At 43.5% G+C, this 61848-nt stretch overlaps 2 protein-coding genes and 1 pseudogene across 5 annotated transcripts; all 3 read left to right on the forward strand.

Moving 5' to 3' along the window:
* The first annotated feature begins 2962 nt into the window (after window positions 1-2962).
* Window positions 2963-28310, forward strand: LOC100734360 (cocaine esterase). 3 transcript variants are annotated; one of them, XM_013154976.3, is made up of 13 exons: window positions 2963-3132; window positions 19892-20096; window positions 21002-21143; window positions 21747-21880; window positions 21962-22220; window positions 22650-22748; window positions 23016-23156; window positions 23253-23333; window positions 23543-23687; window positions 24071-24208; window positions 24921-24993; window positions 25435-25637; window positions 28170-28310. In XM_013154976.3, exons 1-12 carry the CDS (start codon window positions 3051-3053, stop codon window positions 25619-25621), a joined length of 1686 nt encoding a protein of 561 aa, XP_013010430.1. In that variant the 5' UTR covers window positions 2963-3050; the 3' UTR covers window positions 25622-25637; window positions 28170-28310. The 3 variants fall into 3 exon arrangements, with proteins under 3 accessions (XP_013010430.1, XP_003472210.2, XP_013010431.1); XM_003472162.3 differs by having other exon boundaries at window positions 25435-25617; XM_013154977.2 differs by lacking the exon at window positions 25435-25637.
* A 6865-nt stretch (window positions 28311-35175) lies between these two features.
* LOC100734078 (cocaine esterase-like) lies at window positions 35176-41634 on the forward strand (annotated as a pseudogene).
* Window positions 41635-45399: 3765 nt separating this feature from the next.
* On the forward strand, window positions 45400-54458 carry LOC100714126 (cocaine esterase-like). 2 transcript variants are annotated; one of them, XM_013154970.3, is made up of 13 exons: window positions 45400-45608; window positions 47178-47382; window positions 48242-48383; window positions 49016-49149; window positions 49229-49487; window positions 49902-50000; window positions 50279-50419; window positions 50531-50611; window positions 50846-50990; window positions 51407-51544; window positions 51849-51921; window positions 52287-52510; window positions 53417-54458. In XM_013154970.3, exons 1-12 carry the CDS (start codon window positions 45401-45403, stop codon window positions 52471-52473), a joined length of 1812 nt encoding a protein of 603 aa, XP_013010424.1. In that variant the 5' UTR covers window position 45400; the 3' UTR covers window positions 52474-52510; window positions 53417-54458. The 2 variants fall into 2 exon arrangements, with proteins under 2 accessions (XP_013010424.1, XP_013010423.1); XM_013154969.3 differs by having other exon boundaries at window positions 52287-54458.
* The last annotated feature ends 7390 nt before the right edge of the window (window positions 54459-61848 follow it).

Raw genomic sequence — 61848 nt, forward strand, 5'->3', positions numbered from 1 at the left:
ACAACAACAAATGCTGGAGATGCTGTGGGAAAAAAGGAACTCTCCTGCACTGTTGGTGGGAGTGGAGACTGGTACAGCCTTTGTGGAGGTCTGTCTGGAGGTTTCTCAAAAAGTTGGGATTGGAAATCCCATTTATAGGGGCTGGGGATTTAGCTCAGCGGCATAAGCGCCTGACTTGCAAGCAGGCAGTTGTGAGTTCGATCCCTGGTACCGATAAAAAGGAAAAGGAAAAAGGAAATCCCATTTATTCCAGCTATTCCACTTCTAGGCATATTCCCAGAAGAACTGAAAGCATCATACCACAGGGATATATGTGCACCTATGTTTATAGCAGCACAATTTGTAATCGCCAGATCTTGGAAACAACCCAAGTGTCCATCAACTGAGGAATGGATAAAAAAGTTGTGGTATTTCTATACAATGGAGTATTATTCAGCTATAAAGAAGGATCGCATTGAGATATTTATCAATAAATGGGCGCAGCTTGAGACCATACTCATAAGTGAAATAAATCAATCTCGCATGTATGAATACCGAATAGTTTCCCTAATGTAAGTAATGATTCAAATATATAAAAATATGTGATATTCATGATTCCCCATTATGTGGCCTTGAAGCCTTATAAAATTTTCACTTATTAATTAGAAAGGCTTTATTCTGGGCTTTTTGATATGGAAATATTTGAAGCTATAGTATATGAAGTTTTATCCAAATATTTTAAGGAAAAAGACAGACACTATGGTAACTACTATTCTTTAAAAAAATTATTTAGCTATTTCTTATGTTTATTTTAATTAAGGGAAAAATTTAAAAAATTAGGATATATAATAGTAACTCTTTTCGATCTCCTATTAACTTGTTTTGAAGTCCTGTAATACTCCCAAGATCTGGTTTTGACTGATTAGACTCTGTTCCATTCTGTGCGATAGTAGCAAGTCTGAGGGTATAGGCAACTAATTTGAAGGCAATAAGATTCACAAAGATGCCCATTCTGGTTTGACTATTGTCTCCTTTGGAAGTCCTGTAATGTTCACAATGCCTAAGTTTTATTGGTCTTGTTCTCCACTGTTTTGTCCAACTTTATAATATCTAATGAGATAGACAATTCCTTTTAAGGAAACAAGAGACAATGTTGATAACCATTGTTAATAACCTTGTACTCTGTTCTACATCATGTGCTATGTCTATCCTTGGTTTTGACTGACAGCTTTGTTTTGCCATATTTGACTTTATTCTCTCCCCCCCAAAAAAAGTAATAAGAACTAAGGAGTAATAAAATCCAAAATGTGTAAATTTTGTTGTAAAAAAGAGAGGGAGGAAAAAAAAAAAAGAGCTCTAACGGATATAACAGCAAGTGTGTTTAGGGGTGTTAAATAGCTGACTACATTAATGTTTTTGGATCATTGAACACAGCTGTTTGCAGTCTCTCTGTTTGAATGTCTACTTTGTATTCTTTGATACTGTGATTTGAGCAACTATTTCCAAGATGATAATATGTAATCTATTAACAGGTGATTTCTTACTGTTATGTTTTATTTTGTAGTTCTGTATTATGTGTAACCTTACACTGCTTTGTTTTGTTTTGTGTTTTTCTCTTTTTCCTCTTAAATAAAAAAAAAAATCAGTGAGGCATTAGAGCTTTCCTGAGGCTGAGACCAAAACACTTTCACTGGAAAGCAGATGAACTGAACTGATACTACTGTCTTCACTCCAACCTAGAAAAATTCTCTTTTCTTTTCTTTTTTGAACCTCTCAGATTTGGGCCTATCTTCCCAGTAGTACCATAGGCCCGGGAGAAACTTGCTATGTCCTCAGCTTTGGAACAAGCAGGTACTGTTAAATGTTTGTCAAGTGGATTAAGTATTGTAACTCCGTGTTTACCGAAGTGGGCCACAGGGCAGGAGTAGCATGAGTAGAGGTATAATGTTTGATTGACTATATCAACTTGAGATGTTTAGAAGCTTAACTTGATTGGCTCAACAATTCTGCTTCTTAGAGTGTAGAAGATTCTAGGCATCTTGTCACCTGTATGGTATAAAGGGAAAATGAAGGATAGCTCTGATTCTGTTCTTTGGAGCTCTACTCATCATCTCCAGCTTGGATGTTATCTCTTGAGCACAGACTGTTCATCTTCCACCTTGGATCCTTCAGCTTTCTGGCATGGACTCTTCAGTCTTCTACTGCAGGTCCATTGGCCTCCTGATGTGGACTTGGATGGGACTCTGTAGTGAGCTCCAGACCTTGGACCAAATCTTCAGTCTCCAATGTACAGGCACCCTTTACACTCTTCCTCATCCAACCCTGGATGCCCATTGTAAGCCAATCTTATAATTTCTTATATGTTATATGTATATCTTGTGGTATATCTGTTTCTCCAGTAAAATACTGACTGACACAAGGGTCTAGGTCTCTATGAAGTGCCACAGTCTCCACTGTGCTCCAATAAGGCAGCCATGACAGAGTAGGAAAGAGTTTGTGGAGACCCTCACACCAGTACTATATAGGGACTAAGGACCTTGAAGAAGACTCAGTCAACTATGAAAGGGAAGGAGGAACTTTCAAGAGAAAGGGTACAGTCACACCTCATAGCCTTTGTTCAAAGTGTTCCCTTTAGCATGATCAAAGGTCTTTCTGCAGCTCCTGTCTGGATCTTCTCCTGCACCTCCTCAGAGAAGTCCCCCCAGGTCCTCTGATTACAGCTTCCTGCTCCCTCCTCTCTTCCCCCAATACCTCACCAGGTCTGTGACTATAAGGACAGTGGACACAAAGATTCCAGGCTTGAGAAGAGGGCTCCTGCTATCCCTCAGGAACTGCAGAAATCACTCATGCATTGAGAGGAAGCCAAAAAGAAAGATAGCCAGGCTCCAACTGCTGGCCACTGGCTGTCAGTGACCTCTGCCTGCTCACTGTGGCTCTCCTGCACCATTCACTTGTTTTTGGGCCCCACCCAGGGCCTGCCTAGGTCCAAATTCCAGCATGGGGGAGGACTTGCTGCTGAGCTGCCTGTGCTAAAACACAGAGTGCTGGCAGCAGAGCAGAAAGAGCAGACCATGGCCATGGGGCTGGACCAATTTCATGCGCAACTGTACACTGTGTCCTGTGGGATCCTGCTACTCATTTTCCACGGCCAAGGTGAGGCTCTCACAGGGGCAGAGCAGCAAGGATTGTGGTCGAGTCTACTAAACTGAGCAAAGGCAGAGTCTGAGACTGCAGGTGGGAAGTATCAGATAGGGAAAATCTGGTCATATGACATATGACTGTGCAGGAACCTTGCTCCGATGCATCCACCAGGTCCCAAACACCCCAGGGTTTGCCCCTTGAACACTAGAGAGTATGTAGGCTTCCAGAGAACACTCAACATCAAGGACTGATCTGAGTACCAGGATTCTTTGGATTGCCTGTTTAGTAGGCTGACTCAGTGGATGGGGAAGTCAAGACATTCCTTCTATGTTTGCAGACATAATAATATCTTCCCCCTTCCTTTTGGTTCCAAGTGTCATGGTCTTGGGGAGAGGACTTACCTGGCCTCCTCAAAGGGGATCTAGATAAGATTATTTGTCCTTGAAGAGGACAGCAGCCCCCAGGCACTGCCTCCTAAAGCAGACCAGAGAGGACTCTGGGTCCCTTTCACCTCGGGCACCTGGCCTGAGATAAAGGAGTGGCTTAAACAGTAGGCAAAAATGATGGCACTCTGTGCCTGCCTGCCATTCCCAACCACTTATCAGAAGTTAGGCCAGGAGTATACCATGCATAGGCACATCTTTGATCCTTGATGCCCTCATCTAAAAGGCCTTTACTGTGTGGGATATGCTGGTCTCCTGCCACCCTTTCCCAGTTGCTCGTAGAAGTCTCACTGAAGTACCTCTCTCTCATGGCCCATCCCCACGACCTTCCTCCCTTACCAGCTATTTTCCAACCCCTTGGAAATCACTAGGCTCTTCCAGGCAAAGAGATCTGCCCAGTCTCACTAATGGCTCGCACTTTAAGTAGTGTTTTGGCTTGAACCTGTGTTCAGAAAGAATCATCAACAAGCTATAAGAGGCACCAATTTAGAGTCCACCTTCTTCTTCTGTCCCTCCCGCCTTCATTTCTCCACAGGCACCATTAAAGATACAGGGTCTACACACAATATCTGGGAGTTTATCTAAGAATAGATATGTACTCTTGTCCTTGGTTTCCACCTAAATGATCACCTCTTTGCTGGTACTATCCTTTCCTACCTTCTAACACCCCAGTCCCCTCACATTTCTACTTGGCAAATCTTCCTCATAACATCTAATGTAACTGCATCTCTTCATGAACCCATCATTGCTGATATAAAAGTTCCCTAAGTAGGAACATTTTAGCAGATTTTGTACTTTGTTGTAACAAACACAAACATGAGGCATCATCAGGAAATGGCTACCATGAATTACGAGGAGAGAAATTTCACCCAGCAAAGAATTATGTGTAGGTAATATGTTACCAGGAGGAATACTGTGGTTTTTGGCTTGGAACACATCTTAGTCTGCTTTAAATTACTAAAAAGATACTTGGATGCTGTATTTAAAATGGATCATTTTGGTTGATAATGTATTAAAATGGTTGATAATGTATTAAAATGGGTTTGTTTAGCATACAGTTTTTTTTTATTTAAGAGGAAAAAGAGAAAAACACAAAACAAAACAAAGCAGTGTAAGGTTACATATAAAACAGAACTACAAAAAAAAGCATAACAGTAAGAAATCACCTGTTAATAGATTACATATTATCATCTTGGAAATAGTTGCTCAAATCACAGTATCAAAGAATACAAAGTAGACATTCAAACAGAGAGACTACAAACAGCTGTGTTCAATGATCCAAAAACATTAATATAGTCAGCTATTCAACATCCCTATACACACTTGCTGTTATATCCGTTAGAGCTCTTTTTTCCCCTTCCTCTCTTTTTACAACAAAATTTACACATTTTAGATTTTATTACTCCTTAGTTCCTATTACTTTTTGGGGGGGGGGAGAATAAAGTCAAATATGGCAGAACAAAGCTGTCAGTGAAAACCAAGGATAGACTTAGCACATGATGTAGAACAGAGTATACGGTTATTAACAATAGTTATCAACGTTGTCTCTTGTTTCCTTAAAAAGATTTGTCTATCTCATTAGATATTATAAAGTTGGACAAAACAGTAGAGAACAAGACCAATAAAACTTAGACATTGTAAACATTACAGGACTTCCAAAGGAGACAATAGTCAAACCAGAATGGGCATCTTAGTGAATCTTACTGCCTTCAAAGTAGTTGCCTATACCCTCGGACCTGATACTATCCCACAGAATGGAACGGAGTCTAATCAGTCAAAACAAGATCGTGGGAGCATTACAGGACTTCAAAACAAGTTAATAGGAAATCGAAAAGAGTTACTATTATATATCCTAATTTTTTAAATTTTTCCCTTAATTAAAATAAACATAAGAAATAACTAAATAATTTTTTTAAAGAATAATAGTTACCATAGTGTCTGTCTTTTTCCTTGAGATATTTGGATAAAACTTCATATACTATAGCTTCAAATATTTCCATATCAAGAAGCCTGGAATAAAGCCTTTCTAATTAATAAGTGAAAATTTTATAAGGCTTCAAGTCCACATAATGGGGAATCATGATTGCCACATATTTTCATATATTTGAATCATTACTTACATTAGGGAAACTATTCGGTATTCATACATGTGAGATTGATTTATTTCACTTATGAGTATGGTCTCAAGCTGCGCCCATTTATTGATAAATATCTCAATGTGATCCTTCTTTATAGCTGAATAATATTCCATTGTATAGAAATACCACAACTTTTTTATCCATTCCTCAGTTGATGGACACTTGGGTTGTTTCCAAGATCTGGCAATTACAAATTGTGCTGCTATAAACATAGGTGCACATAAATCACTGTGGTATGATGCTTTCAGTTCTTCTGGGAATATGCCTAGAAGTGGAATAGCTGGAATAAATGGGATTTCCAATCCCAACTTTTTGAGAAACCTCCAGACAGACCTCCACAAAGGCTGTACCAGTCTACACTCCCACCAGCAGGGCAGGAGAGTTCCTTTTTCCCCACATCCTCTCCAGCATTTGTTGTTGTTGGTTTTCTTGATCCTGGCCATTCTTTCAGGAGTGAGATGGAATCTCAGTGTGGTTTTAATTTGCATTTCTCTGATGACCAATGATGATGAGCATGTTTTCATATATTTATTTGCCATTTGCATTTCTTCATCTGAGAATTGCGTATTCATCTCAGATGCCCATTTTTGGATTGGATCTTTGAATTTTGGAGGTCTGAGTTTTTTTAATTCTTTATATGTTTTAGACAAGAGTCCCTTGTCTGAGAGAGAGTTCACTAAAATCTTTTCCCAGTTTGTGGGTTTTCTTTTCACTATGCTGGAGATTTCTTTTGACATGCAGAAACTTTTTAATAAGATGTGGTCCCAGTTATTGATTCTGGGAAGTGTTTCCCGTGCGGTTTGAGTCCTGTTCATGAATTCTCTACCTACTCCTATGTCTCCAAGGTTTCTACCCACTTTGTCTTCCAATAGATTTAGTGTTTCTGTTTTAATGTTCAGATCTTTGACCCATTTAGATTTTAATTTAGTACATGGTGATAGACATGGGTCTATCTTTAGTTTTCAGCAAATGGAGAGCCAGTTTTTCCATCACCATTTATTAAAGAGACTGTCGTTCTTCCAGTGAACCTGCTTGGCTCCTTTATCAAAGATAAGGTGGTTGAGTGTGTTTGTAGTTGTGGTTGTATCTTCTAATCTATTCCATTGATCTTCGCCTCTGTTTTGATTCCAATACCATGTTGATTTTACTACTGTTGCTTTGTAGTATAATTTCAAGTCAGGGATTGTGATGCCTCCTGCTTTGCCTTTGCTGCTTAGAATTGCCTTTGCGATTCTAGGTCTCTTCTGGTTCCAGATGAAATTTAGGAGTGATTTCTCTAGATCTATAAGGTATGTTGATGGTATTTCTATTGGGATTGCATTGAATCTGTATAAGAGTTTTGGGAGAATGGCCATCTTCACAATGTTTGTTCTTCCTATCCATGAGCAAGGGATGTCTTTCCATTTTCTGAGATCATCTTCAATTTCCTTTTTCAGTGTATTATAGTTTTCACTGTATAAGTCTTTCACTTCTTTCGTAAGAGTAATTCCTAAATATTTCATTTTTTTGCTTGCTAATGTGAATAGTCCAGTTTCTCTTATTTCCCTCTCTGTAATTTTGTTGTTCGTGTATAGGAATGCTATTGATTTCTGAGTATTGATTTTGTATCCAGCCACATTACTGAATTTATTTATTGTATCTAAGAGTATTTCAATGAAGTTTAGGGGGTTTTCTATGTAGAGTATCATGTCATCTGCAAACAATGATAACTTAACTTCTTCTTTTCCTATCTTTACCCCTTTTATTTCTCTTTCTTGCCTAATTGCTCTGGCTAGTACTTCCAGTACTATATTAAATAGGAGTGGTGATAAAGGACATCCTTGTCTTGTGCCTGATTTTAAAGTAAAGGCTTTCAATTTTTGGCCATTTAGAATGATGCTGGCTGTTGGTTTGTCATAAATGGCCTTTATTATATTGAGGTAAAGACCATCTATTCCAATTTTCTGTAGAGTTTTTATCATGAATAAATGTTGGACCTTATCGAAGGCTTTTTCTGCATCTATAGAAATGATCATGTGATTCTTATTTTTGGCTTTATTGATATGGTGGATTACATTTATTGATTTGCGTATGTTGAACCATCCTTGCATTCCTGGGATGAATCCCACTTGGTCATGGTGTATAATCTTCTTGATGATTTGCTGGATCCTATTTGCCAATATTTTATTGAGGATTTTTGCATCTGTGTTCATTAGGGAGATCAGTCTATAGTTCTCTTTTTTAGTTGGGTCTTTCTCAGGTTTTGGTACTAGAGTAATATTTGCTTCCAGGAACGACTTAGGAAGGATTGCTTCCCTTTCAATTTCATTGAACAGTTTGAGGAGTGTCGGCATTAGGTCTTCTTTGTATTTCTTGTAGAACTCTGCAGTGAATCCATCTGGGCCTGGGCTCTTCTTGGTGGGTAAGGACTTAATTACATTTTCAATTTCAGTAACAGAGATTGGGTTATTCAACAGTTTTACATCCTCTTGATCTAGCTTTGGCACTTCATATGCTTCTAAGAATCTGTCTATTTCTTCTGTGTTATCAAACTTTTGAGAGTAGAGGTTTTCGAAGTAGGTGTTGATGATCTTCTGTATTTCTATTGGGTCTTTAGTGATTTCTCCTTTTTCATTTCTTATTGCATGAATTTGAGCTTTTTCTTCCCTTTTTTTAATAAGTTTGGCTAGGGGCTTATCGATTTTATTTATTCTTTCAAAGAACCAACTCTTTGATTTGTTGATACTTTGGATTGTTTTCTTAGTCTCTATTGCATTGATTTCTGCTCTGATTTTTATAATTTCCTCTCTTCTTTTGGCTTTGGGCTTGACTTGCTCTTCTTTTTCTAGCTGTTTGAGGTGTAGCATCAAGTTATTTATTTGTATTCATTCTGTTTTCCTGATGTGGGAACTCAGTGCAATAAATTTTCCTCTCAGGACGGCTTTCATTGCATCCCACAGGTTCCGGTAAGTTGTATCTGTATTTTCATTTTCTTTTAGGTATTGTTTGATTTCTTCTTTAATTTCCTCTGTGACCCACTGATTACTCAAGAGTGTGTTATTCAGTTTCCATGTGTTTGTGGGATTTTTGCAGTATCTTTTATCATTAATTTCTAATTTCAGAGCGCTATGATCCGATAACATGCAAGGGATGATTTCAGCTCTTTTGCACTTGTTTAAATATGTTCTGTGAGCTAATATATGGTCTATTTTACAAAATGATCCATGTACTGCTGAGAAGAATGTGTATTCTGATGTTGTTGGGTGGAACATCCTGTATATGTGTATCAAACCCATTTTTTCACAGGTCTGATTCAGTTCTGTTATTTCTTTGCTCATTTTCTGTCTGGTCGATCTGTCCCTTGGTGTCAATGGCGTATTAAGGTCTCCTGTTACAATTGTGTTACTGATAATTTGAGTTTTCATTTCTGTTAATAATTGTTTTATATAACTTGGTGCTCTGGAGTTTGGTGCGTATATATTTAAGATAGTTATCTCTTCCTCTTGGAGTTTTCCCCTTACAAGTATGTAGTGACCTTCTTTGTCCTTTATGGTCATTGTTGGTTTAAAGTTCACGTTGTCTGCAAACAGAATGGCTACTCCTGCCTTTTTCTGGATTCCTGCTGCATGAAGAATTGTTTTCCATCCTTTGACTTTCAGTCTGTGAGTATCCTTCTGGGTTAGATGGGTTTCCTGTAAACAGCATATGGTTGGATTTTGTTTCTTGATCCATTCTGCTAGTCTGTTTCTTTTGATTGGTGCATTGAGACCATTTACATTAATGGTTATTACTGTTAAATGTTGGTTAATTGTAGGAATGTTATCTCTCTGCTGTTGCATCTTTATCTTTCTGTTCTGTTTAATTATTTGCTTTGCTTAGTGGTTTTTTCCTTTGTGTATCTAAACTGTCTTTCAATATTTTTTGCAGGGTCGGTTTGGTGTTCATGAAGTTCTTCAGCTGTTCTTTGTCATGGAAGTATCGTATTGCACCATCTATTTTGAATGATAGTTTTGCAGGATATATCAGTCTTGGTTGGAAATCATTTTGCTTTAGGATCTGGAATATTTCACTCCATGCTCTTCTTGACTTTATCGTTTGTGCTGAGAAGTCTGCTGTGATTCTGATAGGTTTTCCTTTATAAGTGATCTGTCTTTTCTCTCTGACAGCTTTTAGTAATCTATTCTTGTGTTGGATTTCTGGGATGGTGATTATTATATGTCTGGGTGTAGTTTTATTTTGGTTATGAGTGTTTGGAGTTCTATATGCTTCACTGATCTTGATGTCAGTTTCTGATCTCATGCTTGGGAAATTTTCAGCTATTACTTCTCTAAATATCCGCTTGACATCCTTTATGTTGTCTCCCTCTCTTTCATTAATCCCTATCATTCTTATGTTATTCTTCTTTGCATCGTCTTGCAGTTGTTGAATTGTTGTTTCCTGATTCCTTGTTATTTTCAAAAGATCTTTCCTTTCCTGTTCACTAGCTGCAATCATGTCTTCAAGGTCTGAAATTCTATCTTCACTTTCATTAAGGCGGTTTTTACAACTTTCAGTGGAGTTTTTTATTTCCTGTATATCTCTGTGCATCTGCATTATGTATTCTGTTTGTTTCTTATATTGCTCATCTAGGGATTCTATCTTTTTGTTTAGTTCCTCCAATTTTTTATCTGTGTTTTCTTTAGATATATTTAGAATCTCTTTCATTTCTTTTATCATTTCTTCTTTTATCTGGGAGATTATTTCGAGTTTGAATTTCTTTAAAGCTTCCTGGAGTTGTTTGTCAACTTCAGTAGCTATTATGTCCGATATATGAGGTGGATGGGATATATTTTCTTCTATATACATTGCTCCTAGGGTTTCCTGAGATGGGCTGGAGGTTTGAGGTTGTAATTTGGTCTTTCGTTTTGTCATTTTGTATATTTCTGTGTTTCAAGTGTTATTTGAAAGCTTCCTCAGGATCTGTTGAAAATCCCCTTCTATGCTTGGAGCTACTGAGCCTCTGACACCGCACTACCCCAAGCCATTGGGCCTGCAGAACCAGTGTCCCTCCTCTGCCTGCTCAGAACTCCGCAGTTCCAGACAAGCTGGGCCTCAGGGACACTGTGCGCCCACCTGCCCCTTGGAAGATCCACAGCTCTTCAATTGCAGCCGGGTTAGGGTGCTCTCCACAGGCCACAGTGCCTCAGGAGCCTGTGATCCCTCCCTGCTTGCAGAGATATCCACAGTCCTCTAGGCAAAGGAAGGGACTTCTGCAGGCACTCCAGATCCGCCCAGCTCCTCCTCTGCAGGCAGATGGCTAGGCGCGGCTGGGCTCGGGGTTAGTGTAGGCCCGCCCATCCATCAGGAGCTCAGCAGACTTCCAAGCGTAGCCGGGGGGGATGGGGAGGCAGCTGTAGTGGCCTCTAACCCACTGTTCCACTTCTCTGCACCCAGAAGCCTGGGGGGTCCGGAACAGTCTGAGATTTGGGCAGACTGTGCTGGGCACTCACCACAGGCTGAGGTGCCTCAGGAAGCTGCGATGCCTCTCTGCTTGCAGAAGTATTCAGTCCTTCAGACAAAGGAATGGGCTTCTGCAGGGACTCCGGATCCGCCCAGCTCCTCCTCTGCAGGAGATGGCTAGGTGCGGCTGGGCTCGGGGGTTAGTGTAGGCCCGCCCATCCATCAGGAGCTCAGCAGACTTCCAAGTGTAGCCGGGGGGGATGGGGAGGCAGCTGTAGTGGCCTCTAACCCACTGTTCCACTTCTCTGCACCCAGAAGCCTGGGGGGTCCGGAACAGTCTGAGATTTGGGCAGACTGTGCTGGGCACTCACCACAGGCTGAGGTGCCTCAGGAAGCTGCGATGCCTCTCTGCTTGCAGAAGTATTCAGTCCTTCAGACAAAGGAATGGGCTTCTGCAGGGACTCCGGATCCGCCCAGCTCCTCCTCTGCAGGAGATGGCTAGGTGCGGCTGGGCTCGGGGGTTAGTGTAGGCCCGCCCATCCGTCAGGAGCTCAGCAGACTTCCAAGTGTAGCGGGGGGGGGGGGGGGGGGGGGGGGGGGGGAGGCAGCTGTAGTGGCCTCTAACCCACTGCTCCACTTCACTGCACCCAGAAGCCTGGGGGGTCCGGAACAGTCTGAGATTTGGGCAGACTGTGCTGGGCACTCACCACAGGCTGAGGTGCCTCAGGAAGCTGCGATGCCTCCCTGCTTGCAGAAGTATTCAGTCCTTCAGACAAAGGAACGGGCTTCTGCAGGGCAGCATACAGTTTTAGAAGCTGAAAATTCATGATCAGATGGCCCTCATAGTGGGCCGAGGTGGGAGTCTTCCAACTCTGACACTGCATGGCAATGGCATTTCATGTAGGAACCTAGAGAGACAGCACATACTGAAGGGCCTGGCTCACACTTAAAAAAACTAAGTGTCAATCTTAAGAGAACTATTCCACTCTGTGAGACCTAACCCACTCTGAAAACACAGCATCAGTCCCTGCATAAGGACTAGCATGCCTCACTCACCTCCCACTAAACCCCAGTGCTTAAAGCTTCCACCACTTCAACACCAACCCATGGGAAACCAACAGTCCAGCATATGAACTTTTGGTGGACCAAAAATATCCAAACCATAGCACTCTGTCCCTCCCCCACCAAGCTTCATATTCTACTTACAGTGCAAAATGCACTCATTCCTTACTTACAGTCCCAGAGGCTTATCTCATTCCAAATGACTCAAAAGTGCAAAGTCCCAAGTTCTATTGGAAATTCAAGGCAAATTACTTCCAGCTGTGGACTGGTAAATAAAGAACAAGTTATATGGCTTCAAGATACAGTGCTAAAATAGACTGGGTAAACATTTCTACTTTAGAAAGGAGGAATATCCAAGTAGAAAGAGATTGCAGGTCCTAAGGAAGTCTCAAGTGCATCATGGGATATACTAATAAAGCTCCAAGCAACTTATGCAGGAGGCAGCGAGTAGTGGGCCCCCTGGCCTCCAGCAGCTCTACCCTCTGGCCTTGCTGGTTGCAGCCTGCATGTATTGCTTTGAGTTGTTATACCAAGCTGCATGCTGTTGTCTTTACCAGGCTGGTGTTGACACTGTTGATAGCTGCCCAATTCTGCAAACTACTCAAGAGGAGTGGCCCTAGCCTCACATCCTCAATAGGCATTTTAGTGGGAAAACTATATAGTGGCATCACCCCAACAACAGGGCCTCCCAGACTTTCCTTTGAACTGTCAATTGAAGCTGCTATGACCTCATAGACCTTTCATGTACACCTTTCATATGTGCCTATAAAATTAGCACAACATGGACACCACCAAGGTCTGTGACTTGATGCATTTGGAGCCGAGGTAGGGCCATGTCTGGGCTCTCTTGAGCTATACCTGGAGCAGATGCAGAACATTTCACTGGAAAGCAAGAGGCAAAATCTTGGGGCAACCCTAAGCAGTGAGTCTGAAGAGAGCATCTCAAGCCAATTTCCTGGACCCATTCTACCCCCAAAGTCTCTGGGACTGGGAACCTAGAAGATTAATATGATACCCTCAGGGCTACTTTTGCATTTCCTTGATGCATAGAGCCTACCTTCTTTCCATCCATAGTCATTTCTTTTGTACCTTCTATATTCTCACCAAGGGTCTTAATCTTTTTTTTTTATTTAAGAGGAAAAAGAGAAAAACACAAAACAAAACAAAGCAGTGTAAGGGTACACGTAATACAGAACTACAAAAAAAAAACATAACAGTAAGAAATCACCTGTTAGTAGATTACATATTATCATCTTGAAAATACTTGCTCAAATCACAGTATCAAAGAATACAAGGTGGACATTCAAACAGGGAGACTGCAAACAGCTGTGTTCAATGATCCAAAAACATTGATATAGTCAGCTATTTAACACCCCTAAACACACTTGCTGTTATATCCGTTAGAGCTCTTTTTCTTTTTTCTTTTTTTCCCTCTCTTTTTTACAACAAAATTTACACATTTTGGATTTTATTACTCCTTAGTGCTTATTACTTTTTTTGGGGGGGGGAGAGAATACAGTCAAATATGGCAAAACAAAGCTGTCAGTCAAAACCAAGGATAGACATAGCACACGGTGTAGAACAGAGTACATGGTTATCAACGTTGTCTCTTGTTTCCTTAAAAAGAATTGTCTATCTCATTAGATATTATAAAGTTGGACAAAACAGTAGAGAACAAGACCAATAAAACTTAGGCATTGTAAACCTTACAGGACTTCCAAAGAAGACAATAGTCAAACCAGAATGGGTATCTTAGTGAATCTTATTGCCTTCAAAGTAGTTGTCTATGTCTTCAAACTTGGTACTATTACATGAGCAGGATGTGAATTTTTCAAAATTTTAATCTCTGCCTCCCTTTACTGAATGTATTTGTAAATCTCATTGAAAATAACCAAAACTACCCACGTGGCTCCTTCTACATTTCACGTCAAGATTTCTCCCTCAAGACTATCTTCCCTAGATTATCACTGTTAAATATGGCCTTCCACAGAGCATAGATATGATGTACCCAAGTTCTTGGCAATGGTGTGTGTTGTAGTCAGGGGTTGTACACAGAGAACAATTAGGTTTAGGACATGAAGTGTATAATATTTTTATAATGGTCACCAGCAGTTAACACAGGAAGATGCAGGAAATCTATCCACAAAACCAAAGACATAGATTATTTAGTCAAGAGCCTAAACCCCATGGCAATGTCCCACATGAGTCCAGATAAAAACCCAGAGCTCAGGACAATGCCTCCATGAGTCCAACTGGAGATCCAGAACCCACAAGAAGGATTCACGCCAGTCTCTTTTACGGATCCGTGCCAGGAAGACCCAAGGGTCAGCGGTGGAAGCCAGAAAGTCTATTCAAGCAGGATGAAGGAGCTGTACCAGTAGGATGAGGGTTCTATGCTGGAGCTGAGAAGTCACACTTACAACAAAGACCAGGGCTATCCTGAAGGCACCACAGCTGTCCTCAGTGACATGGAGGTCCCAAACTCCTCTGACGACAAGCACAGTCGGGTACATGTCAGGAAGCAGCGTGATGAATTCATCCTGGAGACCAAGCAGCACATGTCTTCCCCTCCGGAGCCAGGAAGCAATGCTCGATGTGAGGACTAAAGCTTCTCCAGGAGAATCAACAGGTCAGACAGCAACTCGTAGGAGAACCCACAATGCCTTCTTAATGCCTCAACCCCTCTCTTACAACCTCCATTCTTCTCCACCTATTTATCCTGGCAACCCTCCTCAGGTGGAGCATCTTTTCTCAATGCATGCTGATGTAATCCAGCTGATGTTAAGTTGACCACCAGTTTTTAAACCATAACAGTGTGACAAAAAAGGCCTTAATTCCAGTTACCTGCAGAATTGGTCTCATCTGAGGCCTCCTTAGTATGACTTTGTTATCAGCCTTGCTACCAACATTCTAGTCATGACCACTATGACTGGTTATCCTGACCTATCCATTTCATTGGATTAAGAAACACCTAGCAGGGGTGGCCAGCAGAGGGAGAGAACCAGACAGATCCGCCTCTGCCTGCCGGCCACCACCATCACCAGAAGACTGCTTCCTGCGGGCAGCCAGCATGAGCAGAGAGAGCCAGCAGATCCTCCTCTGCCTGCCAGATGCTGCCACCAGGAAGCTGCTTCCTGCAGGCAGCTAGCAGGAGCAGGGACACAATTAAGCCCTGTGCACCTCAGCTGCAGAGGGGCAACCAACATGGGGAGAGCCTGGGACCCCATAACCAACTTGTTGGTAAGAATCCAGAAGAATGTCAAGACAAAAGAGCAAAAAGCAGTCTCAGACCTCCAGTCCACACAAAAGAAGTCTGGGAGATACAGTCATGGAAGAAAATGGAAGTCACACACCAGATATCTCTGAGTTAAAAAGTCAATCAAAAGCTGGCAAAACCACTTGAAAGAGACTGAAGATAAACTTTCAAGCCTTGAAGATAGGATTGCAGCTAACAATCATGAAAGGAAAGGTCTCCTAAAAATAACAAGGAATCAGGAAATAGCAATTCAACATCTGCAAGATAATACAAAGAAGCATAATTTAAGAGTGATAGGTATTAGTGAAGAAGCAGAGGTCAATAGAAATGAAATTAAAAGGCTATTTACAGAAGTAATAGCAGAAAACTTCCCAAACATAGGAAAAAACCCTGACATACAGGTAAATGAGGCATACAGAACTCTAACTAGCTGTAACCAAAGTAAATCTATACCCAGACATATAATAATCAAGATCCCAGAAATTCAGCACAACAACAGAATATTAAAAACTGTTAGAAAAAAGAAACACATCACCCTTAAAGAAAAACCAATCAGAATCAAGGCAGACTTGTCAATACAAACTATCAAATCAAGAAGATTTGGAGTGAAGTATTTCAAATCCTGAAAGAAAACAACTTGCAACCCAGATTGATGTACCTTGCAAAACTATCTTCCAAAATTGATGGAAAAATAAAACACTTCCATGATAACGAATAACTGAAAGAATTCATGACTACTGAACCAACCCTACAGAGAGTGCTAAAGAATATCTAGAGAGTGATAAAGATGATCATAGTTCCAGGAATAGTAGCAGAGCAGGATCACAAACAAGACAGGCAGTTGAATGAAGGGGGAAAATGGAGGGCCAATAGCAGGATAGCATGGCAGAGACAAACCAACGTATGCTGGTTGTCACCACTAATGTAGATGGCCTCAACTCAGCAATAAACAAACACAGAGAGAGTAGATCAAGAAACAAAATCCAATAATATACTGTATACAAGAAACTCATTTAACTGGAAAGGAAATTCATAGACTGAAAATCAAAGGAGAGAAACAATAGTTCCATGTAACAGGAGACCAGAAAAGTAGATCAAGAAACAAAATCCAATAATATACTGTATACAAGAAACTCATTTAACTGGAAAGGAAATTCATAGGCTGAAAATCAAAGGAGAGAAACTATAGTTCCATGTAACAGGAGACCAGAAAAAAAGCAAGGGTAACTTGCCCATCAACCACACAATGGATAAGAAAGACATGGTATTTTCATACAATGGAAAGCTACCCAGCTATAAAATAAAACAAGCTCGAGGCTCTTACAGGTAAACGGATGCAACTGGAGATCATGTTCATGGACAAAACAATTTCAACTCATACAGTGAACCCTAGCATAAAAAAAAAAAAAAAAAACAGAAGGAGCAATGGGATCCAAAAAGCAAAATAGTTACTATTAAAGTGATAGGAGAGGAAACACCTGGGAAGGAAAGGTGGTAACTACTGTTAGTTTCTTATTGTCTTGTCTCAAACTCTTGTATTGTTTTCACAATTTTGTTAGGTTTGGCTTTGTTCTGTTTTGTTTTCTTAGATTTTACTTTGATGGTATGGGCAGCTGTTTTGAACATAAAGGAACGTGTAATGGTAATCACGGTTGCTTCCCTATTTTCTTGGTTTTTTTTTTTTTTTGTGTGTGTGTGTGTGTCTTTTTTTTTTTTCCATCGGTACTGGGGATCGAACTCACGACCACACACTTGCAAGGCAGGCGCTTATGGTGCTGAGCTAAATCCCCAGCCTGGTTTCCTATTATCTTGTTTTGAAGTCTTTTAGTGTTTTCATTTGTTGGTTTAATTGGTTTTATTGTTTTGTTTTGATTTTACTATATGTGATGGTATGAACAGCTATTTTGAAGAAAACAAGACATTATGGTAGCTATTGCTGATTTCCTATCACCTTGTTTTAAAGTCCTATTATGTTTTTTATTCTTTTGTTTAATTGGTTCTATTCTGTTGTGTTTGATACTGTGTGTCAACTTTATGAAGAAAATGAGATATTATAGTAGTCATTGTTCATTTCTTGTTACCTGGTTTTGAAGTCCTGTACTGCTTTAATTCTTTTGATTGATTTTATACTATTTTGTTATGTTTGATATTATTATGTGTGAAAGTATGGTCAACTATTTCAAAGAAAACAAGAGATATGATGGTAGCCACTGTTGATATCCTGTTGTCTTGTTTTGAAGTCCTGTGTTGTTTGCATTGTTCTGTTCTAATTTGCTTTGTTCTGTTTTGTTTTATTCTCTTTAAAATAAAAATATTAAAGAAAGAGAGAAAGACCTAGCAGATTAGTAGAGCACAGTCCTGTGTGTATCTGATTGGATTAGGGAGTTGTGGCTTGTTTACTACATATGGTCCCTGTCCCATTCCTCTCTAGTATTCTTCCCCTGCTTTGCTCCCTGGCTGCCATGAAGTAAGCAACTTTACCACATCTTTCCCCCATGATACTCCTGCCTCAAAACACGAGCTAAAGCAAACATTTCCTCCTCTAAATTGTATGTGTCAGGCATTGTGTATCAGTTATAAAAAAGCTAACACAATCACTTAACCAAACTCTACAAAGTTCTAACTTCTTCCTGGTGTCTTTGTCATTTGATCCCTCATCAGAGTCACCTATAAAGCTCATTTTATAGCAATACAGAATTTTCTAAGCAATTCCTTCAAACTCCTCCAACTTTTGGCTAGTATCCAGCTCCTAAGCCACTTTTACATTCTCAAGTATCATTGTAGCAACAACCCTACTCTTGATACCAATTTTCTGTCTCAGTATGTGCTATGATACTATAACAAAATAACCAACAGTGCTTAATATAGAAAGCAAATAGATTTATTTACTCAAAGTTTTGAAGTTTGGAAACCCATCGTTAGATAGCTCTCTTTGGTCTCCCTCTGGTTGAGGGCCTTTTAGCTATGTAACAACATTGCAATGCAAAGCAAGAGCACTCATGAGAAAAGTCACATGACTTTCTCATAATAGAGGAAGCAAGAGACTGGATTGGGATCAGACTCACTCTTTTGTAACAACTCACTCTCATTCTCCAGGGAATTAGTGCATTCCCCCTGAGACCTAATCCCTTCACCAAGACCAACATGACCCTGTCACCTTCCACTAGACTCCACCTCTCCACTGCTCTTCCACACTGTGAGTCAAGGTTTCAGCACAAGAACCTTTGGCAGAAAGGCATTAGTAAAATGGCCCTCTCTCTGCCTGACCTCAGAAGTTGACATTAAACATGTAGATCCAATGTGGATGGGGTAAGAGGACTCTGAGACTGTTGAGGGTTTTTGTTTGGTTGGTTTTTTGTGAGTTTTTGGTTTGGGGGAGGGTTTTTTGGTGGGGGAGTTGTTTGTTTTGTTTTCCTTGTTTGTTTTTAGTGGAAACTAGCTCAATCTTGCCAAATTCTGCAGAGGCAGAACGTGAAACAGTGCACGCGAAAGTGCAAGAGAAGTGGGAGCTTTTGGAAATGACGTTAACATTAGGGGAACTGTCAGCCTGAATGGACACCTCCCTGTATAGCAAGGCACAAAGAGCAACAGGGCTACCTAAAGGCAGCAAAAGACAGAGATCAGCCTTGTTATAGGCAGAAAGTAAGCCTAATTTACCATAAACAATTATTATAACACAATCTAATTTATCTAGATAGCATCACTGTGTGAAGGAAACCCCAGCATCATTATTTGAAGAAAAAAAAACCCAACCACGACATTGGTAAAGTTTTGTCATATCCTACTGAAAGAAAAGCAAAGATAAGTGCCTGCCTGGCAAGCATGAGGTCATGAATTCAACCCCTGGTACAAAAAAAAAGCAAAGATGATAGAATAGATAGGTAGATAGATAGATAGATAGATAGATAGATAGATAGATGATAGATTTCCACAATGCTGCAAAGTTCTCACTGAAATCAAACATACAGACAAATGTTCTTATTTTAAATTGCTTGATAATATTAATGATAATCTTTTTAAAAAATCAAAATTCAAATAAGGTCCATTATTTCCAAAGTACAGATGTGCTTTCTTTTTTAACATTAGGTCTGAAATACAATTTACATAGCATAAGTTCACCCATTTGAGAGTATACTTCAAAGGTTTTTAGTTTGTGAAAAGAGTTCACCATTCAATTCCCCTTTTCCCCAACCTAACAACATCATCCTTGCATATCTACCACTCTGCTCTCTGTGCTTGTGAAAAGGCTTATTGTGGCCATGTCATATGAATGAGATCATGAGGCAGCCCCAGAGCAGGGAGGGTGACAGGCAGGAAGCAGGTACAGCCAGTGTTTGTAGATTAAGGTCTCTTGGCAAGGCTGATTGAGAATGGCAAGGAAGTGACAATATTCACAGTGTGGGAAGCAGCTGAATGGGCAGACCCAACCCTGATGTGCATCTCTCTGCCCACAGCCCAGGACTCTGCCAGCCCCATCCGGACCACACATGTGGGACAAGTGAGAGGCAGCCTCATCCATGTGAAGGGCACTAACTTGAGGGTTCACACCTTCCTGGGAATTCCCTTTGCCAAGCCACCTGTAGGAACACTGCGATTTGCACCCCCTGAGGACCCTGAGCCCTGGAATGGTGTGAGGAATGCGATCTCCTACCCTTCCATGTAAGCTTTCTGGAAAACTGGGGAAATTCAGGCCCTGGGGAGGGACTGGGTGCTCTGAGCTCTAGACCAAGTTCCAGTGATTCTTACACCTACACCTACAGCCAGTTTTCATCTGCATTAGGGGACTTCCCACAGTAGAGATGCTAAGGCTCAGAGATTCAACTATCTCATGCCTAAGAGACCAAGAGAAACTATGCCAGGATCTACTCAGGGAATCACCATCCAGAGGGCATTAGCTCCAAGTGCTGAAGAGTAGAGCAGAGACATATTTATCCCCACATTTAGATTATGCCATAGATGGAATGTCTCCAGGAGAGGTTTAGGTTGACTCTAGGAATGTGTAAGAGCCCCTAACTCCAGCATCAAATACTGCAGATTCCTGAGGAGCAGTGGTGGCTTCTCGGGAACCCTATCTTCTACAATCTCTGTGCCAACTGACAGGGCGGTGTCATTGCCAAAGAAGTGTGGCTAAGCTAATGAACAGATTCTGTGCAAGTGATAAGTTTCCCCAAGCAACTGCTATATGTATCTATGAGAAACTAAGCTCTATTCATTCATGAAGCACCTATGTGGAAATTTCTCTTATGTCCCAGGCCCAAATGGTTGCAGGGGTCAATGGTGAATGTTAATGTCTACAGCCAATGGATTCCATAGAGACTCCTGAGTCAGTACTAGCCAGGCTTGGGAAAGAAAGAGCCCCAAGGCTGAAGCCTCCCCAGAAGTCTAAACTTTATCCCCACCTCCTCAGAGTATGAAGCCTGTTATTCTATGGGCAGAAACTTAAGGGAATAATTCTATATAAGCAGGTCATCAGGGAAAGCAGGGAATGAGGATGGACGCGCACAAATCTGGATCCAGTGTCTGATTTTGCCATTGGCTGACCATATGCTGTGGTTGGCCACCAGGTGTCTGCAGGACATCACTGCAATGAATACCCAGGCTCTGAAGTTATTGAATCTGACCATGCCTCCCATCCCTGTGTCTGAAGACTGCCTGTACCTCAACATCTACACACCTGCGTATGTCCATGAAGGCTCAAACTTGCCTGTGAGTGTCAAGCTGTGGTCAGCTGAGAGTGGAAGAAAATTTGTTCTACTATTAAAGGGCTAAGATTAGCTTCAGCTATGCTACTGTGTGAATCCTCATGAAGAGCCATTGGGTCCCAGAAGTCATTCTCACCCAGCTGGCGTCTGGCCCCTTGGCTTAGGAGTGCTGAGCCCTGGCTGCTCCCAGAAGTCAGAGGTTGTGACCATGGGGTGTACCCAGGATCCATTCAACTATCTCACGCCTAGACCAAGTTAGAATCCAAGGGCTGCATTATGAGGTCATCAAGATCACAGCTATTGGTTATCTGTTGGCCAAAGGACCATGGAGATATTTGATTAATGTTCCTGTGGAACTTTTGGGGAGATACTCTTTTTTTCCCATGTCAAAGGGGTTCTGGGAGTAATGATATATAGAGCCAATTCCAATGATGAAAGGCTTTCTTTTCCTGACTGAATATGAATCACTTACCAATGGCTGAAATCACCTGCTGGGGTTCTGTTTGTGTGGCTAGCTGTACAAGTAAAATCAGCAGGTAGTCTACAGGTAGCCTAGGTGGGACTTGGGCTGGGTAGGAAGCACATGGCATCTGTTTTGCTCTCCCAGGTGATGGTATGGATCCACGGTGGTGCACTAGTTATAGGCACGGCCTCCATGTATGATGGATCCACACTGGCAGCTATTGGCAACGTTGTGGTGGTCACTATTCAGTACCGCCTTGGTGTCCTGGGCTTCTTCAGGTGAGCCTGGGGCTGGGATGGGAAATGGAAACTTGGCAGAGTCAGGTCAGGTAAATGATCCCTGTCCCTGCCACTTTTCAGCACTGGAGACCAACATGCCACTGGCAATTGGGGCTACCTGGACCAAGTGGCTGCCCTACGCTGGGTACAGCAGAATGTCGCCCACTTTGGAGGCAACCCTGACCGTGTCACCATTTTTGGCACATCAGCAGGTGGCACAAGTGTGTCCTCACATGTTGTGTCCCCCATGTCCCGAGGACTCTTCCATGGTGCCATCATGGAGAGTGGGGTGGTTCTATTGCCCAGCCTCATCTCCAGTTCACCTAAGGTCATCTCCACAGTGAGTGCCCTCAAACACCCCAGCCCAGGCTACCCCCTCTCCTCTCACCTTCTGAGCTTCTGGTGCTCTGTCTATTCAGTGGGAGCAACCAGGACAAACCAGGTTTCTTGGAAATTTCTGCCTTTCGGGGAATTACTGAGGGGCTCGATGGTCAGAACCTACAAGCCTCTGCCTCACAGAACAAAAGATAAGTATGTTCTGTGGCCAGAAAAGCTACAGCCTAGAGCCTCCATCATGGGTAAAACCATGTACGTATATGAGATGGCTCCTCTGACTGAGACCTCTGAGTGCCAGAGAAGTTGAAACTATTCCACACCTACAGAAATCAGTGTACCCCCATGAGATTACAGAATACTTGCATGCAACTGAAACCTTGGACACACTCCTTTTCCTGAAAAGATGAGCCAGCTCTCACTTGCCTCTTTACAGGTGGTGGCCAACTTGTCTGCCTGTGGGGAAGTGGATTCAGAGGCCCTGGTGAGGTGCCTGCGGGGAAAGAGTGAAGAGGAGATACTGGCTGTTACTAAGGTAGAGATGAATGGTAATGAGTGTGGTGGAATGGGGATGATAGAGTGGGGGACAGTAAGATCTGTGTGCCATGCATCTCCCTGGGACAGTTTCTCCCTTGGTGTCCCAGAATACTGAATTGGAAATAGAGATTAATGTGCTAAGCCTAGAGTAGGATCCTGGGGTTAGTGCAAACTTTCTGGGATGGACAAGGAAAAAGTAGAAGGCTCCCAGCAGACATCAAGAGTGCCTAAAAGCAGACTTTGATCTCTAACTTCCCTTCTTCAGGCCTTCAAGATCATCCCTGCTGTAGTGGATGGAGCCTTCCTGCCCACGCACCCCCAAGAGCTGCTGGCCTCTGCTGATTTTCAACCTGTCCCCAGCATCATTGGTGTCAACAATGATGAATATGGCTTTCTCATTCCCTTGGTGAGACCCAGTCCCAAGTCTCTGGTGTCAGGGGAGCCTATATAAGAGCTCTGGGTCAATCTGAACTACAGCACAAACTCATTCCCTGCCATCCAGATTGCGGCACCCACTGATACACAAAAGGAAATTGACAGAGAAACTGTGAGGAATGCTCTGCAGAGAAGATTAACACAAATGGTGAGGCTCCTGGGATACTACAAAAACTGAAAGGGAACACACACAGATATCCTGCCCACACATGAACAAAGGGCTGGGGGTGATCACTCCAGAGCTAAACCAGTTCTGCTATTCCTAGTTCTAACCCAAGCTCCATCCTCCTATCCTAAGATTATTATTTCCTTGCCTTTGACCTTACCTAACCTGACTATCTGATAACTCTGAGCTAGATGTTACCTGCTGGGTTTGGTGACCTATTGATGGAAGAATACATGAGTGACAATGAGGACCCCCAGATCCTCCGAGCCCAATTCCAGGACATGATGGAGGACTTCATATTTGTGTTCCCTGCACTCCAAGTAGCACTTTTTCAATGTGAGTATATCTGTAACTAAGACCAGACTGCCTTGGAGGCAGCTGAATGATAGATCTCCAGTGATATCTGAGGTGTCCAGTTCCCTACCCATGTGTCCTTCTGGTACCCAAAAGATGATGACCTTCAGGTCACTAAATTTTCATGGATAACATTAATAGATGAAGAAACACGTTAGTGTTACAATGATTTTCCAAAAACCACAGTTAGGAAGGCCACAGCCATAACTTAACCAAGATCTTCCTTTGGCCCTGTTCCAGCCTAAAGCTCCCCACTTCAATTTCCAGACTCCAGCAAGCTTCAAATCTAGCTATCTTGTCACCAAAGGTGAGGCACAAAAGCTCAGGTAAGGAGTCACCATGTTGCAACTTGTGTCTGCCCTCAGGTTCCCATGCCCCTGTTTACCTCTATGAGTTCCAGCATCGACCCAACTTTTTCAAAGATATCAAACCACCCCATGTAAAGGCAGACCATGGTGATGAGACTCTCTTTGTCTTCAGATCCTTTTTCTCAGACTATCAAGGTAAGACTTTCTTACTCTCCAACAGTGGAGATGGATTTCTGAATGGGTCCCTTAAAAGCAACTGCCCTCATTGTCTACATCATTGGTGGCAACCTATGGCATGAATGTTATTTGTTTTTCTTTTAAGAAATGTATATATGAGTTGCTTTTTCTAAACTAAAACATCAGTACTCAGGTTTAATTTCAGGGTTGACCCTTGGTGAATTGTAAGTGGGTTTTGGGTCACAGTTTGGGCATTCATCCCTAAGAGATTCAACATCACTGGTCTAGATAATAAAATTGAGGCTCATGGAGGATGGGATCAGTGTCCACCATCTTGCAGTTCAAAAATCTGTTTTGAGATTTAAACCCAAGCCCTTCAACTCCATCTTGTGCTCCCTCCACCTGCCCCTATTCTGACCGTAGCAATAGCATGGGTGCATGGAGAGAGAGTGTGTTTAAAAGGCATAATTGTTTCTTAAATAATTTCCCAGTGACAGAAAAAACAAGGTGCCTTGTGGAACCAGCCCAAAGTTGACTCAGCTAGAGGTTGGGATGAGTAAGGGAAGATTGGCCAAGGAGATGGCTTAGTTCCTAAGAAGGGATGGGGAGAGAAGGAATCAGGCCTAAGGTCCAGGGTCAGGCTGCAGCTGGGTGGTGAAGAGGAAACATGAATGGGCAGTGGGATGGTGACTGAGCAAGATCTAGGTTGCTGTCTTCTTCCTCTCTGCAGTTGACCTCACTGAGGAGGAGGAGCTGCTCAGCAGTAGAATGATGAAGTATTGGGCCAACTTTGCACGAAATGGGTGAGACAATACACCTACCTCAACCTCTCTAGAGCATCTGAACCCATCAGGGGCTCCTCTCGTCTGTGGTGACCTCACTGGCATACATGTGCCTTTAATCACATGATAATAACCTCTCAACTCCAAGTCCTACATGGACATGGACAGAGAAGGAACTTGTGGGTACCACTCATTTATCCCTCTCCCAATGACCTAAAAGATGGGCCACAGTGCTGTTTTTCAGTCACATGTTGTCTCTGAGAGGGAGAGAGAAAGTAGGCACTTGCCCTAGGGGTGGACATTGGTGTGAGGCCCTTGCTTTCCTATATAATGAAACCTCATCATTACCCAGGGTCCCCTGACCAGCTTGGCATCCCAATCTGACCCAAATCAGGCCAGTGAGGTCTCAGAACAGCAGAGCTCAGCCTGATCTACTCCCATACTGGGAGGGCATGCCCACAGGAACCCCAATGGTAAGGACCTACCCCAGTGGCCTGTGTTTGACCATGAGGAGCTGTACCTGCAGCTGGACATCCAGCCTGCTGTGGGCCGTGCCCTGAAGGCCTCCAGGATGAAGTTCTGGAGGGAGATCCTTCCACAGAAGATCCAGGAGCTAAAGGAGGCTGAGGAAAAGCACACAGAGCTGTAAGCTCCTGTGTAAGAAGGTAGAGTGAGTTTGAGTACAAGTGGGATCTGCCTAGTGCCACACACTACCAGGACCCCAGGTTGATTGCAGTCACAGAGCTACTCAGTCACTCTTCATTCATCCGTTTGGTCAAAACGTAGGAAAAAACCTTGCATAATATTTACTGCCAAGCCTGCTGTGGCTCCCCCTTCTTACACATACTCAGTACACTCCCCAGGAAGCTGTGGATGGGTGAGCTCCAGTGGACACCCACCTTCCTCCACACCCCAGAGAGGCCTATTCTCTCCATCTCTGTCTCTCTTTCCCCTCTCAGATCCACACTCCCTCCACACTGAAAAACACACTTTCACAAGTGTTACCTCTGTGTCAGATCCCACATCCACCTGTCAGCAAGTTCTCCATGTTCTCAGATTTGTACAAGGTACAATAGAAAACATGGATAAAAGAAGCCCCGGTATCTTAGTCTCTTTAGGATGTAGTAACAAAAGTACTATAATCTGCTTGACTTACACATCACAAAAATTGATTGCTGACAGTTCTAGAGTTTAGAAAATCCAGGATCAAGGAGTCGGCTAGTTTGGTATCTGGCTAGGACTTGTTTTCTTGTTCAGATTTATTCTCTGGTTCATACTTGGCACTTTTTCCCTTGTGCTCGTATCAAAGAAGGGACAAAAAACTTTCACAGGCCAAATTTTCAAAAGCATTATATTAATCTCTCTCTTTGCTAGAATAAAGACCAAAATGTAGTATTTACAAAGTGAAGAATTACTTGCCAGGGATTTAGCTCAGTGGCATAAGCATCTGCCTTACAAAGTGAAGAATTTTATTTAGCTCACAGTTTTGAAGTTTGAAAGACCAAGACTGGGTTCTGCCATCTGTTTGCCCTAGACTGCCTCACAGCACAGCAGTAACGCCAAGTGTAGAAGGAGAAAGCTCATGGGATGGCCTTGCCTCATAACAATCCACACCTGTGTATCCCATGAGAAGGGCATTAAACCCTGTCAACAGTAATGACACCAACAACATCATTAACTCCCAATAGGCCTCAGCTCCTGAAGATTCAGCCACCTACCACCATAATACTGAAAATCCAGCTTCTAGTACATAAACCGTTAGGATCAAATACCATTCGTGCCATAGCAGGCATAAATCCCAATCTACCATTGGCATTAGGAATCCATACATTCATCTAAGTTCCAAAAGATAACTGGCTCCATTCTGTGAGAATCAGGACTAAACATGTCCATTGGCCCCTGGAACCTGAACCAGTAAGGATATGGTTCCTCAGCAATCTGTCTCCTGATGTTTATCCCTAAACTGTGGTCTACATGGTCATTACACAAGTGTTGATCTGTGAGATCTCAGAAGTGGGATTGAAAAGTTAGGAAGATACAAACACATCTACAGAAGATAGTCCTGTCCCTGCCTCCCTGCAGGCTTTGCCACCAGGGAGGTATCTCCCTGCCTTTCAGAATTTCCCTAACAACCTCCTGAGTCCCTGACCACCCCCACTGACCATGGTGTCCAACAATTCATATTCCTTCTCATCTCATTGTTGCTCCTAAACTTTTCTCCCTCCCCTCCCCTTAAAAAAACTTGTCATATTTTTTCTCATTTTACATTGTACTCAATTTGTCTCTGTTTTCCCAAAGAGTTTTTCTGTCTGTTATTAAGGAGCTGTATCTTTGGTCCTAGAGACCCTAAGATTCCCTGCATTCCCTGATTGGCCAATTTGCCCTCCTGGAGTACCAGTTTTCCCAGAGGGATGACCTTCCTCCATTTCATCCACTGCATAGTCTGATCAACAAAATCCCCAGGGCCTTCCAATGATGGTACGCTGGTGGCAAAGGACATAGGGTATGGTTTCAACCACATCCTTGAAGTGTTTATCAAGTTCCTGCAGCAAGCACGTCTCTGTTTTCAGTTCTTTAGATGCACTGTATTTCCTCAGAGTGGGTTTCAGGAATATTTCATAAGCATTCAATAATAATTATTTTTCAGTACTGAGCTATCATGCACACTAGACAAGTGCTCTGCCTCTGAGGCACACCCCAGCCCACTGTGGAATAATTTACACACAATTAATCTCTTTTAGATTTATCATTTAATAACTCTGAGTAAATGTATAAGACATGCAACCACTGCCATATCAACTTTTAGAGTATCTCACTCCAAAAACTTCCCCCATACCCCTTTGCAGCCCTTCATGGCCCTCTACCATTTTCCCTGGCAACCACTTAGCTCATTTTTGTTATACTTTATTTTTTCTACATCATAATATAAAAGGAATCTTTTGTGATTTGCTCACTCCCTTTGCATAATGTTTTTAAGATTAAAGTGATATTTCCTTTTACTCCAGAGTGGCATTCCATGTAAGGCTATACCACATGTATCTACCCTCCCGCTGATGCACATCTGAGTAACTTCCATGTTTGGTTTTGTTTTTTGTTTATTTGGGGTGTTTTTTTCTTTTTTTATTACTGGAGAATAAACCCAGGGCCACTGTACTGAGCTACATTGCCAGTTCTTTTTGTTTTCTGTTTTGACCCAGGGTTTTGATAAGTCCCCCAGACTGAGTTTGAACTTGTGATTCTGCTGCTTCAGCCTCCCAGAGTGCTGGAACTACAAGTGTGCACTACCATACACAAATCTCGGCTACTCTTAATAAAGCTTTCCTGAATATTTCCAAACATATCTTTGTGTGGACACATGCTTCTATTTCTTTGAGGTAAAGATCTAAGAAGGCAATTGCTGAGTTACATGACATACATGTGTATCTTTTAAGGAAAATGCCAAACTATCTTCCAAAATGATATCTGATTTGCATCCCCACCAGCCATGTATGAGGGTGAGTTACTCCATACTTCCAACAAGACTTGGACTTACGGGTCTTAAATAAATGCCATTGAATGTGTGTGTAATCAAATCTTTTTACAGATGTTTCCCTGTAATTTTAAACTCTGCTTTCATCATTTTATGGAGATGGATAGCTAGATAAATAGAAAGATACACACATACACACAGATATGTTCCTGAGACTCTCCTTTCCTTTATCCTAAGTTTTTACTGTTAACTCAGTCAACAAAAGTGCCAGGGGTCCCCTAAGGGCAGTACAGTAGTGGCACAGCACAAGAGGCCATTCATCCACCCCAGCAGTAGTGGGCAGCAGCCCGGGATTAGGAAAAAGCACTGTATTGTCCAGTTAACATAAAGAGTTTGCACCATGAGCCTGAGCTGGAAGCAACTGGAGATCTCACAGCACCAACAACCTAGAAATTGATCAGGTCACAAAAATTAGAGGAAGACAAAGCATCTGCCCTTGCAGGGGCTGGGACCATGAGGTGAGCCACAGTGCCTTGGGTGACGGACACTGAGTCATCGACAGGACTTGCTCATTGGATGAAGGTGAAGGAGGGCACGGGTATCAGCATTGCAGGCCACTCAGACACAGATAAATGCTCATTGCTGCTTCCCAGGCCTGAGAAAGGAACTGGACAGCACTGAGCTGTGAGACCTTTCAGGGCACAGAGAGGTCAGGGCCATTTTCAGAGGCACCAAGGCCATCTTGAATGAGCCTGACACCTACTGCTCTGGGTAGTCAGGCTGGACAGGTACCTCTAGACCCAGGCTATTTCCTTCCACCCCCGCAGGGCTCAGGATACCTCAGAATCCCTCTTGACCACTCTCCCTTCCCTGGGAACTGAAAGCCTGGGAATTGGCTGTCAGTTGCCCAGCACCAGGCCAGCACACTTTCAATTCATGCTTCTCCAGTTAATAATTGACTATGAACTGGATCTTAGCCATGAGGTAAAGGGGCAGCCTACAGAAAGGCCACAGTCACATGTGTGTTTTCAAAGGGAGGCACCATAAAAGGATCTCAGACCATGGGCAATGGAGACAAGAGATTTGAAAGGGCAGAAGGAAAGGAGGAGCCATCAAGATGAAGGACATTGTGACAGTACCAGCCTTTGCCCAAGCACTTCCCTTCACTTCCATCAAAGATCAAATTCCATCTGGGCATGGTGAGGCACTAACCTATAATCCTAGCACTTGGGAGGCTGAGGCAAGAAGATTACTGTGAGTTCAAGGCCAGCCTAAAACTATATAGGGAGACTCTTTCCAAAAAGAAAAGAATAAAAGAAAAGGAAAGGAGAGGGAAGGGAAAGAAAGGAAGGGAAGGGAAGGGAAGGGAAGGGAAGGGAAGGGAAGGGAAGGGAAGGGAAGGGAAGGGAAGGGAAGGGAAAGGAAAAAGAAAAAGAAAAGGAAAGAAAAAGATCAATTCCATCTATGGGAATCCTTTTGCATCTCCTAGATTCGCTAATTACAGCCTCTTGTCCTCTTGACCCCCAACAGTTTTCTCCAACTTGTGACTGCAACTTTGAGGAAACATTTCCTGATATCTTGCAGGGACTTCAGAAGTCACTCAGTGCCTTAGGATGAGGCTAAAGAAGTTAGGGCAGCAGGGAAGCAAGCAGGCATGTCCTGCTTGCCTAGCTCCAGGCAGCCCCTGCCAGTCTACTGTGGGTCTGTTGCAGCACACACTGTTCCCAGTCTTGCCCAATCCCTGCTTCTAGGATCCAAACTCCAGCTTGGGCAAGGTCCTGGTGAAAGACTGCCTACAAGTTAAAGAGGCAGTGTAGAAACAGTCATGGGAGCAGACCATAAGGCTGAACCAATTTATTGCACTGCTGAATGTGATAGCCTGGGGGCTCTTGCTTCTCCTTGCCCAAGGCCAGGGTAAGATTCAGAGGCTAACAGAGATCTGGGTCACACCTGTCAGAGGCAAAGCCTGAGATTGCAGGAGGGAAGGACAACAGAGGGAGGAGCTGGGGGAGATGAAAGATGATAGTGTGGGAAATATGAGCTCATTCAGCAACCTCACTCATGCCAGACACCTGAGGTAGGGACTTGAAACCTAGAGAGGGTCAGGGCTGCCAGAAGACCCCCAACATGGAGTCCACAGCCAAGAAACAAGAACTATGAGACTGGACAGGTAAACAGCTTGGACCAGGGCAGGTGGGGATGACATTTGGAAACTTTTCCTCCTATGTTTGTGACTGGAACTGGCCCTCCCCATAAATAATAACCACAATACCTTCACACTGTCATTTGTCACACCCTTGGCCAGCAGGGTGCATTGACATTTTCCAAAGAGAAACTAGGCAAGGTTACTGGCCCTTGGGGATGACAGAAGCCCTTGACACCACGTTCCAAGGCTGAACTGACAAGCCACTGGGTTTCTTTCACCCCATATATCCAACCTGGAACAAGGGGATGGCTTGGTTTCCAGGGCAAAGATGCTTTGCTCTGGGCCTGCTGGGTACTCTGGCAGCTCAGGCCAGGCAGACACCAAGCCTGGTTGTACCCTTGGCCCTTTTTTTTTTTTTTTTTTTTTTTTTTTTAATTTTTATTTAAGGAGAAAAGAAAAGAAAAAAAAACAGTGAAGGGTACAAGTTATACAGATTTACAGAAGAAAAAAATGCGCAGTAGGAAATCACTAGTTAATAGATTACATATTGCCATCTTAGAAATAATTGTTCAAGTCACAGAATTAAAGTTTGTAGAGTGGACATTCCAGCAATGATACTGCAAACAGTTCTGTTCAATGATCCATTAGAACTCTGTGATATCATTTTCTGTCTTATACATTTAAATATACATGCAGTTATATAGTTTAGAGCATTTTCTTTTCCTCTCTTTTGTACAGTGACTATTACACATTTTGGGTTTCATTGCTCCCACTGTTCTTATTGCTTTTTTGGAAGAGAGTAAAACCAAATGTGACATAACAGAACAGAATCGGTCAAGTCAAAAGGGTGGATATAATAGATAATATAAAAACATAATACAAGGTGATCAACAATGGTTACCCTAATGCCTCCCGCTATTTCTAATAGAATTGCCTATATCATTAGTTGTAATACTATTGAACAAAACCATAAAGGATAAAACCGACAAAACCAAAACATTGGAGATATTGTAGGTCTTCAAAAGTAGATAGAAGTCAACGAGAATGGGCGTTATAATGAATCTCATTATCTTCTCAGCTGATGCCTAAACTTTCGAACCTGATACTATTCAGCAAAACAGAATAGAGGAACCTCAGTCAAAAACAAGATGGTGAGAGTAATACAGGGCTTCAAATCGAGAAAATAGAAAGTCAAAGTGGGTTACTATATTATATCCTGCTATATTTTTCCCTTTAATTAAATGGATAACAATAAAAAAGTATATAATGGAGTGGAGATTGAGAAAAAGAAAAAGAGGGCATAACAGCGAAACAGGGCAGATCAAAACATAACCTTTTAAGCAGAATAGTGTTTCACCACCAGATATTTCCGACTTAAAAATAGTTACCATATTGACTCCCTCCCTGAAGTCCTTGAGTACAACTTCATATACTGTAGCATTAAGTATATCAAAACAATGTAAAACCATTTAAGAGAATGACAGCATTATAGAGTATTTGGAATTGACTAACAGAAAATGAACAATGTTCTCTGTATAATCTCCTTGTCTTTAAAAGGTTTTTGCTTATACTAACGTACATAACAAAATCCAATAAGATACAACCTGGTTAGACCATTGGAGACAGAAGAACAAAAGCTAGATGAGACTTCAAAACAAGATGGTACTGAATCAGCATTACCTATTAAGATGTCATTTTCTCAAAAATAGCTGTTCCTATCATCCAATCTTCTCTGTCTCATTTCTGTTGAGCTCTTTTTCTGTCAGTAGCTGTCAGTTTGTCTTCTTCATTTTGTTCTCTGCTCCATTCGTTGTGGCCTCCCTGCCACTATTTCTGGGTTCTTTGTATTTTTCTTTTTTTAGAATATCCTGCAATACTTTCTGTAGAGTTGAATTGGTGGTTGCAAATTCCCCCAGTTCCTCTTTATCCTGGAAGCACCTCGTTTTTCCATCAATTTCCAGGGACAGTTGTGCAGGATATCTCAATCTTGGCTGGAGATTATTATCTTTCAAAGCTTGAATTATTTCCCCCCATGCTCTTCGTGATTTGATGGTTTGTGAAGAGAAATCTGCTGTAATTCTGATGGGTGTTCCTTTGTAAGTGATCTGTTTCTTGTCTCTTACAGCTTTTAATATTCTGTTCTTGTATTGAATTTCTGGGATTTTTATTATTATATGCCTGGGTGTTTCTCTGTTAGGGTTGTAGGTAGCTGGGGTCCTGTATGCCTCATACAGCTGAGTATCTTTACCTTTTGCTAAATTAGGAAAATTCTCCTGGATTATTTCTGTGAGTAGCTTTTGTAATTCACTTGTTTGTGTCCCTACTTCTTCTTCTATGTTCTTAATCCTTAAGTGGTGGCTCCTCTTATCATCTTCTTGTCTTTGTATTATTGCTGTTTGTTTCTTTGTTATTTTTAAGAAGTTTTTCATTTCATTCTCCCATATTTCAAGTCTGCCCTCCAGTTCAGATAGTCTGTCCTTAGTTTCTTTCAAGCTGTTATGCCAGTCTTGTATAGACTTATTAATTTCTTGATAGTCCCTTTGAACCTGCTTCACATACTCAATGCTTTCTCTGTTTTCTCCATCAAGCAATTCTCCCCTCTTTTTCTGTTCTTCCATTCCACCATCTGTTTTTTCCTGGGTGGTGTTTAGCATTTCTCTAACTATTCTGCATACTTCTAGCTTCAGATCATTGATAACTTCATTCCTGAATTGGTCTATGAGGCTCTCAATATGGTGCTTAATGTATACTGGTGCGGCGTCCATTATTGCCTGTTTCTCAGGATTGGGGGCTGAGGAGCTTTTTTTGTTGCTTCCCTTCCCCATATTTTTTGTTCCTTATAAAATGCAATCTTACAAAGGAGGCCCGGCTTCCCTGCCTGTCAGCCACAGCCTGATCAAATTGCGCTGGCTAGTTGTTCCCGCCCACCGCTGCGCACCAGGGAGTCGGAGGAGGCAGCCTATGCGGAAGTCAGTCGCTCCTCCGGGCCATCGTCCGGCTCTGGGATCTGGGTTAGGCTAGTCTAGCCTAGAGAGTCCGCCAGCAGCGTCACTCAGGCCAGGCACTTTTCTCCAATCCCGTCCGAGAGGGGAATGGCGCCCAGAGAGATCTCCGCTAGAGTCAAACTGTGGTGGGGGGTCAGATTCTCACTCACCTCGCCACCAGTCAGTTTTCGTGTGCACCTCTGTCCGTCCTTTTTTTTTCGACTCCGTTCTCCCGTTCCCAGAGCTCGGCGCTCCCAGAGCTCGGCGCGTCTCTCCTTGCTGAGCCGCTGTGGAGATAGCCGGCCGCCGCACGGCGGGAAATCCAAACCGGTTTCCGATGGCGCGGAGTCGAGCCTCCACACCGAGATTTTTCTGTTCCTATTTTAGCGCCAGGACTGTATTCCAAGTTGGATTCTCTCAGCCCAGTTCGTTCCTGAGTCAGCAGAGCATATCTCTACTGATTCGTGTCTCCCTAGTCCGCATTATTTCTGGCCTCTGAGCCGAACCTTTCAGAGAGCCTCTGGTAGTTGCTGTTGTCTGTCCGCCATGTTCTCTGGTCTCTCCTTACCCTTGGCCCTTAATGTCCTCACCTACATGGCTCCTGGTGTGAGACCTGATAGCTGTAGCTGCCTTTTCTCAAACCAGTCTGATGTGGAGGATCCTGCACTCACCGAATCCTGTGGCTGTCCCCAAGGGCTTTCTTCCCTTATCTGCCATTACTCTGTCCCTTAGAGGGCACTAGGACCTTTCAGGATGAAAATCTGCTTGGTCATACTGATGGCTACATTTAAAATAGCATTGTGACTCTTACATTCAGTAAGAGTATAACCGTTCTTTGATATCTGTGGGGATTGTACAAGGACACCTCAGCAATACCCAAGTGGGCAGATGCTCAGGCTCTTTATGTAAAATACCTGAGTATTTGCATATAACCTAAGCATGTGTTCTTTGAAAAAACACTGAATTATTTATAATGCCTTTACCAGGTGAGTGCTATAAAAGTAGCTGTTTTACTGTATCATTTGGAGAATAACAGCAAGAAAAATGTCTGTACATAGGCTGTACAAATACAAGTTTTTTCTTCAATTTTTTCCATCTTCATGAGAGGTCAAATCAAGAGATACAGGGCTCACTAACATGGAGAATAACTATAACTCACAAACCATAGGGGGTCAGATGGTGGGGACCACCCCGCCTTGGCTTTTCTCCAGGGATCATCAAATTCCTCAGGACCTTACTAAGAGTGTGCAGTAATACTTCCCTGTTCTAATATATTCACAGAATTCACAACTTCAATTTCCTCCCTCCTGAACATAGTCCCCAACCTGAGCACTAGACACACACTAATCTCTGTATCAATGGCTATGCTAATGCTGGACTTGCCATTACAAACAGAATCATGAAGGCAATGGTGGGAAGGGGAACAATATTAGGCTGAGAAGAGGGTGAAAGCCATGTTTGCAGAAAAGTGTTCTTTGACAAGGCTGATTGAGGGTGGTAAGGAGGTGGCAACACTCACAGTGGAAGACAGGTGACTGGGTAGACCCAACCCCAACGTGCATCTCTCTGCCCACAGCCCAGGACTCTGCCAACTACATCCGGCCATGCTCACAGGGCAAGTGCGGGACAGCCTCGTCCATGGGAATGATACCAGCGTGGGAGTCTACATCTTTCTGGGAATTCCCTTTACAAAGCCACCTGTAGGTTTGCACCTCCTGAGGCCCCTGAGCCCTGGAGTGGTGTGAGGGATGGGACTTCCTACCATGCCAGGTAAACATTCCTAGCTTCTTCAGGATAGTTCAGGCCCTGAGGAGAGATTGGTTGTTCTGAGCCCAGGCCAGGCTGTAGTAATTCCTTCACCTAAATTCCTCAGCTGCTTTTCCTCTGTCTTAGGGGATTCCCATGATAAACATGCTAAGGCTCCAGAGGAAGCAGGAAGAATAACAGGCATCTCTCCCAGAACTCAAGAGGCTGAGGCAAGAGGATTGCCTCAAACTTGAGGCCAGCCTGAGCAACATAGTGAATTCAAGGGCAGTCTGAACTACACAGCAAAAAAGAATAACAGGCATCTGGCTCAGAGTTTGACACTCAGAAGGTGTTATTTCTAGGTGTTAAAGATAAGAGTAGAGATAAGTTTATCCTCAGATTCAAGCTGTGTCATGCATTCTCTGCTACCAGGAGAAATGTATCTGAGACACCTCAGGTTGGCTCTGTGACTCTGTAAGAGGCCCTGACTCCAGATGCAGACACTGCGGATGTCTGAGGAGGGGAGCAATTGTGGCTCCTAAGATATGCCATCTCCACAGTCACTGTGGCAACCACCAGTGCCCTAAGCCATTGGCCAAGGAACAAGTGTTTGTTCTTATAACTGGAGACAGTGATAGAAATGAGGTTTCTGGAGAGTCTAGACTTGGAATGAGGAACATCCAACTAGTCATCTGTGGAAAACTAACCTCCATTCACATATGCAACACTTGTGTCAGAGCTATGCTTCTGTTCCAGCCCCAAACAGGCAGAGAAACAAGGGATGAACATCAACACCTCCCACCAAAATTTCCCATAGAGACTCCTGACAGTCACACTTTTCCAGCCTCAGGAGAAATAGAATCCATGGCCCTCAACTTCTAGAGCTCTCTCTGGAAGTCTGGACTCCATCCCAGGTTCTCTGATCTCTGTCTTTTGCCTTGGTGGCCAGGGACTTGAAAGAACGACCATGTGTGAACATGGACAAGAAAGGATTAAGGGGAGCTGGGAATAAATCTGCACTCAAGGTGTGATTTTGACCACTGCATAGCCCTTGACTGTTGCCATTGTCATCAGATGTCTACAAAATACTGATAAAATGAGTACATTAGTAATGAACATCTTGAATTTGACCCAACCCACCATTCCCACATCTGAAGACTGCCTCTACCTCAACATCTACACCCCTGCCCATGCCCATGAAGGATCTAACCTGCCTGTGAGTATCAGGTCATCTTTATCGAAGAGTAGGTGAATACTCATTCTGTAAGATAAGAAGGACCAAGATCAGCCTAGGTCCTGCTGTAGTGTGAATCCTGATAAGAAGCCTCTCATTCTCATGTGGGCAGTTGGCCCTTGAACGTGGAAACACAGAGGCCTAGTTTCTTCCACAGGTCAGAGTCTGTGACCATTGGGTAAACCCAGGACTCACTCAGCTAACTCATGCACAGAAGACCTTAGTGCCCAAAGAATGCACTTTGAGGTCACCAAAGACCCCAACAAATGACTGTCTGTTGAACAAATAGGAATGGAGGACACTTAAGGTTTTGTGTGTATTTCAAGGTGACACTCCTTTTATTTCCACATCTGAGGGGTTCTAGAAATAATGGGGTAGGGTTTTGAGCCATAGAGCTCACTCCAAATGATAAGAGACATTGTCTTTCTATCCAGCCTAAGTCTCTCATCCATGGCCTAGATCATAGCAACTGCTGTGGTTCTGAATATATGGATAGAATCAAAAAGCAATACATAGTCTATAGGTAGCACAGGTGGGGTTTGGTCTAGGTGGAAGGCACAAGGTATCTGTCTTTTCTCCCTAGGTAATGGTCAGTGGTGGACTAGTTACAGGCATGGCTTCCAGATATGATGGTTCCAGGCTGTCAGCCTTTGAGGATGTTGTGGTGGTCACTATCCAGTACTGCCTGGGTATTCTGGGCTCCTCCAGGTAAGCCTAAGACTGGGCTGGAAAATAGGGACTAAGCAGAACCAGGATGGGGATATGACCCTGTCCCTGCTACTTGTCAGCACTGGAGACCACCACGCCACTGGCAATTGGGGCTACCTGGACCAAGTGATGCCCTACTCTGGGTATAGCAGAATATCACCCTCTTTGGTGGCAACCCTGACCATGTCACCATTTTTGGCCAGTCTTCAGGTGGCTTAAGCATGTCCTTAAATATTATGTCTCCTATGTCCTGAGGACTCTTCCATTGTGCCATCGTGGAGAGTGGGGTGGCCCTTATGCCAGGCTTCACCTCCAACTCACCTGTGGCCATCTTCATAGTGAGTGCCCTCAAACACCCCAGCCCAGTCTCTCTCCCTCTCTCTTCACCTTCAGAACCTCTAGCTCCTCTCTGTTCAGTGTGGACAGTTAAGTACCTTTCACGATGTTCTATGGCAAGCAAAGCTACTCCCCAAGGCACTCATCATGCACAGAACCATGTAGCAAAAGGAATGGCTCCTCTGGCTGAGATCTCTGAGTAATAAGGAGGTCAAACAATTTCACACCGACGTTAAACCACAAAGGGTATCCTGTGAAATTGGGCACAGATGCACCCAGATGGGGCTCTTGGCTCACCCTTTTTGCTGCGCGGAAGGATGAGCCACCCTGTCTGGTCCCTTTACAGGTGGTGGCCAACCTGTCTGCCTGTGGAGAAGTGGATTCAGAGGCTCTGGTGAGGTGCCTGCAGGGCAAGAGTGAAGAGAAGATTCTGGCTATAACCAAGGTTGGGCTGAACAATCTTGAGTGCAGATAATAATATAAGAGGCAAGAAAGCCTGAGTGCTTTTCAGACTCCCAGGAGAGTGTCCTCCTATCCATGCCATGACATTTGATATCCACGCACACTAATCCACGTAGTTAGTGCCTGGGCACGAGACCTAATTAGGGTGGGTAATTAGGAATGAGACAGGAAGAAGTATAAGATGCCCAGAGGACATCAGAAATTTTCTACAAACTGACCTTGCTTCCTGATATTTATTTTCCCCTCAGGCCTTCAAGATCATGGCTGCTGTAGTAGATGGAAACTTCCTGCCCCCAGGAGTTGCTGGCCTCTGCCAGTTTTCAATCTGTTCATAGCATCATTGGTGTCAACAATGATGAGCTTCGCTGGAGCCTTCTCATGGTGAGGTCCATCCTCCACCTCAGGATTGAGTAACTATGGAAAGATGGTTTCAAGGCTCCAGGCTCATCTACCCTCAACTCAAGATTATTCTTCAACTATCCAGAATGCTGGCACTAATGACACTAAGAAGGAAATGGACAGAGAAACCATGAAGGCTTCTCTGCAAAGATTCTCAGCAGGAGAGGCTGCTGGTCTTACCCCAGTGGACAGGGAACACTTAGATATTCTGGCATGCAGCCATGCCCAAGAACAAAGCCTGAACTGTGTTTGGGGGTCACCCCAGAGCTTGAGATTTCCTGCCCTCTCAGCTCCATATCCTCACCTTAGGGCAGCTTTCTCTTGCCCCAGAGCTGCATGACTTGAAACTCCCTCACCCCTCTGATCCAGATGTTGTCTGCTGAGTCTATTGACCTTGTGAAAGAGCAGTATGTGGGGGACAAAGAAGACCACCAGAGTCTTCAAGTCCAATTGTAGGAGAGTATAAGAGATGCCATCTTCATGATATCTACACTCCAAGTAGCACATTATCAGCATAAGTACATCTACTACTGAGGCCTGCCTGACCAGTAGGCAGCTCAGAGCTTTGGGGCCCAGGTGAAGGCTCTTGTGTCCATCTCCTGACCCATATCTCTATTGAATATTTAAGGAAATATTCTCCATGTTTCTCATTTCATTAAATGATAATTAGGCTCAGAGACTGACATCTACCTATTTTGCACTTGAGAAAACTGAGTTAGTAATAGTTACTTGAGCATCACATAACTAGAAAGGCCAAGGCCAAGATTTAGCCAAGGCCTTCCCTACAGCCCCTATTCTAGCCCGAAGTTCCCAATCCCATCATCCAGATTTAAACCAGCTTTGAATTTAGGCATCTTCTCAACAAGATGAAGCAAAATAGCTCCAGGTGAAGGCTACCATGTCACAGCCTGTCAATGTCCCCAGGTTCCCATGACCCTGTCTACTGTGAGTTCCAGCATCCACTCAACTTCTTCCAGAATATCAGGCCAACCCATGTGAAGGCTGACCATGGCAGTGAGGCTTTTTTTTTGTCTTTGGATTTTGCTTCTGGGGTAACAAAAGTAAGTCTGCTTGGACCACAGCTGGGTCCCTGAGGAATGACTGTCCTCACTGTCCAGATGAAGAAACTGAGACTCAGAGAGAAGACAAAAGCAGGTGTCCACTATACTAAAGTTCAAATTTGTACCAGGATTAGAACCTGAACTCTTCTACTGAAGCCTGTGCTCTTCCTCACTCCAACTATGTACACCATGGGTACCAGGGGTTGGGAGGTGTCTGAACACATATTTATTCTTCAGTGACTTCCCGGGGTCAGATGGAAGAAGGAGCCTTCTGGGTGCAGAATGAGCCCCAGGTGAATTCGGCTAGAGGCTGGAATGAGTAAGGGTAGGCTGAGAAAGGGGAGGGCCTAGATCCCCAGGAAGGTCAGGAGGGTAGGGGCCTGGTCTTCGGTACTAAATCAGGCTACAGCAAGGTGTGAAATTGGTACATGAGTGGGCAATAGGATGAGAAGAATGAGGGTCGGTCTAGGACCTGGCCCTTTATCCTCTTCTTCTCCACAGTTGACTTTACTGAGGAGGAGTTGTTGCTGAACAGGATGATGATGAAGTATTGAAACAACTTTGCTCAAAATGGGTGAGAGGATGCCCCTCTGCCTCAATCTTCCCAGAGTGTGTATGAGCCAAACAGGTGCCCCTCTTACCTGTGGTGACCTCGTTAGAATACACTAAATCCCCAACTCAAAAGTGAGTTTAGTTCTGGGACAACTGTTCATAAATTATGTTCATTCATAACCTGAAAAAGTGAGTCTTATGTAGTACACATGTGAAAAGTTCACAACTCACATATTCGTAAGTCAGGGACTTTTATATGTAGCCTTCATCACATAATAGTACCCTCCCCAAACCAAGGACAGTCAGATGGCACTGTGGCAACAGGTCACTAGGTCTCATCACCCAGTCACAGCCTGCCTCTGAGAAAGGGAGACAAAAGAAACCAAGCTGCCCTATTCCACATAGAGGGGGCATTGGTAGAAGGTCCTTTCTTTCCTACCTCAAAAAACAAACCTCCTCCACATCACCCAGAAACACTATTTTCCTCCACTACCAGCTATCTGGCCTAGTTCAAATCAGGCCTCTAAGGTCTGGGTTCTGCAGAGCTCAGCGTAGCCTCCCTTTTGCTCCCCTGGGAGGGTATATCCATAGGAACTCCAATGGTGAGGGCTGCCCCACTGGCCTGTGTTGGACCACGAAGAGCTATACCTCAGTTGGATGTCCAGCCTACTGTGGACCGTGCCCTGAAGGCCTCCAGGCTGAAGTTCTGGACAGAGATTCTGCCCCAAAAGATTCAGGAACTAAAGAGATATGAGGAGAAGCACACAGAGCTGTAGCTCCGTGTGTGGGGAGGGAAGATGGGAATGAGTGAAAGTGATCTCTTCCTGGAATGTGCCATGCTCACTGAGGAACCCGGCTTGACTCCATGGTTGTACGATCATTCATCTACTCTTCCTCCAGCCCACTAGCCTACAAAGAACCCACTGCAAATGTTTTTTGCAAATCTTGCAATAGGTCCTCTCTTATGAAACACACCACATCCCCAAGGAGCTGTGGATAAGTGAGTCTTAATGGACACCACTGGCTTAGACCCCTCATCACCTCTTCACCTACCTCTGCCCACCCTCTCTCCATTTCTCCTAGCCCCACGGTCTCCCCACTTTGCAAATTGTGCTTTGGCAAGCATTGCAACACATGGGTGTCAGAATCCCACATTTGCTTCTCAGAAAGAACCCATGTTCATGGGTCTGTAAGGAGCCAAGAGATATTTGCTCATCAGAAACCCCAGTGTCTTAGTCTGTTTGGGATGCTGAAAACCCTATAGTGTCTTAGTCTGTTTGGAAGCTGAAAAATCCAAAATGTAGCCAGGAAATCTGAGGTCTTGTGAGAGTTTGACTGAGCTCTTCTATGACCCCTTGTTACTATTTCATTATATGAAGGAAGGGATGATCAAGCTCCCATTGGCCTCCTTTATATGGGTACCAATCCCCTTCTCCTTCCAAAAGCTTCTCTCCTTAACAGGGTCACACTGGAGACTTGGTTTCTATATGTGACATGGAGACTGTAAACCTTCACACCACCATTCTTAATGTTCCCAGGTCTTAGTCAGTGAGGCTACAACTAATAAAAGCCTTTGTTCCTTGAAGATTAAATGTCACTTTTCATTCACATACCATGATCCACCCACTCATTTCTTTGTGTCCCAGGAAGGTAAATGATCCCATTTTGTAAGAATCAAGAGTGAGTTTGGGCCCTGGTCCCTGGAATCTGGGCCAACAGGAATATGTCTAGGAGGCCAGTTTCACAGTCTCTTCAGTGGTGGGTCTCCTGAAGTTCTCTCATTTTCTTGTGGCCTTCAAATGCTTTGAGGCCTATGATTGCACAATCAGGGCACATTTGTGAAGGGTTTTGTCTCTGGGGAGTGTCCTAGAAGTGAGACTTGGAAGTAAAGAAGATCCAGGCATGTCGAGCAGAAGAAATTCCTGTGCCCTAGCTCCTCAAGGATTTTTTCTTCCAAGGAGGTGTCCTCCAGCTAGAATTCCCTTCATAACCTCCTGGTCTCCTGCCCATCCCCTATTCACCATGGGCATCCAGGTGATTCATTTTCCTTTTCATCTCACTGTTGCCTCTAAACATTTTTTGGCCTCTCTCATGTATTTTATCATATTGTGCAAAGGTGTCAACGTGCACTCAACCTACTTCCTTGTTTTCTGTCATTCAGAGATGGTATCATTCATCCCATTAACCCTGAGACTTCTCCCATTCCCGTAACTCTGACCAGCTTGTTCTTCTGGGGCACCAGTTCTTCCAGAGAGAGCATCCCCCTTCTTTCCTCCATGGCATTTATCTTAACTAGGGGAGACTCTAGACCCTCGGGTTAAATGATGAATATTCTCCCATTGCCCACCGTGGACACCAGGCAGCAGACGAGGATAATATTAAACCTGGGCTAAGGGACTTTGCACTGGGCAGAGGTCAGTTTTTTGTTGTTTTGGTTTGCTTGGTTTGGTTTTGGTTTTTTTAGGCACACTGAGCACACTTCCACTGAGAACAAATTTAACAGAAATATTAAACTATAACAGGCACCAGTTAAGGATTAACAGGAAATAATTTTGAAAATTTCAAATAAAGGCAACTTTCAGTATAACTGTACATAAAACATTCATACACAGCTCATTGGAGCCCCTATTTGACATAAACTTTTGAGTTTATTATTGGGACCACAGAGTAAGGCCAATTTTGTCTTTAAAGTTGTTGTAATCTTTGCACATACTTTGCTTTTTTATTAAATGTAATCCCAGGTGAACCTTCACTCTTGAGTAGCACAAGGACAAGATTGTACTCTAACGCCAGCATGAATCTGCGTTCCATTGTGTTTGAAATGGGAGCCAAGTACTATGAGCCTGCTCTGAAGCTAACCTTGCCAGGATGAGTCTTCCACAGAAATCATTTTAATTTTTTTTCAGTATTTAGTAATGAAATGCACTAATGATACTCTATTTGTAGTTTAATAAATTTAATGATGTTTTCTATTTGTGCATGGATGCTAGCCACTTAGTAAAATTTTGGCTACTTTTCAAATATATAATGTTAAGCCTAACTTAAGACAAGTTGGTAAACTGTATCTTTTACTTTTTTTAACTACTACTAATTAATTTAGTAAAATAGTTGCCTTAAGCATTTACAAACGGTGACTTCAACCTCCCCTCCTGTCTCAATATTGATGGAAGTAATCCTTTTAACAACTCAGGATGGTGCAAGTCAATGAGTTGCCTATGAGTTGTCATCTGGAGATATAAAGAATTAAAAAAATGAGACCCCCAAAATTCAAAGATCCAATCCAAAAATGGGCATCTGAGATGAATACATAATTCTCAGGTGAAGAAATACAAATGGCAAATAAATGCATGAAAAAATGTTCATCATCATTACTCATTAGGGAAATGCAAATTAAAACCACACTGAGATTCCATCTCATTCCAGAAAGAATGGCCAGGATCAAGAAAACTACCAACAACAAATGCTGGAGAGGTTGTTAGGAAAAAGGAACTATCCTGCATTGTTGGTGCGAGTGTAGACAGGTGCAACCATTATGGATGTCAGTCTGGAGGTTTCTCAAAAAGCTGGGATTGGAAGTCCCATTTGTTCCAGCTATTCCACTTCTAGGCATATTCCCAGAAGAACTGAAAACATCATACCACAGTGATATAGGTACACCCATGTTTATAGCAGCACAATTTGTAATAGCCAGATCTTGAAAACATCCTAAGTGTCCATCAACTGAGGAATGGATAAAAAGTTGTGGTATTTTTATACAATGGAGTACTACTCAGCTATAAAGAATGATCACACTGAGATATTTATAAATAAATGGATGCAGTTTGAGAACATATTCATAAGCGAAATAAATCAAACTCACATATATAAATACCAAATAGTTTTCCTAGTGTAAGAAATGGTAAGAATACATAAAAGTGTGTGGTAATCATGATTCCCCATTATATTGCTTTGAAGCCTTATAATGTTTTCATCCATTAATTGGAATGGTTTTATTCTGGGTTGTTTGATTTTATTGTTTATGATGGTATAAATAGCTATTTTGAAGAAAACAGACATTATAATAGCTAGTGATGATTTAATATCATCCTGTTTTGAAGTCCCACCAAGTTTTTGTTCTTCTGTCTCCATCGGTTTATCATGTTGTATCTTATTGGATTTTATTATATGTGATAGTATAAACAAATTTTTATGGACAAGGAGATAATATAGTAACCATTGTTCATTTTCTGTTAGTTGGTTCTGAATACCCTGTAATACTCTCACTCTCTTGAATGGTTTTACACTGTCTTGTTATGTTTGATACTATAGTATATGAAGGTACACTCAAATATTTCAAGGAAAGAAACACTATAGTAGCTACTGTTATGTCGGGTTGTCTTGTGGTGAAACACTATGTTGCTTAAATTGTTCTGTTCTGACCTGTGTTGCTTTGCTTCTTTTATCTTAATCTTATTTAGCTCAGCAGCATAAGTGCTCACCTGCCAAGCACAAGGTCATGAGTTCAATCCCCAGTACCCAAAAAAAAAAAAAAAAACCCAAGAATCTTCACCACAAGGTGTTTTCCGCGTAGTGATTCTCAAAGTCTTAGTAGGTATGTGAACAGGCCCTTTCACTTTAAGATTCTTTTCTTTGTACCTGTGACCAAGTCAGAACACACCTTCTCCAGGGATTTTACTTAGGGCTGCTGAGGTAATTCTAATTAGGCAAATAGCTGTCTTTCTGATATCTTTTAAAAGTCATGGCTGTGGAGTGGCCTCCTGAACGACTGGTTCCTCTGCAAAAGTAAACAGCAGTGAGTCAGGAAAAAGATGAATGAAACACAAATCCCTGCACCACAGCCACAGCTCCCTCAGAAACACAATGTTTGCTTTAAAAAGAAAGCTAGGCTGGTGGTTCTTGCCTCTGACTGCAGGATTCTAGGAAGCTGAAGTAAGATCACAAATTCAGGCTCAGACTGGGTGTTTTAGTAGTTTAGCAAGAACTTGTCTCAAAATAGAAAATTTGGAAAAGAAGTTATGGTGAAATTCAGTGTGAAGGCCCGAGGTTCAATACAGTACCACCAAAAACAAATAAACAAAACACAAGTGAGTGTGTTTGGTGCATTCTTTCCTGAGGGGGAAAAGAAAGAAGGTGATGAAATTAGGAAGTGCAGGGGCTGGGCATTTAGCTCAGTGGCATAAGCACCTGCCTTCGATCCCAGGTACCGGTAAAAAAAAAAAAAAAAAAAAAATTAGGAAGTGCATTGGGAAAAGGATGAAGAGGATCAGGGCAGTGGGGAGGCGACCCTGCCTTATCCATGGTCCTTGGCTTCCAGTGACCTCTCCCTGCTGCATGCAGCTGTCTGGCGGACATGCTTTGCCCAGCCCACAGTGCCCCGCCTACTTCCTACTGGGTCCAAACTCCTACAGGGATGAGGCCCTGCTCCACAACTGCCTGTCAGTAGAAAAACAGACTTGCAAGCCAACCATGCGACCGGACAGATTTCACGTGTGCCTGAACACAGTTGTCTGTGGGCTCCTTCTCCTTGTCCTCGTTCAAGGTAAGGTACCTCCAGGAGACAAAGGGACTAGGGTTACATCTGGAATACTGCCTGGAAGCAGGACCTGAAACTGAGGGAGGGAAGCACTGAGCAGGAAGGAGCTGGTAGACAGGACAGATGACAGTGTAGGAAATGTAAGCCCACTCACCATCCTGAGCCAGGCACTGTGCTGGGCTCCTGAAGTCCCAGGGGTCAGAGCTGCCAGACCCTCAGCACCCCGGTCATACCTCAGCACACAACTGAATAAGAACTGTGAGATTTGTGGACCAATGGGCAAGTCAACAGCCTGGGCAGGTTGGGAAGCATATGGAAGCTTTGCCTCCTGTGTTTGTGACTGGGGTTAGAACTTCCTACTGCTATTAACAATAATACCTCCACATTGTCCTTTGTTTGTGAGTGTGTCGTCCTCTTGACTACAGGGCACCCTTCCACTGCCCAAAGGGAAACCAGACAAAGTTATTGGTCTGGGAGAGAGAGAAGCTCACAGTATCACATCCTAAAACTGAACAGAGAAGTCACCAGGTTCCCTTCACCTTGTGTACCTTTTTTGGGAGAAAGACATGTTTGGCTTCCAGGGCAAAGGTGCCACACTTTGTGCCAGTTAGGCAGTCCCCAGGTCCTTATCAGAAATTTGGGCCAGGTAAGCACCAAACCTGAACATGCACTGACTGATAAGATTCCTAGTATGCTATCGTGGTGGCTTTTTCTCAATCTAATCTCAAAAAGAGTCTGCGTTCACCTCACCCTCATAGCCCAACCCTGAGGGACTTTGCCCTTTACTTGCCATTCCCTCCAGCTCTTGGAGGGGACCAGGAGTTTCTAGATTAAAAAAAAAAAAAAACTCTGGCAGACCTTGTTGATGCCTATCTTTAAAAATAGTATTTTACCTAACTGTGGTTGCTTGTGTTTTTAATCCTAGTACTCAGGAGGCTTGGACAGAAGGATCTTGAGTTTGGGGCCAGCCTGGACAATTTAGTGAGACTCTATCTGAAAAAGCCAGAGAAACAGAGAAGACAGGAAGGCAAGAAAAGAGAAGGGAAGTTAGCTTGGACACATATTCAGCTAGAACACAATTATTTCTTGATATCCATGGGATTTTAGAACCAGGAGTCACCAACCTATATCCAAATCTGTATATGCTCTCATCCCTTATATAAAATGCCCTAACATTTGCACATAACCTAAGTATATATACTTGGAAAAAACACTAGATTACTTATAGTGGCTGATTCTATGTAAATAACTTTTACATTATATTATTTAGGAGATGATGACATGAAAAATCTGCATGTGGTCAATACAGAATCAAGTTTTTCTCTGAATATTTTCAATCTGCTGGATAGATTGAATATGGTAATACAGGACTCACTGACATGGAAGAAAACTAATTCATGAGCCATAAGCATGGTGAGAATAGAATGACAAGGTAGGAAGAGTGTAAAGAAGTGTTTTCAAATCAGGTTCACTTGACAAGGTCGATTGAGGATGGCAAGGAGGTATCAATATCCACAGTGTGGGAGGCAGCTGACGGGGCAGACCCAACCCCAATGTGCATCTCTCTGCCCACAGCCCAGGACTCAGCCAGCCCTATTCGGACCACGCTCACTGGGCAGGTGCGGGGTAGCCTTGTCCATGTGAAGGGCACTGACACGGGAGTCCACACCTTCCTGGGAATTCCCTTTGCAAAGCCACCTGTAGGACCACTGCGGTTTGCACCTCCTGAGGCCCCTGAGCCCTGGACCGGTGTGAGAGATGGAACCTCCTACCCTGCCATGTAAGCTCTTTGGGGAACTGGGGAAATTCAGGCCCTAGGGAGGAGTCAGGTGCACTGAGCTTAGGCCACGCTGAAATGGTTCTGCCGTCTAAATCCTATAGCCAGTTTTCTTCTGCTTTAGGAGTATTCCCACAATGAGAGTATTGAGAATCAAGAAGCATGAAATATGACAGGCACCTGGCTAAGGGCTTGTCACCCAGAGGACATTAGCTCCAGATGCTAAAGAGAGGAGCAGGACACATTTATCCCCAGATTCAGGTTATGCCATGCATTCTCTGCAATCAGAGGAAGTGTTTCTGGGAGAGAGTCAGGTTGGCTCCATAAACTTGTAAGATACCCAGAATCCAGCAGCAGATCCTACAGATGCCACAGGAGGGAACCTGTGATGGCTACTTTGACACCCAAGGAGGCTAAGGGGCTGTGATAGAGATGAGGCCTCTGAAGATTCTAGACTCAGCATGAATGTACAGCTCCCTATTATGAAACTAACCTCCATTATTCATGCCTGCACCATCTGTGTGGAAGTTCGGCCTGTGTGCCACATCTAAATGGGCTAGGGGACAAATGATAACTGCCAACACCTGTAGGTATTGTTTCCCATAGAGACTCCTGAGAGTAACAATTTTCCACCTTCAGAAGTGGGATTCAAGGTCCTCAGCAACTTTAAGACCTCCCAGGAAGTCTGGGATCCCTTCCCTGCAGCCTGTGTCTCGGTGACCAGAGACTTAAGAGAAGGGTCATATGTGGGCAGAGAATAAGGGAAAGTTGGGGCCGAGAGTGGCTGGAAGCAAATCTGGATTCAGGGTCTGGTTTTGATCATTGAACTGACCCATGGAGTTACTGTTGTCATTGTTACCAGGTGTCTACAAAATCCTGAGAGAATGAATTTGTTGGTAGTGGAAATCTTGAATCTGACCAAGCCTCCCATTCCCATGTCTGAGGACTGCCTGTACCTCAATATCTACACACCTGCTCATGCCCGTGAGGGCTCTAACCTACCTGTGAGTAACAGGATGTGGGTCAGTCAGGAGTAGGGTGGCATTTATTCTACAAGATTGTTAAAAGGATCAAGATCCACCTCATTTATGATGCAGTATAGACCTAAGGAGAAGCCTCTCACTATCAGGTTCCTGAAGACTTTTTCACCCAAATCAGGTAGCTGGGCATGGAAACACAGAGGCCTAGCTGTTCCAAGGTCAGAGACTATAATGGGCCCAAGATTCACTCAACTAAACTGTGTCTAAAAAATACATTTTATGACTAAGAGCTACGCTTTGTGGCCACCAAAGACCCCAACCATTAATTATCTGCTGGGTGAATAAAAATGGAGGGCACTTGATTACTGTACATGTGAGATTCCAGGGAACATCCCTTTTCTTTCCACTCCCCCTCGAGGGACTCTAGGAGTAATACAGTGAGGCTATGAAATATGCAACTGATTCCAAATGTTGACAGGCTTTAACTTCCTGATCCAACCTCAGTTCTTCACTCATAGCCCAGATCATGGCATCTGTTGGGGTTCTTCAGACTAGGTTGGTAGCCAAATAAGTAAAACCAGTAGAGAGTCCAGGAGTCACTCTAACAGAGTTTGGACTGGCTGTGACCCACATGACATGTGTCTTGATTTCCCCAGGTAATGGTATGGATCCATGGTGGTGCACTAGTTATAGGCATGGCTTCCCAATATGATGGATCCATTCTGGCAGCCTTTGAGGACATAGTAGTGGTGACTATCCAGTATCGCCTGAGTGTCCTGGGCTTCTTTAGGTAAGCCTGGGCCTGGGATGGGAAATAAGGCTGAACAGAGCCAGAACAGGCTTGTGATCCCCATCTTTGCACTTCTCAGCACTGGAGACCAGCACGCCACTGGTAATTGGGGCTACCTGGACCAAGTGGCCGCCTTACACTGGGTGCAACAGAATATCTTTCACTTTGGAGGCAACCCTGACCGTGTCACCATTTTTGGCCAGTCTGCAGGTGGCACAAGTGTGTCTTTACATGTTTTGTCCCCCATGTCCCAAAGACTCTTCCATGGGGCCATCATGGAGAGTGGAGTGGCTATAGTGCCTAGCCTCACCTCCAGCTCATCTGAGGCCGTCTCCAAAGTGAGTTCCTCAACCACCCTAGCCCAGACTTCTTCCCTCTCCCTTCATTTTCTGGTGCTCTGGTGCTCTGTCTGCTCAGTGGGGACAACAAGAACACTTGAGGTACCTTGGGACCTGACTGTGGCCTTCCTGGGAAATACTGAAGGACTCAAGGGTCAGAGTCTATGTAGCTCTGCATAACAGAAGCTGAGGATATTCTATGGACAGCAAAGCTGTTTTCTAGTACAAATGGTGGGCAGAATCATGTAGCAGGAAGAAAAAATTGGCTGCCTGAAACTTCTGAGCATCAGGAAACTCAAACAATTTCACACCTGCACAGAGTACCTGTGATATTAGGGGATCTTAATGGGGCCTTAGGCATACACCTCTCCCTATCTGGAAGGATGAACCTGTCCCTGTATGGTCCTTTTACAGAAGGTGGCCGACCTATCTGGCTGTGGGCAAGTAGACTCAGAGGCCCTGGTGAGGTGCCTGCGAGGCAAGAGTGAAGAGGAAATGCTGACTATTATCAAGGTCAGGCTGGATGGTCTTGGGAGGGATGCAAGGGGGTGATAGTATATGGTGCAGGAAGACCTGAGTGCCCTTCAAATTCCCAGAGACCTTCTGTGAACTTCTACACCATGATGTCTGGTAGTCCTGGATATTAACTGGCACAGTAGGTCACCTACCCAGGCATTAGGCCTTGTAAAGTAGGCATTTGGGGAGGAGCCAGGAAGGGATATGACATACCCAGAGGACTTCAGAAATTTCCTACAACTTGATCTTTATTCCTGACTTTCATTTTCCCTCAGGAATTCAAGATCATTGCTGGTGTAGTAGATGGAAAGTTCCTGCCTAGACACCCTCAGGAACTGCTGGCCTCTGCTGATTTTCAACCTGTCCCCAGCATCATTGGTGTCAACAATGATGAGTTTGGCTGGATCCTCCCCAAGGTGAGGTCCATCCCCAGATCCCTCTGTCTAAGCATCTCCAAGGAGACATTAGGTGCTTATAGCTTCAAGCTCATATACCCCAAACATGGGACTCTTCTCCCTACTACCCAGGGCATGATCATTGCTAACATCAAAGAGAAAATGGACAGAGAGACTATGAAGGCTGTTCTGCGGCACATAGCAACACAATCGGTGAGGTTCCTGGTGTCCTGCCACAATGAACTGGGTACCCCTAATTTCCTGCCATGCAGCCAATTCCATGAATAAAGGGTAATATATATGTATGTTTATAGGTGAGATCAATGCAGAACTTGATCTTTTGCTGCATTCCCAGTCCCATTCCAGGCCCTACCTCCCCATCCTGAGTCTTTGGTCTCCCTGGCCCAGAGCTAAATGGCCTGACTCTCCCTAATCCCCATGGTCTAGATATTGCCTGATGAGTCTGGAGACCTGTTGATGGAAGAGTATGTGGGAAACAATGAGGACCCCCAGACCCTCCAAGCTCAGTTCCATGAGATGATGGGAGATGCCATCTTTGTGATTCCTGCACTCCAAGTAGCACATTTTCAGCGTGAGTCCATCTGTAACTGGGACCTGATCGCCTAGGGGCCATCTCAGAACTCTGAGTCCAAAATGAGATCTCTCATGTCCATTTACTGACCCACATCTTTATCAAGTTGTTGAGATAAGACACTTGTTGTCCCTCTTTTGGATACTTCTTGATTGATCAAACAAACTGACATCTACTAATTTTACAGTTGAGGAAGCCGAGTTAGTAACATTCAGTTTTTTACTAGTACCTACAAAACTAGGAATGCCAAGGCTATGGTTTAACTGAGATCTTTCCCGAAGCCCCTGTTCCAGTCTAGGGTCCCTACCTCATGGTCCATAATCCAATTAGCACAAAGCAAAGTGTCTTGTCACCAAGGAGAGGCAGAACGGCTCCAGGTAAGGAACTACAATGTCACAGCCTGTCCACATTCCCAGGTTCCCGTGGCACAGTCTACTTCTACGAGTTCCAGCATCGGCCTAACTTCCTCAAATACTCCAAGCCACCCTATGTGAAGGCTGACCATTGTGATGAAGTGTTCCTTCTCTTTGGATCCTTGTTCTGGAATAACAAAAGTGAGTCTTTCCTGATCTTCAAGAGATGGAATGAGGCCACAGCTGGGTCCCTGAAGAGTAACGGCTCTCACTTTTCAGATACTAAGAGAGAGAAAAAGGGATTAGGTGTCCACCAAACTACAATTCAAAGTCTGTACCAGGATTAAAATCTAAGCCTTTTCCATTCCGGTCTGTGTCGTCTTCACCCATCCCCAGCATATTTTCAGGAACGGGGGATCTTGAAGGAAGAAGGGACCTTCTAGGTATCCCACTCAGTGGGAATTCAGGTCGATGAGAACATGGGTATTTGTCTTCCTTTCTGCAGTTGATCTTACTGAGGAGGAAGAGCTGCTGAGTAGAAGAATGATGAAATATTGGGCGAACTTTGCTCGAAATGGGTGAGAGGATGGTCCCCTGCCTCAACCTTCCCTGGGTGTGTGAACAGGATGTCTCGTGTGTTGTGGCTTTATTATTTGTGCCTTTAGTTACATAGTAAAAAGCCTCCCCACTCCAAGACTGACATGGATATAGACAAAGAATGGCCTGCTCTGAAAGGGAGGGATAAAACAGGGCCATTACCCTGCTGCAAATAAAGGGGACCCTAGAAGGAAGACCTTGCATTCATATATCCAGAAACTCCCTGCTCACCCAGGTCTCTTGGCCAATGTGGCTACCTGATCTGACCCAAATCAGACCTCTGAGGTCTGGGCTCTGCAGGGCTTATAGTGACCTCTCCCCCCATGTTGGGAGGGTATGTCTGCAGGAACCCCAATGGCCAGAGCCTGCCCCAATGGCCTGCACTGGATCACAAGGAGCTGTACCTGCAACTGAACCTCCAGCCTGCTGTGGGCCATGCCCTGAAGGCCTCCAGGTTTAAGTTCTGGACAGAGACCCTGCACCAGAAGATCCAGGAGCGAAAGAGAGCTGAGGAGAAGCACACAGAGCTGTAGCGCCCCAAGTGGGGAGAGAGGATGGTCTTCAATGAAGGTGGGGTCTGCCTGTGGCAAACACACCTACTGAGGAGCCTAGATTGACTACATTCACACAGCCATTCATCCACTCTTTGTCCATCCACTCAGTCAACACTTAAGAAGAACCCATTGCATAATGCTCATTTCCAAGCCTGCAGTGTGTCTCCTCTTGTCAGACACACTCAGTACATTCAAAGGAAGCTGTGGGTGGCTAAGTCCCAATAGATGCCACCTTCCTCCATACTCCTGGGCCCCTCCTCCCTCCTGCAGCTCTCCTTATCTCTACTCTGTCTTTCTTCCCCTCCCAGGTCCACATCTTCCCTACTTTGAGAAAGGTGTTCTGGGAGCTGCTTTCACCCAAAGTTTAGAATCCTACATCACCTCTCAGTAAGGCCCTGTATTCTCAGTTCTATAAATTGCTAGTAGGAAATATGAACACCAGAAGCCCCAGTGTCTTAGTGCATTCAGGATACTATTTTTTTAAAAAATCATAATCTGTTTGGCAGAAGTTAATTGCTCTCAGTTTTGCAAGTTGCAAAGTCCAGAAAACATAACAATGGATTTGGTATCTGGTAAGGGTCTGTTTTCTGGATCTTCTAGAGTAACTTGTCACAATTTCCCCATATGACTGAAGGAACAATCAGACTCTCTCAGGCCTCTTTTATATAGACACCAATCCCATCTCTCTCCCAAAAACTTCTCTCCTTAATACTATCACACTGGAAACTGGCATGAATATGTGAAAATCGGGGATGTAAACCTTCAGACCACCACACATAAATGCTCCCAAATCTTAGCCACTGGGGCTATAACTAATAAAAATGTGGAAATCTCTGCAACCATCTCTTGCCTTTGTAGATTAAATGTAGTTTTTTGTTAACATGAAACAACCCACTTACTCATCTATTTGTGTCCCAAATAGGTGATTGGTCCCATTTTGTAAGAACAGGACTCAGCAGGATCCCAACTCTGCACCGTCAAGAGTGTGTCCAGGAGGCCAGTTTCCTAAATACACTCTGTATATCTTGTCCTACAAGAACTCTAAGGCCTGCAAGTAGACAATCACAGCACATCTGTGAAGGGTTTTGGTTCTGGGGTTATTTTAGAAGTGGGACTGAAGAGTCAAGGAGTTCCAGACATGTCTCACAGAAGAGATTCCTCTCTCTCTCCCTGAAGGCTTTTCCTCTGGGAAGGTATCCTCCTGCTTTTCAGAAATCCCCTTGAACTTTCTGAGACCCTGAACATTCCCTGCTCACCATGGGTGTCCATGGGATTCAGTTTTCTTCTTACTTAATTGTTGTCCCTAAACATTTCTTGTCCCCTCCAATCAAAACCCTCTCAAGTATTTTGTCTCATTTTGTAAACATGCCAAAGTGTGCTCGACCTGCCTCTCTGTTCCTCCAATGCATTTTCCCTGTGTCATTAAGAAGCTATTTCACTTATCCCACTGACCCTGGCATCTACTCCATTCTCTTTCCTGTGACCAGCTTATCTTCTTGTGGCACCAGTTTTTCCAGGGAGAGCATCCCTCTTCTTTCCTGCACAGCATTTAAACTTACTGACAAAGACTTTTAAGTCTAAAACGGGAGCCAGAGGTCTGAGCATCTGTTTGAGGGTGACCATATGCAACATAGCAAGTAGGGGGGATTTCCTTTTACCATCTCTTTGAAGGAAAATATTGTTATCACTGTTTTGCTTTGTTCTGATTAATTGTATTGCTCTATTCAATATTCTGTTTTGAAAGGTTTTATGATGTTCTGTATTTGGTTTGATTTAGCTATACCTGATTGAAAGAACAAGAATTGTGAAGATAACAAGATATACTATGGCACCTATTACTGTTATCCCGGTAACCTGTTGTGAAGTTCTCTACCAATTTCACTGCACTGTCTCAATTGGCTTCATTCTGTCTTGTCCTGTTGTATTTCACTACCTTCAAAATAATAAAACTTTTTTTAAAAAGACTTTCAAGTCTAGACCTTTGGGTTGAGGAAGACTTTCCAACCTAGGAACCAGAGCGCTGATGCACCTTTTAGGCGTATTAACCCACATGCTGGTAATGCTCCACTGTGAAGGGAAAACCTTACAGAGCCCCTGATGCAGGCAGACCCCTGTATGGTTTTCAAGCTGCAGCTACCCAGGACACTCCCCCAAGATGGACTCCTAGGTATTTTAGACTTTTAGTAGTCATCTTATTTTTTTAAAGTTATATTGTGGAGTACTTTGCATACAATTAAATTCACCCATAGTTTGGCAAATTTTCACTCATAGTTTGGCAAATTTGAGTAAATGTATGAGACATCTAACACTGACACATCAAGTATAAGGATGTTTCTTTTCCCCCAAAAACTCCCATGCTCTTTTGCAAAGTCAGTCATTGCCTTGAATCCTTCTCCATGTTAACCACCTAATTGCTTTCTTCGCTATAATTTGCCTTTGCTTAAATATCATATAGAAGAAATAATTGTGACTGACTTCATTTGGCTTAATGTTTCTCAGTGTCAAGCTGTTATTTGTTTCCTTTTATTGTAGAGCAGCATTCCATGTATGAATATATCAATCATATTTTTCCCTCAGTATTTTTGCCCGTAAGTCCAAGTGTTGGTGAGAATATGGGTCTTCAATCTGATTCTATGTGAAAGTGTGTGGTGAGATCTCATTGTAGATGTTTCTCTGGACTTTTTACCTCTGCTTCCATCTTTCTCTTCTCTGTTTCTCTATTTCTCTGTCTATATCTCTTTGTCATTCTCTCTCTTTCTCTCTCTCTCCCTCTCTCTCTCCCTCCCTCCATCTATATGACTATGTGTACATATATACATGTGTGTATAAATTAAATTTATGTATATAACCACTTATATCCCACGCCTCCACAGATATGCTGCTGAGGCTCTTATTTCCCACATTCTACACTTTACTGTTACCTTGGCCAACAAAAATTCCAGTGATGGTGCAGTACTCGCAGAGCACATAAGGCCATTCATTCACCCCAGCAGTGGTGGGCAGCAGCCCTGGATTAGGAAGGAGCATTGTGTTGTCCAGTTAACATAAAGAGCTTGGAACATGAGCCTGAGCTGGGAGCAGCTGGGGATCTCTCAGCACCAACAACCTAGAAATTGACAGGGTCACAAAGATTAGAGGAAGACAAAGCATCTGCCCAGGCAGGGACTGGGACCGTGAAGTGAGCCACAGTGCCTTGGGTGACAGACACTGAGTCAGCAACAGGCCTTGCTCATTGGATGAAGGTGAAGGAGGGCACGGGTGTCGGCACTGCAGCCACTCAGACACAGATAAATGCTCATTGCTGCTTCTCAGGCACTGAGAAGGGAACTGGACAGCACTGAGCTGTGAGACTCTGCAGGGCACAGAGAGGCCAAGGCCATTTTCAGAGAGTAGTCAGGCTGGACAGGTACCTCTAGACCCAGGCTATTTCCCTCCACCCCCGCAGGGCTCAGGATACCTCAGACTCCCTCTTGACCACTCTCCCTTCCCTGAGAACTGAAAGCCTGGGAATTGGCTGTCAGTTGCCCAGCACCTGGCCAGCATACCTTCAATTCATGCTTCTCCAGTTAATAATTGACTATGAACTGGATCTTAGCCATGGGCTAAAGGGGCAACCTACAGAAAGGCCACAGTCACATGTGTACTTCAAAAGAAGGACAAAAAAGTATTTTTAATTATAAACAACAAACCAAGACCAAGGCTGAATGGGGAGAAACATACACAGCACCTCACATAGGAACTACAATAGATTAATAAACTCTTAAGGGGGTCCCAGTGATGTGTATGTCCTGAAAAAGAGGAACCTTCAGGATGAAAAAAACAGTCACCCCTTCCTGCCTTTGTTCAAGATATTCTCTCCACTCTCCTCAAAGATCATTCTCACTTCCCATCTGTGGCAGTCTCGTCCTATGCCTCTTCAGAGAAGCACTGCTGGCTTTTCCAGTTATAGCTTTCTTTTCCCTCCTCTCTAACCCAATGTCTTGGGGTCTGTGTCTGCAAGAACGATGGCTATAATAACTCTAGGTTTAAGGGAAGGTTCTTGGTATCCTAGTGGGGCTGTAGTAGGCACACAGATCTTCAGAAGATATAAATGGCAGGAAAATGGGGGACATGGCTGTGGCCACAACTTCTGGCCCATAAGGCCTTTGACCCTTTAGTTCCATTCTCCTGCCAGACTCACCTTTCCCAGTCACACCAGGCCTCGATCTTAGGTTGGAGCAAAGGCAACTTTTAAGAGAAATTGGCAGAAGAGAAAATGGAGACAGCAATTGAAGAGGATGTTTGTGATGCTAAAAACAAAAGCAGAAAAATGCGGGAACAGCTAGAGGAAAAAGTGGATCAAGGGCAGTTATAGGGTATCCCATCTATATGTTTATATGAAGGTATGTATAGATGTGTGTGTGTGTGTGTGTTGATTGTTTTTGAGATAATTTCACTACATGGTTCAGACTGTACTTGAACTTACTATGTATATGTATATGTGTATATATACACTCATTATGTATCCATACTGTGTGTGTGTGTGTGTGTGTGTGTGTGTATATATATATATATATATATATAGAGAGAGAGAGAGAGAGAGAGACTATACATATATTTCCCCCAAGAGTTGTTTTGCTCCACTCAGATGGAAATCATAAATCTGCAAAGCACAACTCTGCTAGTGGCTCTGATATCACTGGATGCACCTGATAATGCTAGATGAGACTGACAGGTACTGGTCTCTGTGGTTGATCTTCAGTAGCTGCTGGTCTGTAATCTCTGGATCTTTCTTTGAAATAACTCATCTGTCCACACTACTCTGGATGAGAATCCTGAGTAGATTTATAAGTCCTTCAGAGCCCAGATTCCAAAGAAATAAATCAGAAGCAGATTTACAGGACCAAATGGAGTCTTTATTTTAACAGGACCTGTGGGGCAGCACAGGAGAGTAGTATACCAGAGGGAGCCTGGAAAACTAACTAGAGAGATGTGAGAAAAATACTGCTTATACAGAAGCTGTAGGCCTGTGATTGGTACAAGTACAATTCTGTGATTGGTTCAAATTCAGGCCTCCTGATCAGTCCAGATCCAGGTCTGTGATTGGTTCAAGTGGGATGGGGCTCCAGGACAGCAGCTGTCCAGGGTGATTCAGTGAGATTCCAGGGTAACATCAGCTATTTGATTCACAGCTATCAATCTCAGGAAAAATGACCGAGCTAAAACCAGGAAATCTGGAGAGCTAGTTCTGCTTATTGTAGCTTACTGAGGTTTGGGGAGTTTGAGGGTTATTACAATAGACCCAGGTCCCTCCGTCTTGAGCTTAGCCATGTTAAGGTGGCTCTCCTCCCCTCCCTTCTTCAAAGAGGCTGCAGTGGTAACAGAAATGGTAGGAGTAAGAGAAGGCACCAAGCTGATAACTGAGCTGCACTGCTGTCCAAAGGGCCAGGAGGAGAGTGACTTCTAAATTACCTGGGAGGACAATGAGGCAAATTGCCCATATTCATGGAGAGAAGATGAGAAAGAGCTAGGGGAATTGGAAGTAGAGCATGACAGCCATTGGGCAAACCATGCCCCTCTCTGGCCAGCACAAGAAAAGGAAGAGTCAGGCTTTTCTTTGTGCCATCTTACTATGACCTGCTCCACAGCTATTTGCAGTCACAGTCCAGCAGCCTAGGAAGCCCTCGTGCCCTCATGACTCTAAAGATGTGTGCACATAGTATGAATTCTGAGGATGTTCAGAATGCAAGTTATAATGTCTTGCCCACTTCCTTCACGATTTCAAAGGAAAATCTTTGAGGCCAGGTAGAAGTCTGATAAAGGTCCAAGTCCCTGTAGAGGGTCCCTAGTATGGCAATGCCTAATGGGACTGTGGGGTGGAACCAAAGTGGGTCTCCCAGAAAGGCAGAGAAAACAGTAGTGTGTCATAGCAGCCTTGAAAAGCAGCAGGCATCAGCCTCTTGTAATCCACAAATGAGCCCCCAAACTTGAGTTCAAAAAATGAGGCAAAAACATATTTTTAAAAAGCAGTGCTGATTTATTTTATCCTGGGCCCAGAAACACAGTGCAGTTGAAGTTGTAAAAGCTGTGTCTTGCTCCTCCATACTTGCAGCCTTTATGTGCATATCACAGTTTACAAAATAAGGGGTTATGGGCGTGGATCAGGAAATCTGCTAATGAGGAAGACCTGTGTTTTCCTTAGCAGAGAACAGAGAAGTCTGGCAGCAATCAAGAATCCCTTGTCAGCTTATTTTAGCACCACATCTGTTATTTGTAGAGGGCAACAATGGTTAACATATCAATTAGGTTAGGTTCCCAGATATTCCACAATTCTTTACAGAGGAGAGCATTGATTAACATATCAATTAGGTCACCCAGAGGGGGAAAAGAACAGAACAGTACAGCCATGTTACAGGTATTTTGGTATAATACAAACATAACGAAGCTTTTTTTGCTAGGGTACAGCATTCCCCACTGATTTTAGTCAGTGATCCAAATCATTGGCTCATGGGGTTTTCAGATATAGGTATCTGTTTATAACCTTGTGTCTTTAAAATCATAAGCTTTAAGATCTTTGACTTAGTTATCAACTTGTTTACAATGCATGGACCAATAGGAGGATTAACAAAGGTCTTGCAGCTGTCATTATTAAAACTATTAACCAAAAGGAGAAAGAAAACCAACACTTAAATTAACTCCATTCTGTCATACAAGTAACAATTTTTTTTTCTAAAGCCAGACAGAGGCCTCCTTGGGGTCTCTATAGGGGAGAACACAAGATTATCAGTTACATTTGGCAATCTTAAGCTTTAAAGAGTCCTTGGACAGTCCACTTATCTGTAGGTTGATCACCTTTGGAAGCCGGGACCTGCTTGAAGTGGGAATGATGAATCCAGGGCAGGCTTTTGGGCTACTTTGAAAATGGTTGGAGTGCTGAGGACTACAATGTAGGAACCTTTTCATCATGGCTCAAGAGACTTGTCCTCACAGTGGGCAGCATGTGGAGGATATTGTTGTCCAAATAATCAGTGGATGGAAGTCAGAACTGGCTGAAAAATCTGGGGGGACTTAATAATATCTTGATTAGCTAAATCAGCTAATTTTTTTTAGAAAGCTTAGGGATAAGAGAAGGAAGTCTCCCATATAAAGCCTCAAAAGGGGGGCTGGGGATTTAGCTCAGTGGCATAAGCACCTGCCTTGCAAGCAGGCAGTTGTGAGTTCAATCCCCAGTACTGATAAAAAAGAAAAAGACAAAAAAAAAGCCTCAAAAGGGGAAATACCTGCAACATAGGGGGTATATCACGCATGTAAAAGAGCAAAAGGAAAGAGACTCACCCAGTTCTCACCAGTTTTTAAGGCCATTAGTAATTATCGTCTTTAAAGTCTGGTTTATCTTTTCTACTTGTCCTGAACTTTGAGGCTGGTAAGCACAATGGAGTTTCCAATTGATCTGCAAAGCTTAGGTTAGTTTTTGAGTTATCTGGACTATAAAAGTTGGGCCATTGTTGGACCCCATGGATAAAAGGAGGCCAAATCGGGGAAACTGTTATCAGGACTGACTCAGACTTAGTAGGCAAAGCTTTAACACATCTAGTGAAAAATATCTATCATTACTAATAAGTACTTATTTCCTGGTGTAGGGAGTCGTGCGACAGCCCCATTGCTGCCTCCCTGCCTCTCTCTCTCTCTTATGGGCACAATGCGTCTGCCTACATTAACCATAATCCTCTCCTGCTTACGTCACATACCTGGATGTGACGATGAACCTGTTGTATTCATCCCCATAGCCTCTTCCTGTCCCACCAGCCCGCCCTTAGCCTATAAAAGATGTGATCACTTCCGGAATAAATGGGGCTTGATTGGACTCTCTCAACTTGCCTCTGTCTCTCTCTGTCTCCCCTATGTTTTTATTTAATCCCCATTCCCCCTCCAGGTACACCCCACGGATTGATCTGCGGGCCGGACCATCCTGGAAGTCTAGGCTTCCTCATTTTTGTAAAGTCTATTTCTCAATGTTCTCTAGGCATAGTCCCACATAGCGAGCAATTTCTATTTGTTGCAGTTGTTTTGGGTTCACCGATTGGCACTGAGGGCATCTGAGGCTCACAGATTGGGCAAGCTTTGATATTAGCCCCCAGATGTAAGTCTTTTCAAGTGCAAATAGGCTCTGACAAAGTAGGTGGGATCAGCAGTAATGTCAGGGCTATCTTAATCCTCACTGATTTTGTGGCTGCCTTTTGGGCAGTGGCGTCTGCCAAATTATTTTTTGTAATACAAGGCCATCTCCTGCCCAATGGGCTCTATAATGGATAATAGCCACTCTCCTTGGCATCCAGATGGCAGCCAACAAGTCCAAAATTTGGGGAGCATTTTTTATCTTTTGACCCCAGAAGTCAATAAACACCATTCTTGATAAATGGCCCCATGAACATGGGCAGTAACAAATGCATACTTTGACAACTTGAGACCTCAGTGAAGGCAATGAGTTTAGCCCATTGGGCCAATGTTCCCAGCTCCAGGGTTGGTTCCCATAGAATCTGAGAGTCTGTGGTCACGGCAGCTCCCACGACCCACTTACCTTGATAGATGTAACTGCTTCCATCGGAGAAATACAAAGGAACTCTGAATAGTGGCTCATCTGTCATGTCTGGTCCCTAATACAGTCATGGAGGGGCAAGGAAGGGCATCATCAGGCAGCAGAGTAGCAGGGCTTGAAGTCGCTGTTCCCTTGAAACTGATGGTAGTCAGATCTAGAAGTAATGCCTGATAATGCATGACTTGGGAGTTGAGCAGCCATTGGTCCAGCGGAGCTTTGATGAGAGTCTTCAGCGAACAGGAGGGAACAATTAAGAGTTTCTGTCCAAAAGTCAATTTTTAAGCCTCCTTTACCAGTGGGGCCACCGAGGAAATCATCCACAGACAAGGTGGCCATCTGTCTGCCACATAATCAAGTCTCTTGGAAAGATAGGCAACAGGCCTCCGCCAGGGTCCCAAACTCTGCGTCAGTCCTGTGGCTCTTAGAAATTCTCGCACTTGCCTTTTAGTCACAGGGACTGGAATCTGTTGGATGGCTTGCATCCACTGGGAGGAAAGAGTCTTTATTTTTTTTTTTATGGAAAGTCCAACAACCAGTGTAGTCTTTTTGCCCAGCAGAAACCTCTTAAGCCTGGTCTTTAGGGTCCTCCATGCTGTCAAATCTCTTTTAAGCAACCTCTAATAACTGACTGAAGGGCATTTCCTCAAATCTCTCAAACTTTTGCAATTTTTTCTTACTATCAGGGGCCGACTGGGTTACAAAGGCAATATTAATGGCCCTTGCATTTTTAGGTGCTACCAGTGTATAAATGTGATAGGCCTTTTGCAATCCTTTTAGAA

This window comes from Cavia porcellus, unplaced genomic scaffold (genome assembly GCF_034190915.1).
Source record: "Cavia porcellus strain 051 isolate PalLab524CR breed Dunkin Hartley unplaced genomic scaffold, mCavPor4.1 scaffold_4, whole genome shotgun sequence".
Taxonomy (NCBI): domain Eukaryota; kingdom Metazoa; phylum Chordata; class Mammalia; order Rodentia; family Caviidae; genus Cavia; species Cavia porcellus.

What these genes read in the sequence shown, in the direction of transcription:
- LOC100734360 (XM_003472162.3), top strand. Translation starts at nt 3,051, where the DNA reads ATGGCCATGGGGCTGGACCAATTTCATGCGCAACTGTACACTGTGTCC. An exon ending in ATGGCTTTCTCATTCCCTTG is followed by an intron (nt 23,157 to 23,252) that starts GTGAGACCCAGT and finishes CCTGCCATCCAG; the next exon opens with ATTGCGGCACCCACTGATAC. An exon ending in GCCAACTTTGCACGAAATGG is followed by an intron (nt 24,994 to 25,434) that starts GTGAGACAATAC and finishes GCATGCCCACAG; the next exon opens with GAACCCCAATGGTAAGGACC.
- LOC100714126 (XM_013154969.3), top strand. Translation starts at nt 45,401, where the DNA reads ATGCAGCTGTCTGGCGGACATGCTTTGCCCAGCCCACAGTGCCCCGCC. An exon ending in CATCTGAGGCCGTCTCCAAA is followed by an intron (nt 49,488 to 49,901) that starts GTGAGTTCCTCA and finishes GTCCTTTTACAG; the next exon opens with AAGGTGGCCGACCTATCTGG. An exon ending in CTTGTTCTGGAATAACAAAA is followed by an intron (nt 51,545 to 51,848) that starts GTGAGTCTTTCC and finishes TCCTTTCTGCAG; the next exon opens with TTGATCTTACTGAGGAGGAA.